The sequence below is a fragment of the Cryptomeria japonica genome, chromosome 7 (genome assembly GCF_030272615.1).
Source record: "Cryptomeria japonica chromosome 7, Sugi_1.0, whole genome shotgun sequence".
Taxonomy (NCBI): domain Eukaryota; kingdom Viridiplantae; phylum Streptophyta; class Pinopsida; order Cupressales; family Cupressaceae; genus Cryptomeria; species Cryptomeria japonica.
Window position 1 is genome coordinate 575517910 of NC_081411.1, and position 72089 is coordinate 575589998.

Below are 72089 nucleotides of genomic sequence, written 5' to 3' on the forward strand. Positions count from 1 at the left end.
AAAAATGTCCTGAAAAAATCTTCAAGCAAAAAAAAATAAAATTGAAAAATGTCCTGAAATAATCATAAAAATTGAAAAATGTCCTGAAATAATCCTAAAAATTGAAAAATGTCCTAAAATAATCCTAAAAATTGAAAAATGTCCTGAAATAATCCTAAAAATTGAAAAATGTCTTGAAATAATCCAAAAAAATTGAAAAATGTCTTGAAAAAATTCATAAAAATCAAATAATGTCCTGAAAAAAAAGTCGTAAAAATTGAAAAATGTCCTGAAAAAATCTCTAAAAAGTCAAATACAGTCCTGAAAAAAATGAAAAAAAAATAAAATTGTAAAACTCCAAAAACAAAAACAAACATTTTGCAATACATTATTCCTTTTGTGCATAAGACAAATCACTGAGCATTCATCCAACGACACTCGCAATCACACGCTGTGCTTTACTGAAATCATGCTTTAACCAGATGAACTTTTTCAATCAAAACCAAACATTCAAACTGATCACAATTGTCATATCAATCGAATATCAGTATCAAAATCATTTTCCTTGTTCCTATTATCATGGGTCTTATGCAGGGTGTGGTATACTCGAAACCAGACTGTGTCCTGTCTTAGACGGGGTACCGCATTTCCTGAAACCAGACAGCATGATTGTCCTATCAACACTTTCCACTTTTGACAATGAAGATCAAGATGTTTGTCTGATTTGCTTGAATTTGTGTATCTTATCTTTTTATTGATTTATTTTTGGCTTCGATCATGTTCCTATGTTGCTCGATGATGTCACTGAGTGATTTAGAGTGACCGGGATGGATCATGGTCCTTTTTCTTGATTGTGATTGTCGTTTGTCTGTGATATGTCTGTCTTTTGCAAAAAGGGTTGCATTTCAGCTCTGGCCTTCAATGCCATGATGCTACGCATCCATTTTGCTACATAAAAATAAAGGTTCTCACCTACAAAGTGCATTACTAAAAGCAAGTTTTTCTTCGTCTCTAACTCTCCCCTGTCTCATTTCTTCTTACTAACATTTCTTCCGTCAGTCCGGATAGTCAGTTCAGTCTAGTGCTCCGATATCCAAACACATATGCTGTATCCTGCATTCATTGTTTAGTACATTTGCATTCCATCACATATTACATCAAGCATTTTATCCATTTCATTTCATAAATACATCAAAAATACATAAAAATACATCCATACATGTTCATAAACAAGTACATAAGTCATCCATACATAGCAAAATAACTACAAATCATAACACATTGCATCCCATCATATCGATGCATTTCATATCACATATCATAATAATATCGGAGTACAAAATCGGACTGTCTGTCCTAAGTATGGCCCGCAGGCTGACTACAACATGTCAAACTACATAATGTCCACTGTCTGTCATAAGGAGCATGTGCCTCTATCACTAGGTGCTCCCTCTATCCTCCTCATCCCTGCCATGTCTCATGGATGATGTCCCTCCTAGTCCTGGCTGTGGTGGTCTCATAGGTCCACTCACCCCCATGCTGTTCAATGACCTCCGAGAGCATGACCTGCTCTCTGTCCTCGATCGTGCCCGATATGAAGGTGCTCTCTGCTCTGGTGGAACTGTACTCTCATATAGTGTCCTCCAATACAGTCTCTCCTCTCCGGTTTCTACCAGCATCTGTGCCATCTCCCGTGCACTAGCATCCCTAATCGACCCAATGAACTCAGTGACTCTCTGTCCCTCTCGCTGTGCCTGAGCTATTGTTGTATCTCATTCTATCCTCAAGCTGGCATTCTGTCTCTCCAATGTTGTAATATAGTCCTGCTGACTCGCTATGGTAGCCCTGTACATCTCCATCTCCTCTATCCTAGCTGTCTCCGACTCTATGGGAATATCCTGCAATGTCTCCTAATCAGCTGAGTTTGGCTCATCATCATCCTCCCCACCATCATCTCCCTCATCCCTGTCCCCGTCATCCTCATCATCCTCATCATCCTCCTCGTCCTCATCATCTCCCTCCTCTCCTGTGAGTGGGAAGTCCTCCTGTCTCCTCAGTACTAGGATATCAGGATCAGTAAAAGGCACTGGTCGTCGTTGTGCAAACCATATCTCATACTCCTCTGTCATCCCAGCATCCACCACATCTGACCTCCAATCCCACTATCTCTGCTGTAGCTCTGCAAAGTCGGCATATGCTATGTGTGGCTGAATCATACTCCCCCACTGAATCGTCTCTCTGTGAGATCGAGCAAAGCATGCAGTCCTCCTAGGTACATCCTGCGTCTCTCCAAACTGTCATCTGACTCTCTCTGGCAGGTACATCTCAATCACTCTCTGGCGATTCACCGGTCGCCCAATCAGGTACCTCTCCTGTCTACAATAGGGTAGCTCATCACTATCATCTGACCATCCAGGGCAATCAAGATATGGCCTCCATGTGAACTCTCTCAGTCTGTCTAGCTCATGTCGCCAGTATAATATGTATCCAAATGGACCCTGTCTCAGTGCTCCACCATAGCAATACACATATGGTCGGTGTGGTACAGCCTGTCTCTCTATAATCGGTCGACATATGGCTATGTGCTCAAATGCCCATACCTGAAGCAATGTGACTCCACAGCTCAAAGTTTGCACTCCCTGATATGCTATCTGATGTAGCTGAAAATATAGCATAGCTAGTACACATGGTCCCCATGCGTACATTGTCCCCTCTATCGCCATCCACTCTAGCACTCTTCCCCATCCAATGGGGAATCCATGTCCTCATCTGTCTCCTGCTAGCAGACATGCTATCACAACTGCTATCACCACACATTGCTGATCATACTCTCCTGCCATAGTCTCCCAGCGGATCTCCCTCTCGACAATGTCCAAATCATCTGCGTCGCACTCAAATAGCCTGCACAATGCATCTCTCCCTGTCACTGGGTCATACTCTATCATCTCTCCATGAATCAGAATGCGGAGGATACGCCATACATCCTCCAGTGTCACCGTCGCCTCTCCAGTCGCCAGATGGAAGGAGGAAGTCTCTGAATGCCATCGCTCTGCCAATGCGGTAAGCAGTCCTGTGTTTTCCCTAATCTCGGGCATGAATGTGACATAGTATATCCCAAGTCCTGCTAAGGTATCTCTCTCTGTGCTCCTGAGTCTATGTCGTAGCATGAAGCAATCCGGTCGGTTCTCCCGCGTGATCAACGGATACTGTCGACTCTGCATCACAATTGGGGCATCTTTTTGTCAGTTTTAGGGTTTGTTCCTATGGGCTACATTTCCTTGTTTTATGGCCAAATTCAGGTGTACTTTATCTATTTTACCCTATCCTACCCTTGTCCCCCCTTTTCAGGTCCTTTCCATGCAGTTTTGAACCTAAATTGAGTCTTACATGCACAATTGCGCTTGTGTCTTGCCTCTTACGCCTGTGTCTTGACTCTTGTGCCTGTGTACCCTTACACAAGCGCAGAATACCTGACACAAGCGCAAGATTTGCTCTGCACAGGCGCAGAAGTCAAATTCTGTATCCCCTGTGGGCCCCGCAATGTCCCACAAGAAAGTCAAATTCATGAAATTGAAAACATGGGTTTTTGAGATACATATCGCTGCTCCCACATCGTCTGGTCGTTTGTACATGCGTACACATTCTCCAAGGTGATCTACCATTTGAATGTTCACCATCTCTCTACAAGTGTCCTTTTCCAGAGCAACAAATCCTCTTCTTGGGCTAGTGCAAATGAACAATTTTCACTCTCTTGGTCCCATTTATAGATCTTTGTCAGTGCATAGATGGACGTGCACCCTCTCCATCTTATGTTGGTCACAGTCCTTTGCATCTTCAGTTGCTAGTCCTTCATGCATCCGGTATCCGATTGTCAGTCCGTTCGATCCTATCATTTTTATCAATCAATTGGCCTCTTTTCTGCATGTTTCCAGCCAATTCCTCGAGGGGGCATGCATATATCATTGTTATTGACCGGGGCATTTTCATTATTGTTCTTTGAAACAATGCTTAAAATCACATTGTCTCAAAGAGGGGCAAAATGTAGACACCTAAAAATGGTCAACGCTTGTGAGGTCATACTTTAACATTTGCGCATTGCCTCATTTTAGGTTTTTGCATCGCATTAACATTTCTCCTATGTCACGCACTTGGTTTTTATCATTTGCGAGCATCGAGTCATTCTTCTACATTCTTCATTCTGTCTCGCTTTCAAATTTGGTCTTGTCGACAACACTATCCAATCATGATTTTGATCGATTTTATCCTATCGCATCAATGTGCATGCTAATTTGTTATCATTTTGGACATCATCAATCCTAATTAGGGTTTTGTCCTCTCATCAATCTTTATCATTTTCAATCTTGTCATTTTGTGATCGATTTGTCATTGGTCGTTGTCATGTTCGATCTTGTCATTTTGCAATCGATTTGTCATCGATCGTGGTCATTTTCAATCTTGTCATCTTGCAATCTATTTTGTCATCAATCCTTGTCCTCTTGTCAATTTTGTCATTTTGTGATCATTTCGCTATCGATCATTGTCTGTCTCAATTATGTCAATTTGGATCAATTTGTCATTGTTCCTCGACAATTGGCGCATTTATCAATGAAATCATTTATCACATTGGTCCTTTGTTAAATCAAAATCATGATCGACATTAATTATCTTCAATCAAGACCTAATTGTCATCCTCGCATTGCTAATTCACCTTCTAGGGTTTTGTGATTTAGTCATTTAACCTTGCTTATCATTTTCTTCCTTTAGGATTAATAAATTACTTATTTATCCTAAGTCTTCTCATTACAATTAAATCTTCATTTAATTGGCTAATTATTCCTCTTTGTGAATTAATTAATAAATGAAAGATTATTAATTAATTTACCTAATTTCAAATTCCTAATTTTCATCAATTTCAATTTCCTAATTTTCTAATTCCTAATTTCAATTTCCTCCTATTTCTCTCCTAAATTCATGGAAATGACATAGAAATTTGTCATAATTTGTCAATTCTTGACATAGAAATTTGTCATAAATTGTCATAAATTCTTGACATAGAATTTGTCATAAATTGTCATAAATCCTTGCATAGCAATTTGTCATAGACATGTCATAATTTTGCTATTCTTGATTTGAATTTCCATTCGAATCACTTTCATGCTAATCTTGTCTTTTCTCCAATTTATCTATAAATTGGATGAATTTCTTCAATCTTGGCTAATAATGAGAATAATTGGTAATCAGGCTATTGAATTTATACTTCTAGTACTCTTGATCAATAATCAATGTCAATCTTGCTTTCAATTATGTATGTGCACTTGTAGGTGAGATCCACAACCCTTTGAAGAGGAAAGAAGAACAATGGAGCCACATGGAAGGAGCATTCAAATCGTCATCTGGTTTGCATAATTTTTAGTTTTGAATGTTTTTATTTCATGTCTCTATTGAGTGTTGTTTAGGATAGATCATTGCAATGAATGCATTTGTGATTGAGCTATTATGTTTATAATGTTTGTGATGATTTCCTATTTCCTAACGTACACAAACATTCTTACAACAAGGTATCAGTACTTGATTACATTACAAATACTTACATTTACAGCATTCTCATTTCTTGGTTAATTCCAAAACCGGGGTTTGACCTAAAGGCAAACCCCTAATCCCTAACCCCCCAATCGTCCTCTCTTTTTTGTGTGTAGGTTGCAGGCACACGACTGTAATTGAAGATCTGGAATCCTTGTGCAAAGACGAACAAATCCCCCTTCGTTTCACAGATTTTCCGGAGGACCGTGTGCACTCCGGGCGCCATCGTCCCGTCAACTTTCGTTCAAATTTGTAGGACAGCATCGTCTTGACATTTTACTGCTAATTTCAGGTCCGTAGCTTCATCGTGTGTCCCTATCTCCGTTTATAAGTGAATCTTTCCTACTTCACATGCATTCCTAGTTCAATCATTCTATCTACATTCTTTACAAAAGAGGGTATCCTTGATGTCTTAACCCTTGAAACTCATTTAGAATCCAGTCTTGCATTGTGTGGGATTGGATCTTGTGGGTTTTGACCCCTCTTTTGAATGTAAAGTCTCTCCTAAGTGAAAACCGTCAATCCTAGTGACCTCCTTTCTCTCTCCTTGGAGTGGGGGGAACACCTAGGGTTCGATTTTCCGCTTTACACTAACATAAAACAACTTACTAGCTTGTGACATCCATGTTTCCCCCTTCTTCTTCCCATGAGCTCATAGATTTTCTATTTGTGATTCATGGTTTGATGCATGCTCTTTCTCTTTTTATTTGATGTCTTGTTTCCTTGTGATGGCATTTCAAGAATATATCCCAAGTATTGGTGCATCCATGAAGCATTCATCATTAAGCATCTTCAAAGATTCAAGGCTACATATTCATCATTCAATCATTATGGAGAAAAGTTACAACAATGTTCATGCAAGTAGATGTGTGTGATTAGGGTTTTTCATGTTCATGTGTCTGTTATGCCATTACATTCAACATTTGTGATTACATTCAAAGAGCCTTGCATCATCATCTACAATTACAGATCTAAGGTATATATCCTTAATATTTATTTGTATTTGCATTATTTTATTCATGGTTAATTCTAAAATTAGGATTTGACCTAAGGAAACCCCATATCCCCAACATCTTTCCCTTTCTTTTTGTGTGCAGTAAATAGGTGCAGAGCTATACTTGAAAATCCAATAGAGTCAACAATGACAGATAGGTCATCTTTTGACAGTAGAAAATTCTAAGGACCGCGGTGGATCAGTGCTACCTAGTCCCAAAAAATCACATTGAACTTCAGAGGATAGGTTTTAAACATCTCATATTTCCTAGATCTAGGTTGGTGGCTCCATGGGACATCTATAGCTTACTATTTCTAAAATATTTCTTTAATAATCTTTTATTTTACCCTAATTTCATAATCAATCTAATTCAACTTAGAAAGAAGATTAATAAACCCCACACCCAATTGAATCCAATCAAAATCTCAATTTCTTTTCTCACAAGGATTAAGCCTAGATCTATTGGGTCTAATCCTCTTTCAATGTATGTGGGTTAATTGGGCTAGTTAGTGGTTTTATTATGTTAAATCCTAATTCCTAATTTCCCCACATTACAACATGAATCCTTGGTCTACCTAGAAGACGGTTATGACTGATATTTTTGTGCATGACATGAATAGGAGTGGGTAAAGTCACAAGTCCTAATTTGATAGGTAATATGAATATACCAAGTGTCTCTCTAGTAATATTATCAAAGCCATGGAAACAAAGAGGATTAAGTTGAATAAAAGAATAATCCTAATTTATCTTATTTAATAAGTCAACACAACAAATGTTTAGTGTCAACCCATTGTCAATTAAGGTACCTCTTATTCTTTTCTCACAAATGCAAGGAGTGTTCATAAGGGGATTGTCTCTATTTTGAATCTCTATAGAAGTAAATTCATCTTGTGAGAATTTAATATCATTTGGTATAGAATAAGGATGAGGAATTAACTTTTGTAAGGATTATTGGATCAACCCATGGTATGAAGGTGAATTTTAAATCAAGTGCCAAAGGGAAATATTAGCTAATATTTCATAAAGTTTATCAACAATATTAGGTTCCCTATGATAATTTTTCTTAATATGAGGGGGAGAGAGGAAAGGAAGTAAGAAGAATGTTGGAATCTTGATTGTTGATTCTAGCATTATATGTGTGAGGCATTTCAAGACCCTATTTTTGTGCTAGTTGCCTTTCCATATCACTTGTTTCACACATGAATTTTGTAACACTGAAGAAATAGCCAAGATGTCTATTTGTTTTGTTAACATTAATCATAGGTTGATTTTTAGGTTGGGTGGTATGTTGAACAAATTTATGCTTCACATAACTAGAAACGTGAATGGTATTAACTTGATTAAGTTCCTTATCCATTAAAGTCTCATCTTTAGGAGAGAGAGCATCAATGAAAGTGTTAATAACATCCTCCTCTTGGTCTAAGGTATCTACATTGAAGGATTAGCAACATCCATCAATGCTTCATCTCTAAGAGAGGTACCATGTATGGAAGGTAAGGTGACATTAAGGAAGATATTTATTATATCATCCTCTTTCTCTAAGGTATTCTTATGAGTAAAACAATCTTTAGGAGAGGTATAGACATCACTCATTGATGCTTCATCTTTAAAGGGAAGATCATTGAAATGAAAAGAAGGTAAGGCTTCATTAAGGGGATTGTCAAACATACCATCCTCATGTACCGTAATAGAATCCTCTTGCACCAAGTAAATCTCATGGGGGAGATACATATTAGGAGAATAATCAACATCATTAAATAACGGCTCATCCCAAAGAGATATATCATTGAAAGAAGTGTTTAGAATATCTTCTTGCATCGAAATGTCCTCATTGAAGAGAGAAACTTTGGGAGAGGTGTAAGGTAATATAAGAGAGGGAAAAGTAACATCACATACATCAATAATGTTCATTTTATTATTACTAGGGAAAACACATTGCAAAGACAAGTCAACCGAAGTTCAACATTTTATCTCAAAATTGATGGCATGGTTCAAAGAAATGCCCCGAATTTTTTTTTTGAAAAATGAAAAGATTTTAAAATTTCCTTTTTTACGATCCCTAATGAAATGAAGTAAACAATGTCATGAAACAAAAATTAATATCTAAACCATGCATATGCATTTAATGAACCAATAATGTGATTAGCTAAGAAGTGCAAGTGCATAACTTGAATAATGAACTAAGCAATGAAAACAATACAAATACATGAATGAATGCATCTAATAACATGTAAAAATCATATTTTAAACTTAAAATCATAATTAATGCAAGTGTAAGAAGACTTGGGTTCACCAAAGCATAATGTATGAAAATAGAGCAAGGTAGGGTTAGGACCAAGATCCACTTTCACACAAACAGTGGAATACAAAGACATAAAGATGTGATTGAATTTGAAAAAATCTTGTTAAAGAGATCCAAATGGTACCTTAGGGATTCTATTCCTTCGCTACTTTGGAAAGTGTGTGAATTTGAAATGATATATTACTCAGATCTAGGTATGATGTAAATGAAAATAGAAGGAATGTAATAGACTAATGCACAAATAGAAACTTCACAATAGGTACAAAATTGAACAAGAAATAAAAAGGTGCACTTGTGACTGAAATTTGGAGCTAGATTCACTAGACTAGGGTGCCTAGAGTGCACCAATCTTCTTATTTTTGCACACAAACTCACTTGTGATGTTTTGAGAACCTATACTATTCTCTATTGAAATCTAGTGCAAACTTCTAAGGACCAGGACACCCAGAGTTCTTTGGTCTTGGACTATGGCACCCAAAGTGCCTTGGTCTAGGGTGTTCATGTCCTAGTTCTAGGTACTGGCCTATATCTATTTGTTGAATCTCCCCTATTCTTCTTGTCTCTGTCAAAAACCTGTAGTTGTACACAAGAGGAGAAAAATGGTGTTTGGGTGGTTTATAGGGGTTTCCTAGGTCAAACCCAATGTTTGGAATTAAACCTTAAATTGAATTTAAATAATTGATTGAATTGATTATACCTTCAATTGATGAAGCAATGTCCCTAGGATAAATCTTCCAAGTGTTGATGCAATAAAATGATAAATCACATAAATTTCATCATGAAATTAAAATTGAAACATAAATGAAGATGCCTTGATGTAGTTTGTTTCCCCTTAAATTAGATCTACTCTTGAAGTGTTGCTTTTGAATTGGAATGATACCATAATGAGGAGGTAATAATAAGATGTGGATAGATTGATGAAATGAATTGAGAGAGATGCCTTATATAGGGATTTCATAATCAAATCGCATTTAATACAACTTAAAATTATCATATTTTTGGATGGGGCTAGATTTGAATAGGAGAGAACCATCTAATTATCCTCCCAAAATTTGGGGCAAAAAGTGTAGGACCATATGACCTTGGACATCTTGGTCTTGATAGTTTAAGCTTGACTTTTTAGGAATGTAAGATAATAGGATTCTAATGTCAGAATTAAGTTCATGTAACAATATATAATATCTAGGTGGGGGAAACATGTCTTGAGATTTAAAATAGGGCAAAATCTATAATAAATTAGGATAATAAAAGATAAAGAGAATACCTAGAAATAAGGGCCCAAATAAGAGTGTGATGATGTATTAAAGGAATAAGACTCATACTATTGAATTAAATAATTTAAATCAATAAAGGTCCCATAATGTATAGAAGAATGGGAAATACTAAAATGAGTGCTAGGAGAGAGTGAAATTGGACACCCTAATTAAATATATATAATTTATGATGCTACAATACTAATAGTCACAAAACCCCACAACCATCTTTCTAATGAGGCCATTAGTAACTATAACTTTTTGGCTCATGGCCTAATGGAAGGAGGCTAGAGTCTCCTACAAAACAACCCATTTTCTTTACAAGAGGTTCAATCAATCAAATCTTGGATGTTCTCAATAATTTCTACTCTAGCATGGAGGTCTTAAAAGTTTGCCATAATATTCTGCTAGTTATCACTTTTGATTGCATTTCTCTTATTCTCTTCTTCTTCTTCAACCTCCTCTCTAAATTCTTCCTTGCAACCATTGATATTTTTTAACCCTTCCATGGCCTCTCCAAACTCAAGATGAACAACAACATGCAAAGAGTAAGAGATAAAATCCTTTGGTATCAAATTGAATTTCTCAACAACATAATTATTATCCTCATCCTTACTTGGTGAAGAACCACCCAAGTCCTCTTCCAGACTATTATTAGGAGAAAGATAAGTCAAGGGGATTTTATTTGTATTGGAAATATTTTGGCTATCCTAGTTGACCTCTATTCTCCAAAAGAAACCACAAGCTCTTACATAGCATACTCTCTACTTGAAATATCAATTGAACTCGAAGGTTGATGTTCCACTTGTTTGTTTTTTTCACACTAGATAATTTACCCTTAGCATCTCAGATAACCTTCTTCATTTTTTTGGGAGAGGCAATGCTTGATTTCCTTTATTCTATAATGATAATAGGATATTCTCAGGAATAAACTCATCACTTGAGGGGGAATTAAACATGATACCTTTGAATTTTTTTTAATTTTTTAGTATAGGGAAAATAGAAGAAAACCCATACTTTAACTTTTTAGCATGGGAGGGCAATGGAGTACTTTCCAAGAAAACAATACAATTTTTTTTCATTTCTTTATGAGAAGGGTTAGGTTTAACTAGATACAAATCCTCTAGGATAGGAACAAGGGGATTGATAGACAAGAGGTACTAAGGCTAAAATTATAGAGAGCCAACATTAGGTCTTTATTTATGGGTGGCTAATATTCTTCTTTAATGCTTTTTTCATGGAAGAAAAGAGGAAGAACAAGAAACTAATCCTATTTTTATGATGCAAATGGTTCAGAGAGGGAAATTTTAATCATGCATAGTCACAAATGACCTTCCAAAGTAAAATATTTAATGAGATGGTAGCTTAGGATTCCCCAAGGAGCCAAAACATCCTCTTGGTTGTATCGAAAAACATAATCAAATATAATATTTTCCCCATATCAGATGCCAATCTGAATTACAAACATATAGGAATGATATCGATGAACTGTATGCTTAAAATAGCATTTACAATTTCAACTGTGTAACAAATAATGCAACCATATTCTATACTATACTAACAAATAATAAACAAACTATAGGAGTACGAATGATGAAATATCTTGTTGGGAACAATGCAGGAAACTGAGAGGGGGGGGGGGGTGAATCAGTTTTCTCACAAACTCTACACAACTCAAACTTAAATTTAGATCTGATAATAAACAATAAAAGCATAAATCAACACCACATCAATAAAACACATAACACCCAAATTTCTGACATGGAAAACTCGGTTAAGGGAAAAACCATAGTGGGAACCTACCCACAATAAGATAATACCCTATTAGGAGTAAATGCAAATATTAGAATGGGGAATGCACATGCATTCAAGCACACTACCTAGAGCTCATTGCTCAAATTAAAACAAGGACTACAACCTTGAGGAAGGCTCACTACCTTACAAAGATCAAACAACAATCCAGATTACATGAATTGTGAAAATAGCATCTTCATATGCCTGGTTACAATTCTGGTTAAGCATATATACTCAAACTCTGTGCTTTCCTCTTCTTCACACTCTTTCACACTTCTCCTCTGCTACTAAAAAATAAATTCAATTTTCACACACATAGATACCTCTCTCACATGAATATTACATATATTTATACAAATCATCAACCTATATTTCAAGGTCGGCTAAACCCTCAACACAAATTACAAAACAATAACCTCACATGCTACAACAACACATGTGGACCAAAACAATGTCGGCTAAGACATAGTATGGACCCAAATCAATACTCCAACCAAGAATTATGCCTTGATCATCTGCAACACACTACAATCACCAAGAATGTTGCATAACACAAAGAACACCACTAGATCAAGAAAATGATCAATAACATGCACAACGATCAATGTGGACCATCAAAATGGATAGGACCTGATCTAGAAACATCCACAAGAAAAATGAATCACACTAGAAACAAGTGCAACATCACCACTTACTGGAATCTCCACCATCATTATACCAAACCTCAAGAACACACGTTGAACCTGATTGTCAAACTGAAAGATTCACTTGCGGACTTCCAAATCACAAACCATCTGAATTGAGGACACATATGAACATCCTAAACACTCAACATCACCACTTACTTGAATCTCCATCATCATTATACCAAACCTCAAGAACACATGCTGAAATTGACTATCAATTTGAAAGATTCACTTGTGGACTTCCAAATCACAAACCATCTAAATTGAGGACACATATGAACATCCCAAACACTCTGCCAAATCCACAAACCAAGATACAACAATTTTGGAGAATGCGAAGCACAAACTAGAATACCGAATAAAATGATTAACTGAAGAACAACCTCAATACTGGGTCACACAACATGATCAAATCACCATGTGAACCTCTGAAACTTCTACTGAATCAACTAGAGATAAGTATCTCTAAACCCATTAAACTGCAACAACTCAACAACAACACACTGGCCAAACCAACTCATTCAATTTGACTGCAACATTGGAACACACAGAATAATATGTTGACATCAATTGCAACACATCATTCTAGCAAACTTCTCAACAATATACAACATATCCAGCATTCCCCTTTATTACATCATCATTTTAAAGTACTAATTAGAGAATCTTGAAAACTTTCAAATTTCATGTGAGCAAGAGGCTTGGTGAATATATCAACACGTTGATCCTATGTGGAGAAAAATTGAAGTTGAATGTTATTTTGTTGAACATGTTCTCAAATGAAGTGACAATCAACTTCAACATGCTGGGTTTTTTCATGAAACATTGGATTATAAACAAGCTTGATGATATTTTTATTTTCACAATAGAGGATTGTAGGCTAAGTTTGAGGTACCCCCAATCCTTCTAATATGCGACATAGCCAAACTACTTCACAAACTATTGCACTTGTTGCATGATATTTTGCTTCTATTGAAGAATGGGAAACTATAGATTGCTTCTTACTTCCCCAAGAAATAGATCCTGAACCTAGGAACAATACATATCTAGATGTGGACTTCCTATCATCGACAAAACCTACATAATATGCATCTATATATCCTATCAAGAAGAATTGATCACTCTTTTAATATTAAAAACCATGATTCATTGTACCTTGGATATACCTTAATACCCATTTTGTTTCTTTCCAGTGAGACATTTTTTGTTCTTTCATGAATCTTGATAGATAATTAATAACAAAACTAATATCTGGTCTAGTATAAGTCAAGTAAATCAAACCATTAATCATTTGTTGGTAGAGTGTTGCATTCAACTAAGGAGATGTATTAGATGTAGATAACTGCAATCTTGATTCCATAGGTGTAGATATAAGTTTTGAATCCATCATTCTAGATATCTCAAGAAGTGCCTTGGTATATTTCCTTCGTGATACAAAGATATGGTGATCTGTTTGCCATACCTCTAAGACTAGACAATAGTGCAGTAGCCCAAGATTTTTCATATCGAAAGCCTTCTTGAGATCATTGATTGTCTCAACCAGTTATTTTGAGATACTTGTGATAACCAAGTCATCAATACATACATTAATGATTACAATATCCCCCCTTGATCCTTGAGGTAAATATTTGGATCATATGGATGCCTAGTGAAACCATGTTTTAACAAATGCTCAACAATTTTGATATACAAGGCTCTTAGAGCCTATTTGAGACCATATATGGACTTAACAAGTGTAGCATCCTAAATTGTATTCCCTTATAATTTAGTCCACATTTTGGGCCCTTAACTTAGTATGAATGAATGCAAGGCCAAAATGTGGACTATCTTCATAAATGAGTAGGAAATCTCTACCCGTGTTGGCCTATGTTAGAAAATTAATACACTTTTCGAAAGGAACATATATAAGGAGGTTTTCCCCTCTCACTTTCTTAACAAGACATCATAAGAGATCGCAAAATTATCATCATCAAGCATTTTTAGAGGTCTTCAAGGAGCTACATTATTCATTCATCAATTGTGGATCATAATTACATCATTCATTTGCAAGAATGTGTGTGTGATTAGGGTTTTGTCATGTTCAAGCCATTTCATACAACATATTTGATTATATTCAAGAAAAAAAGCATCATTATAAATCTTTGTAGATCTAAGGTATATCTTTCCATTATATATTTCAGTATTTGCAATAATTCAATCAAGGTTAATTCCTAAACCGGGGTTTGACTTAGGCAAGCCCCTATTACCAACCTATTTCCCTTTCTTTTTGTATACAAGAAATAGGTATGAAGCTAAGATCTTTAGAATAAGCATTATTTGCAGAGACGAATCAACTCTCTTTGGCATGCAAAAAGTTAGGAGGGCCAGAGCAATGGGTGCTCCAGTCCTGACATCTTTGGAGCTTTTATGGGGATCAAGTCTGAATCTGTATATGCTACTCAGATATAGGTGCGTGACTCAATTTGATGACTGTAGCTCACTATTTCTATATTTTTATCTTCATTTTCAACACTTTAACCTAATTTTAGCATTTCAACTCACAAAGGAGGGAAAATCAACATCAATCCAACCAATATTTAAGTCCTCATCATTACTGATTTGTGATTAAATCTATTGGATTCACACCTCTTTTAATTGTAATGGTAGATTAGTGGCTTTAATCCTCCTCATGGTGGAAACCCTAATTTTCCACCCATTACATTTTGGTGAACCCGACTCCTTACACCTTCAATTTTGATTTACATTCTCAAATCTGAGTGTTTACACAATTTAAAATTCAAATTTACATTTACAAGTTTAATTTCCAATTGAATTTCAAAAATTAGTGGTTAATCTCAAAACCTTAATTTTTAAATTTAAAATTGAGCTTGTGATTTGCTTAATTTGGATTGTCTTGGATCTTATTTAGAAAAATTTCAAAATTTAAATTCAAACTCATAGATATCATTTTAATTAAATTATATAAATTTATAGGTTTAATTTATAAAAACCCTAATTTATATTGGTTAATTTGATTTGTGGATTGCTTCACTTTTCAAAATTCATTATGGCACTTAATAGAACTAATTTATTTTCTATTGCACATATTATTACCTTGATTTTCACTTATATCTATCAAAATCATATGTTGGATAATGGCTTCTTCCATTTCACAATGCTTCTTTTCATTCATAGAACTTTGGAATATTATGTTTTCAGTGTTTCAAAACTCCTTCCTTTCAATCAATTTGATCTCAAAGCTTTCATATATAGTGCATGTTGTTTTATGGTTATTGTTTGAGGAATGTGTGTTTCATATATAAATCACCTCAAATATTTTGTAGATCCAAATTCTAGAGATGCTAATGGAAAACCTAATACTTGTAACTCTTCTAGGCTAATGTGAATAAAGAAAGATAAAATGCTCCTATCAATGATCTCTCTAATGGAGAGAAATCATTGAAGAGAAACATGGCCCCATCTTCTTCTCATACACATACCCTAGCACATGTAAGGAAACTCAGGTGCCGAAATAGCTTCCTACACTAATCTCTAGAGGAAAGTATTGTGCAAATTCTTTTAAATCCTTACAATTTTAGATTTGTTAACTACTTTAACAAAGATATTGTAGCCATATACCATGGATACAGAAAATAGAGAATGACACAATGATTTACCCTGGGGAATACCTTTCGGTAAAAAACCCCAGCACTCCAAAACCTGCACAATGTATTATCTTCAACACAATGGTTACAACACACTTGCAATGCAAGTTCTTTTAGGAGACAATCAACACTTAAAGACAAAATCCAGTAGCACGATATCATACCAACAATACACTCTCTTCATATCACAGTCTATAACCCTAAAAAATGCTTATGCGCTTTCCTTTTTAGGGCAACTTCCAAAGATAGCCGTATTAGGGTTTTACCATTCTCCGAGAAAATAGTAACCCTAAATTTTTTTCGGGCCAATGCCCTGAACCCCATGATTGAGGAAGAGTGTACAGTACTCAACTTTATCAGTTGCCACATGTCTTGCATGTCTTCACCCATCATTGAAATCTCCTAGAAATAGCTCTTACGTGTCATAGGAATCCGTCATAACCGTTTCAACCATGATCTCCTTACACACAATTCAAGATGCCGACACATTAAGTGGAGTGACACATCAACATGCCAACTAGACATGTACACTCACACTTAATTACATTATTTGAAAGGAATACATTTTACAAAACAAATAATAAGAATAGGAATTATCCAAGGTTGAGACACCTTATTCCTAATAGCACAAGGGGGGCAAAATCAAAATACCGATGTTTCTATCTCTCTAGATCCTCCTTATTCTCCTAGAGCCTATCTTAAACATCAAAACATTTGTAGAGAGGATTATGTCATGCATTTTATTCATGATCTCTCTCTCCATATAACATTAAGTAAATATGAGGCCTTAAATGATAAGGATCTTCCTTCCCAATCTACCAAAGAGGATATGCATGATGAAACAAAGGAAATCCTCCTCCACAAGATATTCCTTCTAAAACTTCTTATATGATAAACTTCAAATAAATTTTTTACAATTTTCCTCCACCTTATCAATTAAACGATTCTTATAGAATTAGATTCAACATAATATCAAAACAAGGATTTAGAGGAAACAGACTTGAAAATTTTGAACAAGGAATTCGAGTCCATATAAACCCTCCTACACAAATCACCATACAAGGCCTAAGAAATAATAATAAATTTTCTATAGATTACCTTCTTAGGATTCAAGACTTCAAAGACCATCTTGCAAGACAACAATCCATTCATTACGTAAAAGTGCTTCTTCTTCAAAAACTCCTTTTTCTTCATTTCATCATGTTGGCATATGTACACTCCAATGACACATTGTAGGTGATTGAAGGTTTTGTCATTGATGGAAACCTTGCAATCCTATGGCACCGGCAAGCCATTACACTGACAAGTTAGTGCACCCGCATCAGTAGATCACACTCTATACTGGCACTCAGGACACCGACACCGGCACAAAGAAAGGAAGTATACTGGCATAGAGGCCGACAGGATTTTGTTATATTACATTTTGTTTATTATTGTAAGAAATTTGTAAGATGACTTGGAAAATTGTAAAATGACTCTTATGTATAAAAGAGATCATTGTAGACATTTTGGAGAACAAGAGAGAGCGAAAAAGAAAAATATAAGGAAGACCTCTTATGCGAAATATAGGTTTAAGGGTTTATGTAAGAAGCAGAGCAACAACCGGTACTGGATCTGGCATTATAGATGCTATTGTAAAGTAGTACAAGATATTGGATTTGTATAATCCACATTGTAAGTCAGTGAGACTTCCCATTGAGCAATGAGCTCTAGGCAGTTGGCCTTCTTGCATGTGTAGGCCCCTATTGTAAGTAATATTCTCTTATTGGCCAATGAGTGAATATTGTGGGTCACAAATCCCACTGAGGTTTTTCCCACACCGGGTTTCCTCTTTAAATCCTTGTGTTATGGTGTTCTTTTCATGTGGATGTTCTTAATTTTGTTTATTACATTATTTCTTGCATACCAATAACTGTTATAATACGTTCTGCATGTTTTAAGTTAAGAAATTATAATCACCAGTTAGATACTGATTCACACCCCCCTCTCAGTATCTGTGGGATTCCTAACAATTAGTATCAGAGCCTGGTCCTCTATTTTCAAAAGTCTAACAGCTTGAGGAAGATCTTGACACCGGTAAAGATGGAAAATCTGATGAAGCAACTTGAAGGAGCTCTTTCAGACTATGATGTAGAAAAGTTGAAAAATATCAAACTAGAAGATGATTTAAGGGCAGCTCAGGATATCATTCAGTCACTTCAAAAGAATCTTACTATTGCAAGAAATAAGAGAAGAGAACTTTGTGAAAAGTTGCAAAATGAGAATGATGAAAAGGAATCACTTAATGATTAGATAAGCAAGCTGAAACAAGAGAACATGACAACAAAGAATGAGATGCGGGATATGACTATGAGATTTTGCAAAGAGATTGAGGATAGGAAGAAGAATGAAGAAGAATTGACCAGAAGACTAAGTGATGTAGCAAATGAGAACACAAGACTTAGCTATGAAAATGACATGTCGAAGACAGATCTAATGCACACTCAGAATGACTCCAATGAACTGATGAGACAGAAAGAAGTCTTAGAAAGAGAACTAGAAACTACAAATCAACATAAAGAAAAATTCAAGAAAAGCTTAGAGGAATTTGGCACCTTGCTGAAGAATCAAAAACCTAAAGGTGACACTTCTGGAATTGGCTTTGAAGTTGGTGAAAGCTCCGGTACTGCAAATACTCAGAGTAAACCGGTAAGACAACCTAATGCTTATAAATTCAATGGAAAATGCTTTAACTGTAATAAGTATGGTCATAGAGAAAATGAATGTAGATATAGAAATTATTAGAATATCAACACACCCACTGGTCAATGTTCAAAATGCAACAAAGTTGGTCACAACTCTAAAAACTGCAGAATGAATGTGAGATGTTATGTTTGTGGAAGATTTGGACACCTATCTAATCAATGCATAACACAAACTGGCATAGGTTATGGGAAAGCTATTCAGAGGAATAATGTGACTTGTTATGCATGTAACAAGATTGGGCATATTGTAAAATTCTGTAGAAGTAAAGGATCACCGGTAGACAACAAAAGTTCTAGCTTGAAAGGCAATGAAAAAGTTGAAGAGGTTAAGCAAGAATTATCAAAACAATAGATTAGAAAAGCTGATCTAAATATTGGGAATACTCCACCGGTAGAACCAATCAATGCTCCACTGGTAGGAAGTTCTTCATCTAATTGAAGAAAGTTTCCTTGAGGGTTTGGCAACCTAATGACACGTGCTATTATTCCCTCGGTTAGAGATAAGAAGTTGGAAATTACTTGTTACCGGCAGACAATGTTAAGTGAATACTTAACTGGCATGCATTTAATGTGGTAGATGGCGAAAAGATACTATAAATTTGAGGTTTTGGCTCCATTCCATTTCACTGAGATTTCAAACATACAAAGAGCACGGAGATTCTGAGCTAAGGCATTCCGAGCAAGAGGCAAGAACACTCCAAGCAATCATCCATCCTAAAGATAGCAAAAGGTATTTTATCATGGCATCCACCTCTGCAATTGAATATATAGCAAACCCTAGTGTTATCAAAATGACAAAAAGACCTAGGCCCATATTTCAATTAGTTCCCAAGGTAGCAAAGAAAGATGATACCTTAGGTGCTTTTTCTCAAATTCCTAAGCAAGTTGTTTATGTTGAAGACCCCAGAATTTACATTCATTGTAACATTGAAGAACTAGGAGATGAAGATATTAAAACCATGTTTAAAACTGTGATATGTGATGAATTTGGCAATGTAAAAGATGAACACAAGATCATTGAAACCCTAGGATTTACAGAGATCCTTAGCATTTCTGAATTCCCCAAGGATGTGATTAGGATAGTCTTAAGCAGGGTACATGGTGAATTTTTCTGGCTAGATGCAATCCACAAAATCATTAAGGAAGCTGTGAAAGCTATCACAAGGTTATCAACCACCGGTAAAAGACCAAACAAAACTAAGAAGGTATCCAATGACCTAGTTACAAACCTAATTGGTGCCACATCTGATAAAAGGTCCTTAAGAGTAAATGATGTAATAGACATTAATGTGAGATTTATCAGCATGATATTAGGGTATAAAGCTACTCATGCAAATAGACTTAATTCAGTTTCAAGTTTATGCATTAAGAGTGCTAATGATATGGTCACAGCTAATGCAAAGATTGATGCATGTGAGTGGTTAAAGGATGAATTAATTGACAACCTTGGAAAGATTAAGAAGGACAAGAAAGGAACTTTCAGGTTTGGAAATCTGCTAGTATGTCTAATGCTACATATAACCAAGTAGGTTCCTGGTATAGGCTACAAAGAACTTGGATATGATATACCGGTAGGCAAATAGTTAATAGAACTATTCAATAACACAGGAGAAGACAAGGAAAACAATATCCATTATTTCTTTCAAGCACTAAAGGCCAAAATGAAGAAAAGAATCAGGCTATCACAAAATATTGTTGACAAATATAAAGATGAAATATTCTTTGTAATCAAGAAAGATGAAATCTGGATGGAAGCAGTCATCCCTAGGACAGTTTGGGTAACAGAGATGGGTTATGAAACAGATGATCATATAATTGAAACATATGCTAAAGCACTTCTGGAAGCCCGAAAAGAACCTAAGGAAGAAGTATTTGGTAGTGCAAAAACTATTGAAAGCCAAATAAAATCTAAGAAAAGAGTGAAAAAGGTTGAGGTAGTTGTAAGAAAAGATTCCAGACAAGCAAAGACCATCAAAGAAGATGTGTTAAAACAAATCGGTATAACAGAGGATGAGTTAGCATTTCCACAAACAGAAACTCACCTATCACTGGTAGGTACTTCTTCAGAGAGTGGCATGCCTACAAATTTCAAGAGAGTTGTAAGGAAAAGAGATCCCTCACCAACAATCACACCCTCACCGAGGAGGACAAGAAAAAAACAACAAGCAGTGAGATCTCCGGTAAGAAAGGTTACACCAAAGAAGAAGAAGAGGATAAACAAGGACTTGGCCCCTCTTGATATACTGTTAAATGAAATTATAGAGGAAGGAAAATTTAAGAATATAGAAAAAATATATGATACTTTAACAGCTGATGAAAAAGAACAAGTTGAAAATAGTGTTATATTGCATATGGATATGTATAAGAAATTTTTGATGGAAGTAGTAAATGAAATTCTAGATGAACTATTTAAGAGACTGGAAGCAAGAAAACAAGTAGTACTAGAACTGGACAAGAAAATAAAGATTGAAAAGCTACTTGATGTATATCCGATGAATTCACCCAAAGAAATTGATGACCTAATTGCTCAAGCCAACCGGTCAGTATTTTCTACTGCACACCAGCACATTGCTTTAATGGTTGGAAGAGTTAATGAGGTGACTAAGGAGACAGAAAATGGATGGGATATATTCCTAGTTGAAAAAGAAAAATAGGAAGAATACAGGAACCCCAAACCTATAAAAGTTTATCAGAAAGAAAGAGACAAGGGTAAAGGTAAAGTTGGTGGACCACCTAGTATCAAGGTTAAAGACAACTTACCCCCACCTCCTTTGATTACTCCACCGGTAAAAACAACAGCTACAAAAGATCAACTAGCAGTTGAAAGTATGGATGTAGAGGATGGTAATCCTAATCCTAAAGTCTTATATACTGTGGATGTTGATACTCAAAAGATCAACATTGTGGTAGACAAAGATACAGCTGATAAGACTGAAATGGCTAGTGAGCCTCTGGTAGCTGAGCAAACTGACAACACACAGGAGAAACCGATTGATGACAAAGAGAAGAAGGTAGAAACTTAGACTTTGATTGAGACAATGCAACAAACAGAGAAACAAACAGAGCAAAAGGCTCCTGAATAGGAACAAGAATAGAAGGAAACAGTGCCACCGACATCTAGAGAAGTAGAAAAACCATTGCTTAGGGAAATGCAAACACAAATAGACCTACCAAAGGTCAATACAAGCTTGGTTACTTCTACTGGCGCTACTCAAAATGTTGGTTCATCTTCAGGCTACAAAACAACTAATGTGACCGAGGTACTATTAGATTCAAACAAAAAGATAATAGACTACACTTATAAGGCAATAGATGATACCATACCAATTTTGAAGGTAATTGCTCCTAACTGTAATATAGACAATAAATATTCTTTAGGACAACTTGATACCTTGTGTAAATATATCATAGAAAACATTGAGAAAATAAAGGAAGAGACACTAAAGGATAAAGTAGAAATTGAAAAAAAGAAATTCTTTGATGAGCAAATAAAGAAGTGTAACAGATATTTTGACACACTTCTACCAGAACTGTGTAATTTATTGAAAGAGTACAAAACTCTGTACAAAGACACATGTAAGACAAACCTTTTGACTATAGATATAGACAAGAAGATGAGCAAGGTACAAGATGAAATTAATAAACTTGCAGATAATTTTGTCAACTCACCTAATACACTATCGGTTTTTGAACAAAAGATAACAAATTTTGAGGAAGATTTACTTAAATTTGAAAGAGAGAAAGAAAGAATAGTGAACAAGGCAAGGCATCTAAGATTAAAACTGAGTCCAAGATTGGACTATCTAGCATCACTGTGGAAGGAAGTATCTGAGGTACTAATATAGGGATAGAAAACACCGACAGAGCATTTGCAGCATCTCACCGGTACAGTTAAGAGAACAAAGACAGCAATAAGAGATAGTAAAAAGTTCATGGAGAGTATAAACTTAATCTTGGTGGATTTATTTCAAATTGTAACTACCCAGTTACAAGGTTGAAACTACAAACTATACTAACATCTTGACAATCTTTGTCATTGATGCCAAAGGGGGAGTAGTGGGATGAGAAAATTCAACATCACAGGAATCATATGCTCAGGGGGAGCACACACATTTTTTTTGTAACATTTTTTGGACTTCACATTTTTGGATACATTTTTGAAATTTCTCATGAGTGTTGCCATCAATTCCAAAGGGGGAGATTGTTGGCATATGCACACTCCAATGAGACATTGTAGGTGATTGAAGGTTTTGTCATTGATGGCAACCTTGCAATCCTATGGCACCGACAAGGCATTATATCAGCAAGGCATTACACTGACAAGTTATTGCACCGGCATCAGTAGATCACACTCTACACCGGCACTCAGGACACCGACATCGACACAAAGAAAGGAAGTATATCGACACAGAGGCCCATAGGATTTTGTTATATTACATTTTGTTTATTATTGTAAAAACTTTGTAAGACGACTTGGAAAATTGTAAAATGACTCTTATGTATAAAAGAGATCATTGTAGACATTTTGGAGAGCAAGAGAGTGAAAAAGAAAAATATAAGGCAGACCTCTTATGCGAAATATAGGTTGAAGGGTTTATGTAAGAAGCAGAGCAACAACCGATATTGGATCTGGCATTATAGATGCTATTGTAAAGCAGTACAAGATATTGGATTTGTATAATCCACATTGTAAGTCAGTGAGACTTCCCATTGAGCAGTGAGCTCAAGGCAGTTGGCCTTCCTACATGTGCAGGCCCCTATTGTAAGTAATATTCTCTTATTGGCTAGTGAGTGAATATTGTGGGTCACAAATCCCATCGAGGTTTTTCCTACACTGGGTTTCCTCGTTAAATCCTTGTGCTATGGTGTGATTTTCATGTGGATGTTCTTAATTCTGTTTATTACATTATTTCTTGCATACCGGTACACTGTTATAATATGTTCTGTATGTTTTAAGTTAAGAAATTCTAATCACCGGTTAGATACTGATTCACCCCCTCTCTCAGTATCTATGGGATTCCTAACACATCAAACTCACAACCATCATGCTAATGATTGTCCCAATTTTGAAAATGCAATGAAAGAACTTATTGATAGTGGTAAAGTTAAAATCATTGATGATAATCCTTCTTCTTATAATAATAACTTTTGTCCTCAATCTCAAAAGAATAAGCCTACACTTATTGATTATTAAGAAAAATTGGCTACTAGAATCTTTTGGAAATTGAAGTATGACAAGAATGTGGTTTTTCCTTTTGTTAAGTCTAGCACTAAGTATAAAGAAGTAGTAGGCATTGTCTTTTTCATCATGGTTGTTCTCATTCTCTTGTAAAGTATAAATTATTTTTAAAAAAATTTCAAGAACAATACGATCGTGCACATATATGTCTTTCAGCAGATCTTGCTCTCTTTCTTGGTGAAAAGGTAGTGCCTTAGCACTCCTTTCACCCCCATGTTTCTCCTCACCCTATGACACAAGTAGTTAACTTAATCAGGGGATCTTTTTCATTAGAGGTGGTGCTTTTACATTTTCAAATATCTTGGGGTAGCAACATGATTCTCTTTTACTTCTATCCTATCTCTTATATTTAAAGTTTAACCATTTCCTTTATGGATTTCATTCTTCATAACTTGATGTCCTTTCTTACATAGAGTTGTCCTTCATGTGAATGAATTTGTTTTCCTTACTCAGGACTTGTTCTTTGTTTGAAATTACATGTCTCTTATGAGTAATATTTCCTAAGGAAATATGTGATTCTTCCCCCTAATCTATCCTTATCCTCTTGCTTGGGGGGGCAAGGATGGAATTTTCCCTTTCTCTCTTGCTCTCTAATATATCATTATTCCCTTTAGGGATTGAATTTATCATATGTTTATATCATTTCTTGTATTGAATGGTATGTCCCTTATGATAAATCCCTCCTTAGGGGAATTTCTCTCTCTCTCTCTCTCTCTCTCTCTCTCTCTCTCTCTCTCTCTCTCTCTCTCTCTCTCTCTCTCTCTCTTTGAAGATTACCACTTCTTTAGAGTTTCATTTTACATATACTAATGCCATTTCTTGCATTAGATATATACTCATGTGAGTTATATCTCTCTTTGAAGGTTGTGTAATTCTTCTCATTATCCTTACACTTGGGGGGCAATGATCTCTCTCTCTCTCTCTCTCTCTCTCTCTCTAAGGATCTAGTTTTCCTTTATTGAGTGGTGCTTGTTTCATGATTTGGTGTCATTTCCTTGTGTGAAGTTATTGTTTTCTCAAGGATTATTTCTTATACAAGAGGTGTATGTCATTGGATACAACCTCTTTTTCACTTGGTGATGTACACCTATCATAAAATTACCCCCTCACATTGGTTAAAAAGTGTGTCATCCTTCATCAAGAATCTCTTTCACCTAGAAATAGGTAGAAGGTATGCATTCTTTTTCTCCTTCCTTTCTTTTGGTAGAAGATTCTATATTTGTTCAAGAAACTCCTCTTGGAGGTAGATGTCTTCCAAGAAAAGATTGTTACTACTTACTAAGTTGTCATTAGTTTTATGTCTAAAGTCATTCCGTATACTCTAGTCAGTTACTACTACCAAAATATTCAGTTGGTAAGCATAGAGCAGTCGGTTATAGAAGAAAGTAGTCATAGAGCCTAGTATACACCGAGCTGTCTACCGAGTAACACTCTATGTCTACTGAGCAGCAATAATGATATACCGAGTGAACACACACTGAGTGAAACGTGTTACCAGATTCATTGAACCTAGACACACATGGGAAACGTGTTACAAAGATTGAGGAACAAAGAACCGTTATCACATTGGAAATTGCACTTAAAGATTTTGTATGATTTTGAGGTCATCTATCCAATGAAATATTTTGTATGGTTATTCATTTGATAAATCATGTTTGTAAGATCGAAGCAATGAACCAGATCACCGACATAAGAGATCATATTAATACAACAAGAATTAAGGATCAGAAAGTAGGGGTATATGAAGCAAGACATGTGTGATAGATAAGGAAGCACTGAGTATTGTGACTATCATAGACATAGAGGTCATCGAGAGGGATTTCAGAGAACAATCAAGGAACAGAGTAAACAGAAGGGTTTACCGAGTTAATTTATGAATTACTGAGGTATGCTATAAGCAAGGTAATCTCATTTTGAGCACACAGAATCTGCTATAACATTTCAGATGTGAAGTTGCAGATATTTGTAAAGATTTTATTGTAATATTTTGAGTTATAAGAGAAACCTTTAACAGGGTAAAAGACTCTAACAAAGTCTATAAATTGTAAAGCCTTTAACCAGGTGCAACATTTAGTTTAAGTGTTGTAAAACACTTTAGCAAGGTAGATCTAACGATCTTGATACTCCTAATAGGGTAAGCTATTAGAAATAGCTAAACATGTAGCTCTAACCGAGCACCCTTTATTATTGCAGAAGTGAATTTGTGGGTGCCATCCCCACCGCAGTTTTTCTCTCTAACCAAGAGTTTCCGCGTAACCAAAATATATGTGTTATGGAGTGAATCATGTATGATTTTTATTCATTTGTTTTACCTTTATGTTATGTTACAACAGTTTTTGGTTTATGCTTAATAGTAAAGTTATTGCAGAAGAAAGGATTTGAAGTACTGATTCACCGCTCCCCTCTCAGTACATTAGCTTTCCATATTGGGCCTAACAATTGGTATCAGGGCTTGAATCTTGGAAAAGGGTTTAACAGCCTAAAGAGAAAGATCTTATCAATGGAAGGCTATAAATAATCTCAGAGAATTTTGTATTTGCAAGAAGAGTTGGATCATGCTAATCAAGTGATTGCAGACATGCAAAGACAAATGTAAAAATCATTGAAAGTCATAAGAAGGTTATCTGATGATCTACAGGACTCACAAGAGCTGGTGGAACAAATTGAGACATCATCTAAGAATATTATCTCTGAAGAGACTAAAGAAATGATTGAAGAAATGAAAGAAAAGAACAAAGCACTGACTGATCAACTAAAAGCAATGAAAAGAGGACATGAACATTTCAGCACACAGATGACTGAAAATATGGATGGATTGAGAATAGCTGAGGATAAAGTAAGAGATCTAGAAAGAGAAAAATAATAGCTTGAGCATTAGTATCTGAAAAGAATGATGAAATCACTAGGATGACTGGAATTCAAATTAATCTGTCAGATCAATTGGGTTATGCACATCATGAAGCAAATCTGAAGGATAATGAGAATCAAGCATTGAAACTTGAACTATCAAGATTGACCGATGAACTTGAAATAGAGAAGAAATCCAAAGAAACACTAGAGAAGAGTTATGAAGCATCAAATATGTTGGATAAGCAACTAAATACAAGAAGACCCAACAAAGATGCAGGACTCAGTTACAAAGGAAAATACACTACCGAGAGAACAGAATCATCAAAGCAACCTGGAAACAAGAAGAACATCAAAGGAAAGAAGCCTATTTGCAACTATTGTGGAAATCAAGGTCATACTGCCAACTTGTGCCAAATCAAGAAAGGTAAGCAACTGAATCTCACAAGGTCTAATGGTTATTGTCACAATTGCAATAAATATGGTCATGCATCTAACCAATGTAGGACAAAGTCTACTAGCAATTATCAGAAGGCAAAATTCAAAGGATTTTGTAAAAACTGCAATAGATATGGACACAGTACCAAGAAGTGTTGGTTTAAGCAAAAGAACTATATGTGGTCTGCACACCGAGAAAATATTGGAAGCTACCAAACTCACACAGATCCTAACCGACAGTATTCTGCAGTACCATGGGATTACAATACAAGGATATGGTGTGAATGTTGTGGAAGATATGGACATATAAGTGCCAACTATTTTATAAGGTTTGGAATGAACAACTGAAGATCATGGAGAAATCCTGGTATGGCATGTTTTCATTGTCACAAAGTTGGACACTTGGCTAGAGATTGCAGAGATCAACCTAGAGGAGACACTGAGGAAATAAAAGGCAAATTACAGATGATTTGGAAAAAGAAGGAAATTGTGTCAAATGAAAAAAGCACCTTATCTACTGAGTTAGGTGCACCTATTTCAAATTAATCGATAAAGGTGTGTAGGGGAAAAAGTGACACTAAGCAAACATGCCCTAATCTCACTTTCAATCACACACTTGTGGAATACGAAAGAGCCTAGAGGTATCACACAATTGGCTACTTCTTTTTGTGGAAGAGAGAGCCACGGGCTACCTATTAGGATTTCTATTCCTTTGTTGCAAATGATAGATAGAATGATGCAAGTTCAACTATTAACCCTAAAGTGTAAGTATGAACTAGTAACTTTGAGCACAAGATTGTAGAATTGAGATTTAATGATGAACAATTGTAAGGATAAGAGGAGAAATGTAAATGTGTACCTTGAATGGATTTGATTCTGCAAAATCTGCTGCTGAAGCCGGAAGCCTGAAATACTGAAGCTGCTACCTCTTAAACTGCTAAAATTCACTAAAATGGATGGAGACCAGGGCACCCAGCACCCCTGTCCCAGGGACCAGGGCACCCAGCGCCTTTGTCTTGGCAGGACCAGGGTGCCCCACACCCCTGTCCTAGCTTTCTGGGTTGGAATTTGGTGTGAAGTTCTATCTTGGTCCGCTTATATCGGATCTGCAACTTGCGGCGTCCTTCTAATTTGGAAATCTGCACTTATATCTGAAAAGGGTTGTAGGTGGCTATATAGGGTTTTGCCTTAGTCAAACCCCCGCTTTGGTGATTTCCACCTCCACAAATAGCCAAGTTGTATAGTAAAAGTTGTGTGTGCAGACCTTGTGTGTGTGCAAGATCCTAAAATAAAAGTAAGCAAACTAGAGCAACCTACAAAGTAAACCCTAATTGCTCGTAATTGACAAAGTAAAATTCTCTAAATCAAGATGCAAAGTGATCTAAAGCATGAGTGCAAAGGATGTAATGAAGCTTGTGCAAAGATATGAAAACAACATGAAACCATACCCAACCCCAAGGGAGGGGTACAAGCCAATCTTCAGTCGGTGATCTCTTATTGTTCTTCTATGTCTTCAAAGCCCTAAGTTGATGAATGAAATTGAGTTCTTGATTAATGGATGTTGAGTGTTGTTGAAGATCCCACAAGACTTTCTCTTTTGCTACAATGCCTTCCTTCTTGTTGCTTGTTGTTGTTGTCTCCATTCATGATTCTTCCTTATATGTCTCTTATGCTTTCAATTGAGAAAAGAGAGTCTTTATATAGGGACCGACTTAGAGATTGAATCTCCCACCAGTTTCTTGGGGTTAAGCTTTATTTTATGATTGGATCGCGCTCCTAAAATTTTGGGAAAAATGTCCGGGACCGTGTGCACTCTAGGCACCATGGTCCTCTCTGGGCGCCATGGTCCTGACAACTTTTCACCAAATTTTTAGGGCCATCGGATATGATGATTTTAGAGAGAATCCCGAAGTTGCAGCTAATTTCAAGATGTTTTGACCCCTGAAATCAGGCCTTAAAGTTCAAAATAGGACCTAATTAGGGTTTTAGATTAAATGATGTATTGGAAGAATAAAATGAAAGGGGCACACTTTAATGAAAAGGGCCCAACTTTATGATATGGGAGATGATAAAATAGAACCTTAGACCTAATTAATTTAATTAATTAAGTGTTAAAGGGGAAATGCAATGCAAAATGCAAAATGCGCCAAGGCAGGTGCTAAACTAGGTGTGAAATTGTACCACCCTAGCAAGTGCGTACTATTTACGATGCTACATTTAGCCCCCAATTTAGCAGTCATATGAACACTACGTGCATATGCAAGCTAAAGTACAAAAAAGTAAACATTATTTGAAAAAGGATATATCCATAAGTTGTCGGATGAAGCCCCCAGCGGCATCTACAGTACTCAGTTAGGAACCACAACCTACAAAACCACATGTTAGATCACAAAATCACCTAATGCTTACTAAGGAAGGTGATGAAAATTCAAGGGTAGCTATATGCCCCCCCTGTTTCGGCTTGCTAATTTTAGTGAGTTGGAACAGGGTATCATGTTTACCACTTCAAATTGTTAAAGAATATTGATGAAAAATGCTCACAAGAAGATTTGATATGAGATCAAAAACTAATGGAGAATCATTTGGTAAGAAAGAGGACTAAATTTCAATTCCAACACAACAAAGAGTGTGAGGTTTTGAGAGTTCTCTAACACAAGATGAAGGATGTAAATGGAAACAAAATTCAAAGAGAAGAAAAGAAAGGAAAAAAGCATGAATACACACATTGGTGATCCATGAGAAGAATAGTGAGAGAGAAAACATGGACTTCTCACCCCTAGATCTTGTCTAGGTGATCCATGGGAAAAAGGACATGGAAAAATAGCCCCTAGAGTCTGTCTAGGTGATCCATGTAAGGGAGGAGAGTGAGAAAGTTTATCCTTATGCCGCTAGTTCCACTCAACCTCGTGAATGTGTGTGTAAGTGAGGTTAGAAGCACCTCATAGGAGTCTATGCCTGAGTATGCTACAACCTGTATATGTATAGTACAAAAGCGTGACATCTCGCTCTAAGAGTCTGTGCTCTGGTTCCAAGAATAATCACCTTGTATAAAAGAAAAATGGAGACATCTCGCTCTAAGAGTCTGTGCTCTGGTTCCAAGAATGACCCATTGCTCAAAAAGTGTAATGTTTATGTCATAAGAAAAGTAGAACAAGGATACCTACCTTCATCACAAAAGAAGATACCCCAAAAATGCAACAATGTCATAGATCCAAGCAAGAGAGTTTTGCACTCTTTAAGCAAGGATAAGATAGTTGAAAAGGGATATCTTGTAGTATGTGTAAAGGAGATCCTTAGAGGAGAAGAGATCTTTGTACAAAAGACACCTATCTCTGAGAGGAATTGTCTTAGACAAATATAACATCTTCTAGAATAAGATAAAGAAGAGAATAAGAATGCAATACTTCCTTCTTTTGTGAGGTGAAAGTGATTCTTAATGAAGGATGACACTCTTTTTAACCTAATTGGGAGAGTGAATTCATTATGGATGTATTTTACCAAGTGCAAAAGAGGTTGTATTCAAGGACTTACACCTCTTGTAAGAGAGAATCCTTGAACAAACAACAACAAATGCATACAAGGAATAACATCAAGTAATAAAGTTCACACCATCCACGAAATAGGAAAAAGTGGATCCTTAGATAAAAATAAGGAAAGATCATTGCCTCCCAAGGATAAGGACAATGAGAAGGACTTACACAATCTTCTAGGGAGAGATTTAGACATAAGCAAAATTTACTACATACTCACATGAGTTCATGCAAGAAAGACATTAGTGTATGTAAAATGCTCCTCACAAGAAGTGGGTAGGATAAGAAAGAGAATACACATCTTCTCCCATATCTAGGAAAAGAGGATTCTAAAGAAAAGATGATCAATATTTCCACACTATTACCCCAAAGGAAAATTTTAACCATAAAAAGAAGAGATGTATGAAATCACTCTTGTCCCCATAGGAACAAGAGATAACATAGAAAATTAGGCTATTATTTTACTTCAAAAATATGATTGCACTTGAAATTGTACCATCATGAATGACAATGAGCCCCTAGTAAATGAGCTACCAATGTCACATAATGATGAGCAACATAATAGCCATTAATTTTATTTAAAGACATGATAGATTGAATGAGGTATTTGAATATTCATGCATGTTATGTTCTAAAGGAACTTTAATTCCTTATTCATTTGTGCCACAACCATTTCCACTATAGCCACTCTTAGCCAAAATGTGAAAACCATGACCATAAAGGGATGCTAAATCAAAGAGAGATGGTGATGCCCCATAGGTCTCAGTGCTATTTGTATTAGAGGAAGATGTTGAAGAGTTATTTGAATCATAGGTAGCCACAAAATTGTTACTGAATTGCTTAGACAAAGTGGGCTTCTCTTTAGTTTCTTCCTTAGATTTTCCCTTCTCAATCTTAGGCACTCTATATTCTCCTACAAAAGTAGGGTTAAAGTCTAAAGATCCCCAATCATCATCTAAGAGAGCATTTTCAGGAGAAAAGATATCTTTGGGAGAAGATTCTGATTGAGTAGAAGGATCAAGAGTACTAGAGGGGACAAAATCCTTAAAGGAAGTAGATGCATTTGAAGTGGTAGAAGGATTGGAAGTAGTTGAACAAGAAGATCTAGTTTGTAATGGTTCTTGAAGATTAGTATCAGCTAGCAAAGTGTATGTTATATTTTCATAAATGAATTTGACTCGCCCATGCAAAGTTGAGGGGACAACTTGCATACTATGAAGCCAAGGTCTCCCTAATAGAAGATTGTAAGTCAAATTACCAGAGATGACATGAATAGGTGTAGGTAAAGTAACAAGACCTACTGTAATAGGTAAGGTTATGATACCCAAACATTCTTTACCAACATTATCAAAGCCTCAAATAGAAATAGAAGAACATTTAATGAGAGAATGATCCACATTAGGCTTGTCCAATAAATCAATACTACAAACATTAAGGTCAGATCCATTGTCCACAAGGGTTCATCTTATAGCACTTTCATTGATAATAACTACAATCATAAGAGGATCATATTGATTTTGAATTTCATGAGAAGGTAACTCATCTTGTGTGAACACAATTTGAGCTTTGGGTTCGCTTGTAGAATCAATCAGGGAAGCCATGTTATTATTATTATTATTAGGTGTCACTGCAGGTGGGACATCTAAATTTTTTAAAGCATCTTGTAACATCCCATGATAGGCAGGTGAAGTTTGAACTAAATCCCAAATAGAAATCTTTTTTGGAGTAGTTTTAAGTTGTTCAATAAGATCATAGTCCTTACTAAGCATTTGTGGAATACGAGGAGCTTGAGGAAGAATAGTTTGGGAAGGAGGAAGTGAAGTTGGGATAACTGGAGGAGGATTAGGTTGCCTATTGTTTCTTGTGTTATAGGTATGAGCAACCACATTATAACTCTCTCTAGTCAGTTGCTTAGCATACTCATAAGGGCTCTTAGTAGAATAACCGCCTTGCATAGTAATAATAGGTTTCTTAGGAGTGCAAAAAGAATCATTAGCATAACCACCTTGAACTACTAAGATAGGCTTATTTAAAAGTTGAGAATTTTGAGAAGGACAAGCACCTTGGACAGTGAAGAGAGGTTTGTTAGATGTTTCATTCACATGTATCAAATTGATTGAGGATGGTTTAGAGGAATGAACAAAAGTGTTGGAAGAATAATTGATATTCTTATCTTGCACTAAAATCTTATCATGGATTAAATCAATTTTAGGAGAGAGACAAGGGGTAGGCATTGATGTTCTAGTAGGAAGAGTAATACTAGGAAAGGTCATATCATCCTCTATCATCAAAGGATCTACATGGGGAATAAACTCTCTAGGAGAAGGATCAACATTACTCTCTAAAGTCTCACTTTTGAGAGGGAGATATTTGAAAGAGATGTTAACCATCTTGCTTTGAACTAGGGTATCCTTATGAGTAGAACCAAGTTGAGGAGAGGGAGATGCTTTATTTTTAGAGGGAGAATAATTGAGATTCAAGGAAGGTGAGAAACTATCAAGGGATTTTTCAATCTTGATTCCATCCCCTTTTTCTAGGGTTATCTCATGGGGTAGAGAATAATCTACACCTTCTTCTAATGGTTCATCCCAAATAGTGAAGTGGTTGAAAGGAATGTTTGAAGTATTGTCAATTTCAGGAGAGGAGATAACATTGTTTATTAATTCCTCATCCTTAGGAGGGAGAGCATCAATAGATGTGTTAAACTCATCCTCTTTCCTCAAAATATGTTCAATATGATCTTTAGGGGAGAGAGAATTAAGGAAATTGCTTATTATTTCATCTTCTTTCTCTAAGGGATGCTTATGGGTAAGACCAACTTTAGGAGAAGGGTAAGCATTTATCATTAATTCATCATCTCTAGTGGAAATTTTGTTGGAAAAGGAAATGCCATCACTAGGTAATGTAGGGATAATGTCATCTTCTTGCACAAAAGGATCCTCATGAAGGGAGTGTTTTTTAGGAGGAACATGAACATATTTCTCCAAAGATTCATGCTTAGGAAGGAGATCTTTGAAAGAAGTGTTCATAACCTCTTGTTGCACTAACATGCCCCCATTGGAAGGACCAACTTTAGGAGAAAATAAGTCAATGTCCATAAATACCTTTTCACTTAGAGAGGCATCATGTAGGGAAGGTGAAGTAACATTAAGAAAGGTGTTTATGATATCATTCTCTTCTTCTAGGATAGCTAAATAGGAAGGGCACATTTTAGGAGAATTGTCAAGATCACTCTTACAGTCTTCATCCTTAGAGAATGGGAGAGTCTCAAAGGGATTGGTAGCAACTCTTTTAGGCACTAAAATGTTGTTATAGATGGGGGGAGGTTCTTTAGGAGAAGGAAAAATTGAAACAAGGGAAGCTAACCCATTATCACATCTATGAAATGAATGCATCATGACAACAATTTTCCTCTTTCAAATGATAACACATGCAAAATAGAAGGAAATGTTTAATTTTAACCAATGCAAGCACTTAGAATGTAGATTTAGAAAATGAAATTTATGATTCAAATGAGTTCCTGAATCAGATTTGAAATTATTGATCCCAATTAAGCTATCCACAAGTTCAACTTTGAATTGAAAAATTAGGGTTTTAGCAAAAATTTCCTCTAAATTTTTGAATCTTGCAAGAAATTAAAACTTGTAAATAAATATTTGAATTTGAAATAGGATAAACACTCAAATTTGAAAACATAAATCAGAATTAGAGAAGATTGGAATTCACATCGGGTTCACCAAAAATGTGTAGGGGAAAAAGTGACACTAAGCAAACATGCCCTAATCTCACTTTCAATCACACACTTGTGGAATACGAAAGAGCCTAGAGGTATCACACAATTGGCTACTTCTTTTTGGGGAAGAGAGAGCCATAGGCTACCTATTAGGATTTCTATTCCTTTGTTGCAAATGATAGATAGAATGATGCAAGTTCAACTATTAACCCTAAAGTGTAAGTATGAACTAGTAACTTTGAGCACAAGATTGTAGAATTGAGATTTAATGATGAACAATTGTAAGGATAAGAGGAGAAATGTAAATGTGTACCTTGAATGGATTTGATTCTACAAGATCTGCCACTAAAGCCAGAAGCCTGAAATACTGAAGCTGCTACCTCTGAAACTGCTAAACTTCACTGAAATGGACAGGGACCAGGGTGCCCAGCACCCCTGTCCTGGCAGGACCAGGGTGCCCCACGCCCCTGTCCTAGCTTTCTGGGTTGGAATTTGGTGTGAAGTTCTATCTCGGTCTACTTCTATCAGATCTGCAACTTGCGACATCCTTCGAATTTGGAAATCTACACTTATATCCGAAAAGGGTTGTAGGTGGCTATATAGGGTTTTGCCTTAGTCAAACCCTTGCTTTGGTGATTTCCACCTCCATGAATAGCCAAGTTGTATAGTAAAAGTTGTGTGTGCAGACCTTGTGTGTGTGCAAGATCCTAAAATGAAAGTAAGCAAACTAGAGCAACCTACAAAGTAAACCCTAATTGCTCGTAATTGACAAAGTAAAATGCTCTAAATCAAGATGCAAAGTGATCTAAAGCATGAGTGCAAAAGATGTAATGAAGCTTGTGCAAAGATATGAAAACAACATGAAACCATACCCAACCCCAAGGGAGGGGTACAAGCCAATCTTCAGTCGGTGATCTCTTATTGTTCTTCTATGTCTTCAAAGCCCTAAGTTGATGAATGAAATTGAATGCTTGATTAATGGATGTTGAGTGTTGTTGAAGATCCCACAAGACTTTCTCTTTTGCTACAATGCCTTCCTTCTTGTTGCTTGTTGTTGTTGTCTCGATTCATTATTCTTCCTTATATGTCTCTTATGCTTTCAATTGAGAAAAGAGAGTCTTTATATAGGAAACCCTAGGTCTTAATTTCACTTTAGGCCGTCTTAGAGATTGAATCTCCTGCCAGTTTCTTGGGGTTAAGCTTTATTTTATGATTGGATCGTGCTCCTAAAATTTCGGGAAAAATGTCCGGGACCGTGTGCACTCCAGGTGCCATGGTCCTCTTTGAGTGCCATGGTCCCGACAACTTTTCACCAAATTTTTAGGGCTATCGGATATGATGATTTTAGAGAGAATCCCGAAGTTACAACTGATTTCAAGATGTTTTGATCCCCAAAATCAGGCCTTAAAGTTCAAAATAGGACCTAATTAGGGTTTTAGATTAAATGATGTATTGGAAGAATAAAATGAAAGGGGCACACTTTAATGAAAAGGGCCCAACTTTATGATATGGGAGATGATAAAATAGAACCTTAGACCTAATTAATTTAATTAATTAAGTGCTAAAGGGGAAATGCAATGCAAAATGCAAAATGCGCCAAGGTGGGTGCTAAACTAGGTGTGAAATTGTACCACCCTAGCAAGTGCGTAGAATTTACGATGCTACAAAAGGTATGAAGGCACTGCATTCTCTCAAGGTTAAATCTTAACAGTTCTTATTTTATCATGTACTTAATTCAAAATCTTCATAGCTAAAGATGCATTAGGAAATTTGAAATTTTATCAAGTCTTTTGGAAGCCTGTCTAGTCAGTAAATACAAGAAGCCTGGCTACTCGGTAAAAGCATAAAAAGGAAGTGGTACTAAGTGCATTTAATGTTTTTTGACCTAACTGCTTGAAGCCCAATAAGGTATATTATGTACTTAAAGCTTTTGCATGAACATTTTACACTTACCAAGTTTTTAGAGAGCAGAGCAAAGTAATTCAAAGGCAATCAAACCTCCTCTGAAGCAAAATTTAAGGTATTTACATCAATCACAACGCATTGTCAAGCTAGTTTACCGATGACATCAGTTGTGAATATCTATTTTACATTTGTTAAGTGGAAAGTGTCTGTCATTTAAAAGTTTTAAAACCCTAAGGATCTTTTGTTAAGTGACTATATGAAATTTGAAATGGCACCTAAGATCCAGAAGCCCGTTGTTGTTGAGAACATTGAAAAGCACTCACTGAAATACTCTCTAACTCCCAAAGTAGCATCTGAACCAGATAATAAAACTACATTTTCACTCATTCTGGATAGGGTTTTACTAGTTGAGGATGTCAAATTCTTCACTAAGTGTCGTGTTGAGGAACTAGGTCATGTTGAGATCAAGGACACATATGATGAATTGTGTACCGATGGGAAATTGGATAGCAAGTATGAACACATTAAAATCAAGGGATTGACCGAAGCCCTAACCTATCCTCATGTTTTCAAACCCCAATGGGTCAAGTTTTTTCTGAGTAGAGTTCATGATGATTTCATGTGGTTAGAGGAGAAACCATTCAAAATCACCAAGGAAATCATTCATTTGATCATCGGTTACCCTATTTTTGATCATGCCCGAGCTCAAAAAATGATATCACAAAAGGAATTGATCACTTTAACCGGAGTTGAATCAGATTGCAAAGGACTAAAATTGAACAATGTGATAGATGCAGAGCTGAAGTTTTCCATTAGAGTAATAGGTTATTGTTTCTTTCAATCGGCAAGGGAAAACAATGTACCCTATGTAGCAGTCGATTTAGCATATAAAATTGTGAAGAAAGGAATGAAAATTGATCTATGTGAAGTATTGTTGAAAAACTTGTTTTAGAATCTAAACACCATAAGGAAGCCAAACAAGAACAACTCAGTGAACACACTGAAGTTTGGATCACTTTTGGTATGCATGTTTTTCTATTTTGAGAAATTCTTTCCATCAGTCGGTAATGTAGTTTGGGAGCTACACCGGCCAATCACCCATCAAATCAATGACTTCATCAAACGGCTAGGTGATAACTTTAATGATATTATGGATGATTACTTTAGCAAGTTTAAGGAAAGGATGCATAACAGGTACCGGATCCCACCCCAGTTAGTAGAGAAATACAAGGATGACATATGCTTTGAAGTTGCAACCGACTACTGCTATGTCAATGCTATAGAACCGAGAACTCAATCTTTGCCACCAATGGGTTATGAGATTGATTTTGACATCACACAATAGTAGATAGATGCTTTTCTTACATTACCAAGGCATGCTACCAAGTAGAGATACGGTACATATGAATAAGTTAAAGAGAAAGTTAAGATGAGCATTGTAGTACCCAAGGCTACAAGGAAAGCAACAAAAATGATCAAGCCATTAACGGAGAAATTTGGAGAAGGTTCTTCCTCCACACCTATCAAGGTCACTCTAGTCATCACCGAGGAGGAATCTGAAGCCCAAGAGGAAGCTATTACATTGAGCACCGAATTGCCTAAAGGGAAAGTTTTGAAAAGGAAGAAACATGATATATCAAAGGTATCACCAACTCCTTCAGTAAAGTGCCCAAACACAAGATCATCTACAATGTCACTGAGTAAGAAACCAAGAATGTTGCCGCACCAAAGGTAACAAAAACTTATAAGAAATCTACTCAGAGACTCATTTTGACTAAAGAGTCCAGTGACACCGAATCTGAAGACAAAAGTAAATTTCAGATTGTCAAGAGTAAAAAGGAAGAAGTACATAGTGTTGATAACTTTTGTGCTAATCTGAAACAATATGGTGGATTTGGATCATTTAGATATGTTAAGTATGACTCTAGATCTGATGCAAAAAAGAGGCAAATTGAAGAAGCTGTCATCTGCACATTTCTGAAATTCCAATTGGTCCCATTGGAAGTAACTAATTCTCTTCCGAAAGAATTGTATTTGCATATTTATAACAAGTGGAAATATTCCATGGACTCGGAAAAGAAGATGAGAGAAATATTCCAGACATGTCGGTAGATGAAATAAGTGAACATTTGAAAAACTGCCACACAAACTTCCTAGTCAAGCAAAGAGCCTTAAAATTAATGAATGGCCTTTATTTGGATGTAGAGAATGAGAAAAAAGAAAAGTGGTAGGAAATATTTCGAATCAAGAATGATGGTGAGCAAGTTGAAGTTGAAATAGTTGATGTCACCAAGCAAGATCCTGATATCACCGAGCAAGACCCTGCTGACACTATACAAATTGATGAGGATATCATGGACACTGCGGCACAAGAATAGGAAATGATAGAAGGGAATGCATATGCCAAACTGGCATCTAGTGAGTCAGTTTTGGAACAAGTCCATCCCTATCCTCCGGTCACTCAGCCTATTTCAACTGAGGCCCCTCAGGATACTAAACAAGGAACAGAGGGTCACAAGTCTACAGAAGGAGAAGCTACTTCTCAAGCCACTGAGGAACATACCTCTCAAGCTCCTTCTAGCACTGAAAATGTTACAACTAAGACCCTGAGCAAGTATTCACCGAAGGCTACATCAGAGGTTAAAGAAATTGATAAAAGTGTTGCCTCTACTGAGCAACCTACCGAGGGTCAACAAGCCTCCCAAGCCATTGTATTAGCTCAACTGGTGAAAGCTAAAGAAAAGAAAATGAAAAAGCATAGTTTCAAATTAGATTTGTCAAAACCAATAGTGTTGCCGAATGTAGACATATCCAAACTAAAAGGGCAAGCACTCATTGAATTTGGTGAACTATGCAAAGCCAATGCAGAACAAGAGAATCAAATGGCTATTCAAAAGAAAAACAAAGTACTTCAGAAGGTGAAAGCACTATTAATAGATATGCTACCTGAAGCTACAGTGTCAAAAGATGTAGCCATCCATATTCAATAGGATGAAATCCTCAATCAGATCGAGACATCTGGAGTAGATGCATTTGAATACTTGAGCAAGTTAAAGGACAAAGAGCTCACTGCTTAAATGATTGAAGAGGTATAGAAAGCCATTGCTATTGGCAAAGTAAAACTTGCCAAATTTATTGCTGAGTTGTCCCCTCAACTCAAGCACATTCTTTATTTATTTCAGAAACTCTATACATTCTTTTTATTCATTAAAGATATCAAAAATAAAACAGAAGTGATTGAGAAAGAGATCACCGATCTATCAAATAAGTTGACCACTGAGCCAAATTCTATTTAGCATTTCTATACAAAGTTACAAAAGCTCATGGCTCAACAATTGGAACTTAGGAATGAAGAGCACAAAATAAGGATGGACATTATGACTCTTCAAACCTTATTCATTCCACACTTGTCCTCCGTCCAAGAACAGATCAACAAGGCCACCTCCCTATCCACTCAACCAGAGGGAAGCACCTTAGATGGACTAATTTCACTGTTAGCTGACATTACAACTTAGAATTCACTCATGGATAGTGTCAAGGATTCCCTCTCTGTCGTTCTCACCGATGCAAGGACAAAGTATAAATCCATTTTTGACCAGTTGCCTCCACCGAATGGTAACTAAGTTTTGATGTTTGTCAAAAATGGGGAGTATAGTATCAAAGTATCAAAGGGGGAGTGTAGTATACAGGAGGATTATATTGAGAAGAATAGAGTATCCAAATGCACAGTTAATTTTGATAGGGAGAGAAGTGAACCGAGCAGTGACAACCAAGCTGTAAACACAGAACATTGATCACCGAGCATGCAAAATCAGAGTTTTGTACAATATATTCATAAGGGGAGTATATCTAAATATACTATTTTATTGACAAATGTATATACTGTCTATTTAGTCAAATTTTGTAAGTATATAGATTTTTGAGTTATGACTTTGAAAGAAGCTTTGTCAAACATCTCAACTAATGTCAAAAGGGGAGATTGTTACTACTTACTAAGCTACCATTAGTTATATGTCCAAAGTCATTCTATATACTCTAGTTGGTTACTACTACCAAAATATTCAGTCGGTAAGCACAGAGCAGTCGGTTATAGAAGAAAGTAGTCACAGAGCCTAGTATACACCAAGCTGTCTACCGCGTAACACTCTATGTCTATCGAGTAGCAATAATGATATATCGAGTGAACACACACCGAGTGAAATGTGTTACCAGATTCATTGAACCTAGACACACATGGGAAACGTGTTACAAAGATCGAGGAACAAAGAACCGTTATCACATTGGAAATTGCACTTAAAGATTTTGTATGATTTTGAAGTCATCTATCCAATGAAATATTTTGTATGGTTATTCATTCGATAAATCATGTTTGTAAGATCGAAGCAATGAACCAGATCACCGACATAAGAGATCTATTTATACAACATGAATTAAGGATCAGATAGTAGGGGTATATGAAGGAAGACATGTGTGATAGATAAGGAAGCACTGAGTATTGTGACTGTTAGAGACACAGAGGTCACTGAGAAGGATTTCAGAGAACAATCAAGGAACAGAGTAAATAGAAGGGTTTACCGAGTTAATTTATGAATTACCGAGGTATTCTATAAGCAAGGTAATCTCATTTTGAGCACATAGAATCTTCTATAACATTTCAGATGTGAAGTTGCAGATATTTGTAAAGATTTTATTGTAATATTTTGAGTTATAAGAGAAAACCTTAACAGGGTAAAAGACTCTAACAAAGTCTATAAATTGTAAATCCTTTAACCAGGTGCAACATTTAGTTTAAGTGTTGTAAAATCCTTTAGCAAGGTAGATCTAACGATCTTGATACTCCTAACAGGGTAAGCTATCAAAAATAGCTAAACATGTAGCTCTAACCAAGCACTCTTTATTATTGCAGTAGTGAAGTTGTGTGTGCCATCCCCACTGCAGTTTTTCTCTCTAACCAAGAGTTTCTACGTAACCAAAATATATGTGTTATGGAGTGAATCATGTATGATTGTTATTCATTTGTTTTACCTTTATGTTATGTTACAACAATTTTTGGTTTATGCTTAATAGTAAAGTTATTGCAGAAGAAAGGATTTGAAGTACTGATTCACCCCTCCCCTCTCAGTACATTTGCTTTCCATATTGGGCCTAACAAAGATCTCTTCTCTCCACGTATCTCCTTTACACTTATTTCAAGATATCTCTTTTTCAACTATATTATCCTTGCTTGAAGAGTATTCCCACTTTAGCTTGGATTTATGACATTGTTCCCTAAAGGATATCTCCTTGGTGTTGAAGGTAAGGTATCCTTGTCTCTAAGCTTCCTTAAGACATAAACATAGGGATATGTTGACATCTTAAGAGGTGGCAAACATATCGCTCCCTTTGTACCATATTGTACCATATTTTTGGATATATTTGCATGTTTTAAATGGGGTTTTCATTCTGAAAACTAAATGAATAAAAATATTACATGAGATGATTCACACCCAAAACTAGACATAGGATCAATATGTCTTAGGAGGGGTTACACATCACCGAAACCAAAGAAAACTCTTACACGGGATGTCCTCAAAATCAAGCATGTATATGTCATTCGCCTCTTGGCATTCAGACATTCGCCTCTTGACATTTTAATATACATTCACCCTTTGGCATTTTCACACATAGTCACCTCTTATCATTTTCATTTACATTAGATGTCTTAAATAGGCTGATGCATGCTCTAAACCAAAGGAAACAAACTCTTAAATGGGGTGCTATATACTTGAAACCAAACATCACTTGCACACATGCATGAGGCTGAGTGGAACTAGTGGAATAGGGCTAGACTAGCCTTACTCTCCTCCCCAACATGGATCACCTAGATACAAATATCTAGGGGAAAGGTATCTATGTTCTCTCTCATCATTCTTCTCATGTATCACCTAGAAAAATACATCTAGTGTGTATTCATGCTCTCTCTTCTTCTTCCCATGAACTCATAGCTTTGCTATTGATAGTTCATGAATGATGCTTTCTTTGCTCTTTTATGTGATCACTTGTGTTTAGGAGATGATATTTTTCAAGAATAATATTACTTGTTGATACATTTTGATATCGAGGTCTATTTGGCTAGTTGACTTGAAGTCTTGTCTTAGTTCTTAGCTTTTATGTGTTGTGTGTATTTTTGTGCTTTTATCCTTTGTTTGCCTTTTTGTCTTGTTTTGTGTGCCCTTGCATATGTTTGAGTGAGCTAAGATCCTAAGACTGGGGGCTTGGTTCCTTGAAATTAGTGATGTCTTATACTTCTTGTGATTTTTCTTTGCAATTCTCCTCTTCTTCATATCTCTTCCATCTAATTTACCATGAGTATTTGCATAAGATCATACTCCCGATAAAGTAGGGCCTAAATTTAGTATCCTAAATTGTACTCCTTTATAATTTAGTCCACATTTTGGGCCCTTACCTTAGTGTGCATCCCTCAATACCTAATTAAGGCCTGATTATACCTTCACCATGCAAATTTGGCCTTGTATTCATTCAACACACTTCATAACCCCTTGTCCTAGTCCCAAATTAGGGTAGGACTAGAGTGTGGTGCTTTGGTCCTCATTAGGACCAGAGCACCATGCTTTGGTCCCCCTTAATTGGGCCCTTTCTTGGTCCCCTCTTGTATCTTAAAAAATGAGCAGGAAATCTCTCCCCGTGTTGGCCTATGTCAAAAAATTAATAAACTTTTTGACAAACAAGTATATAAGGAGGTTTTCCCCTCTCATTTGCATATCAAGACATCATAAGAGACAATAAACTTATCATCATCAAACATTATAGCATTCATCAATCATTTCTAGAGGTCTTCAAGGATGCATTCTTCATTCATTAATTGTGGAACATAATTACATCATTCATTTGCAAGCATGTGTGTGTGATTAGGGTTTTATCATGTTAAGGCCATTTCATACAACATATGTGATTATATTCAAGAAGCAAAACATCATTATCAGTCATTGCAGATTTGAGGTATATCTTTCCATTATTTTGTTTAGTATTTGTAATACTTCAATCACGATTAATTCCTAAACAAGGGTTTGACTTAGGAAAGCCCCTATTCCCAACCTATTTCCCTTTCTTTCTATGTACAAGAAACAGGTACAAATATGTGATCTTCAGAATAAGCATTATGTGTAGAGACAAATCAACCCTCTTTGGCATGCGAAAAGTTAGGAGGACAAGAGTAATGGGCACTCCGATCCTAACATGTTTGGAGCTTTTTTGAGGACAAGGGTTGAATCTGCATATACTACTCAGATCCAGGTGCATGCCTCAATTTGACAATTGTAACTCACTATTTCCACATTTTTATCTTCATTTTCAACACTTTAACCCAATTTCAGCATTTCAATTCACAAAAGAGGGCAAATCAACATCAATCCCTTGAATTCAATTGGTATTTCAGTCCTCAACATTATTGATTTGTGATTGGATTCACCCATCTTTTGAATGTAGTGGCAAATTAGTGGATTTCATCCCTCACATGGTGGAAACCCTAATTTTCCACCCATTACAACAAGTTTGTATACCTTTTCTTATTTTCCAGGTGCAACATATCCCCCTGGTTGGGTCATATAGACCTCTTCCTTAAGGTATCCATTAATAAACGCACTTTCTACATGCATTTGGTATAGTTTCCATCCAAATTGTGTAGCTAAAGAAAACATCATTCTAATGGTTTTTATCTTTCTAGTGAGAGAAAATGTTTCCTCATAGTCTATCCCTTCCTTTTGGGAATAACCCTTAGCTACAAGTTTATCCTTATGTCTATCTATACTACCATTTGCTTTATACTTAGTTTTAAAAATCCATTTACAAATAATTTATTTCTTACCAGGTGGTAGATCAACAAGCTCCCAAGTGTTGTTTTTCATCAGAGATTAATACTTTGCATCCATAGCCTCTTTCTAAAGCTTTGAATCTAGTATTTCTTGAACATTAGATGGCTCAAAATTTTCAACAACTAAATTCATTAGTGCAAATTTTACCTTATTGTGAGTCGTGTTGTGAGTCCTTGGACTTGAAGTGGAAGTGTTTGGGACTCCATCTAGCTTTTCATATCGAATGGTACTAGTATACCACTTTGGTAAAGGTTTTGTAATATTGTTGGGTGTTGATTGACTATCAACATTCCCATCATTTTTACCATCCATGTTGAATATAGGAGCACTATCTAAAGTAGGTGATGATGTGGGAGCATAAATTACATCATTTTTGTCATCAAAAATTAAATTCCTACTACTATATATCTTCTTTGTATTAGGATCCATAAGGCAACATGCCTTAGATTTAGTACTATATTTTAGAAGAATACATTGCAATGATTTTTCATCTAGCTTCTTCCTTTTTTGTTTAGGAATATGCATATAGGTAGTGCATCCAAATGAATGAAGATGAGAGATAAAAAGGTTTTCTCTTGTCTTTGCTTCCTTTGGTGTGATGCTACCAAGGGCTTTGGTTGGTGTACAATTCAAAAGATAGACTGTTGTGTAAATAATTTCAGCCCAATATGCATGCGCTAGTTGAGAATCTTTCAACATGCTTCAGACCATCTCCACAATGATATGATTTCTCTAATCTCCAACACCATTTTGTTGAGGTGTGTATTCTATAGTTAGTTGACATCGAATCCCATTTTTCTTTAGATAAGTGGATAATTTTGTACTAGTGTATTCCTCCCCTCGATCTGAGTGGAGGGTACGAATACAATGATTTGTATCTGTAGGTGGATAAAATCTGATCTGAAATCTTATGAGAGAATATTTAGATAGATCAATCACCCAACAATGAAGTACATGCAATGAACGAACATGCAAACCAAAAAATCAAAACTAAAACACACATGCATTCTATGAAACCCTACTCCATTATACTTCTATCAACCAAGATCTTGTTTTCAAGAATGATGCTCTCATAAGCACATGCACAAGAGGCTATGGTGAATGAATATTTGAGATGATTGCAAAGAAATGCAAAAATGAAAAAAATGCAAGAAAGAAAGAATCAACTATCAAAATGTAAGATATGAATGCAAGAGTTTGATTGCAAAGTCTTGGATCCCAAAATGGGAGAGGGGCTCTGGTTTTATATGCATTCTCCAAGTGAATCCAAGTTATGTGATGAATGTGGGATAAAATATTGGACTTGAGAGTTTGATCCCACATGTGCGAGGTGAATGTAAGTGGGTAGAGGAGAAAGTATAAACACAAATGCATATATTTGTGAAAAATATATAAATGATATTGTTATAAAATATATAGGTGATATAATAATACTATTAATAAATGATAAATGGAATTATAATGTTAATGATAATATAGATATTATTTATGATATTTAATGATAAATAATAATAATAATAATTAATGATAATAATAATAATGGATAAATGATGAATAAATGATAATAGATGGAATAATGCATGAAAAATGAGGTGGATTCACCTAGGATTAAGATGGCAAATTTTATGTGTCTATAGTATCTTTCTCCACCTAAGTGTGAAACTCTTTGAAATAGGAAAGAGATTCATCTTTATGATGCAAGCAATATACCCACATTTTCCTTGTATGATTATCAACAAAAAGTTGAAAGTACCTATATCCATTGTGACTAGATGGCATGGGACCACATAGATTGGTATGCACCTGCTACAAAGGGTGGCTTGCACGATGCTCAATAGGATATAAGGGTGCTCTGTGTTATTTTCTAGCAATATAGCTAGAACAAACAATACTTGAATTCTCAAGTGATGGAAGCCCTTTGACCATGCTCTTATGACTGAGTTTTAGCAAGTAACTAGTGCTTAAATGACCAAATCTACAATGCCGAAGGAGAGAAAGATCATTTTCCTAAGTCGCTAAGGCTTGATTATTAGCAGTTGTATCAAGCCTAAACATTTTGCCAATCTCAATAGCATTGGCAACAATCTTGTCATTTTTAGACATATCTTTGATAACTTTTTATCGTGATTGCTATCAAACTCAATCCTAAGGTTGTGGTCAAGAAATTGATTAATAGAAAGGAGATTTTTGGTAAATCCCAACATGTACAAGGCATTAGTAAGCCTACAATGATTGATGCCAAACTTCAAAGAGATGTCACCAATACCTTTGATTTCATGGGTGGTATCATCTCCAAGAGTTGTTGTATCATGATGGGGTTTCAATGTGAGGAACCACTCATTTTGTCTAGACATGTTCTTTGTAGCTCTAGAGTCAACATACCATATTAAGGTTGATTGTGAACCATCTTCTAAAGTGTGGGCTGACAACACGTATTCCTCATTTGGAGAATCTTCTGCTTCAACAAAATTGATTTTTTTGTTTCTTCTTGTTCTTTTGATCCCATTGTGGTTTGCCACTTGGAAATGACTTCTTTTGATGTGATTTGTTGGACAACCCTTTGTTGAAGGAATTGTACCAACAATTTTCACATCATGTCCAACTCTTTTACATATTGGACATTTCTTTTGAGGTTTGGATGAATTACCAGATTTGGGAGGCTCACTAGGTTGCATCATAGGCTTCTTGCCTTTATGTCATCTAGTCAAATTGCATGATCATCTTGATCATGTTCTTGGCTTATATACTCTTCTTTCTGGATAAGATTCACTATCTTTTCAAAAGTGGGTGTTGTCTCAGTGACATTCAAAGTCATCACAAAGACTTTGTATCTAGACGGTAGTGCCCATAGAACAATACGTACCAAAACTACATCTTCGGTCTTTTCTCCCAATGCTTGTAAGGAAGCTCTCAACTCTACAATCCTTTTGAGAAAGGATTCCAACTATTTTCCATTCTTCATCTTTAGGCTATGTAGCTGACTCTACAAATTCAGGATCTAGTTTTGATTCTTTGCCTCATACACCGTCTTGAGCTTGTCCCATGCATCTTTGGCTATGGATGAGTCATGAATAAAGGGTTGAACATCATTAGATTCACTAAATAAAATGATCAATTTCTCTTTTCTATCAGCTTGATCATATTTCTTTTGTTCATCAACATTTATTTTGTGTCGCAGTGTGGCACCACTCACCACATCCCAAGCTTCTTCAAACTCAAGTTGAGTTTGGAGTTTAGTCTTCCATGCAAAATAATTATTTTCATGCAGTAGCTCAGAATTAGGAAGAAATTTTTTTTGAGAGCTTCCTGCCATTATGTTAGCTAAATAGAAACACTACTGTGTCCTATTTCTTGACACTCAAATCAATGATATATTACAAAGAAGAGCATTCTTCAGAAATGAAATTAATATCTTATCATCGCTGAGTTAACTCCCTTATATAATGACCTTTTACAACAACATATTATAACTCTCTCCTTGGTATGAAAGAGTTGAAAAATACACATCCTTGAGCCTTGCAATAACCAACCAATTGAGGAATCTCATCCTTTAGCCTTGCAATAACCAACCAATTGAGGAATCTCACCTAGTCTAGGTTAAAAATGAAAAAGATGGTGGTGAAATATTGTATGACTTTATAAAAAGAAAAATTAAAATAAAATATGTACCCACATATATTATTGCATGTCATCCATCAAATCAAGCCATGAAACAACGAGCCTACAACATTCCCGATCTCTTTGAGCAAACATCCATGAACCATTCTGGAGGACTTCCATAGCTATGACTCTTGGAAGGAGTAATAAATGGATGCACTACTAATGTGTCTTCAAAGAGATCTGAAAACTGTCATGTAGAAGCCACAGTCTGCCAACAAACTGACCAAATGAAACAAAAACTAGCAAAGCACCATAGCAGATTTGGTAGAGTGGTGAACGCCACAAAAATTTGAATCAAGAAGACACTTCAAAGAGAAATATTTGCTCACAAGAAAACACAGGCCCACCGTGAGATTGCTCACACAAAGACAGCAAAGCAATTCAACAAACAACCACAGGATGGTAAAAACAAAAGACAACACAATGTAAGAGAGATATTGACGTACAAGGTAATGGGCTTCTGAATCAAGACTTTTAGCTTCTCTGGACTGAGCTTCAACCACACAGATCAAAATAATGATTCCAATTCTATTTCTGTTATTCACAACAGTATACTCCAACGTGAACATGCCCAAAACAAGGCCAGTTTGGGGAAATATGTAGCAGACTCGTGAATATATAGGCGCACACTAATTCAGCTTGCGTGGCTATAATGTCAGTCTCTCTTCATTGAGACATATATGATGCATAGAAGTAATTCACTAGATGCAAGAATGCACTAGAAGAGATAGCCTTATCTTTGCTTCTATTGAGAGATGGAAGGGATCATCTTGGTCATCCAATAATAGAGTTGGACCATTTCATCCCCCCTCCTCTTTGGTTGAATCCATCGTATCACTAAAGAGCAGGCACATGAAATGAATATTTCTCTTATACCATATCATAAAACATAATCAAATATAGTATTTTCCCCATATTAGATGCCAATATGAATTACAAATATATAGGAATGATATCGGTGAACTGTATGCTTAAAATAGCATTTACTAGTTCAACTGTGTAACAAAGAATGCAACCATATGCTATACTATACTAACAAATAAACAAACCAATAAAAAAACCTTATGAAATCTTTCAATTTTCATCACTTTTTTTTTTAAAATTTCCCATGTGAAGAGTGAGACACCAAAAATTGATGTTGCAATTTTCCACATGGTGTTAACTAGGCTAAGTAAGCTCCACTATCATACTTATGAAAAATCATGGTAACCTTGTTTATCATTATGTTAGACATGACATTTTTCTTAGAACTTAACCTAATAATGTGTAGGAGCCACTTTTTGGAGGTAAAGTCGACCATCATCTAGTTGAAACAAAACTAGATACTTAACTTTCACGAAAGATCTTTTATCTGCAACAAAAAGGTTGCCATCAAAATTTCAATAGTCCTAGTCATTTATTTGGATCCTTTAGATGGGAAAAGTTAGATAATAAGGTTCTAATTTCTTCAATAAAATTGCTTATTCTCTATGGGGGTTGAGGAGGTTTGTAGTAGGTTGATTATAAACTCGGCATCTCCTATCTTAATTTTTTGAATTCCTTGAAGATGGGATCTTCTTAACACCCACCAAGCATCAATGATCTTTTCCTCATTTTTGTTTTTTATGTCCATATTTCTTGCAGAGCATTCTATAAATAGTCCCTTTTCATCTCTCAATATCCCCCTTGAAACCACAATTCATGGGCTCCCCCTAATGTTGCCATCAAAGTTCAATTTTACCCAACCTAGTTTCAGTTTCTTTTAGTTGATGTGTTTTGTAGAACCCCTACCCTAGTTAGCTTTGTAAAACTGGTTTGACCTTGGTTGACTTTTTATGTGGCATTCTTGAATGGTTGAATTACCATGAGGTAATGTTGTAGTCAAATATTATGATTATTGTGCGTACCTGTTAATGTGCTTTCGCATCGATTCTTATGTAAGTTGAATTGTCCTCCCGATTCTTGTTATTAATCTCGAGCTAACTTCTTCATTAAATATATATGTATATATACGCTTGTGTGGCTCTTGGTTGCAGGAGATTGCAAGTACAGTACCACCTAGGTGCGAGGTTCGTCTTCACCTGGATTCGTAGGGTTGAGTATACCTCTTTCATCCTTAGAATTTTGGTTAGGTGGTCGTAGAACCCTCAATTTACCCTAGTCATGCTCAAGTGAGAGTTGCCTGTGGTCCGTCAGCTCCCTTTTCATTTGGGTTTGCAGGTTGAGTATTTGGTTGACTTTCTTGGGTTGCGTGCTTGGCATGTGGTAAAACTGAGTATTTAATGCTAAGTAGTTATTTTGATTTAATGTATTCATTTACGCATTAGTAATTAAGAAACTAAAGTAAATAGGTTTCTTTTATATAATTAATCATTTATTAAAAATTGCCCTATTCATGTTAGTAGCAAGTTTAATTTAATGGTTAATTTTAAATCATGAATTTATTTAGTTTATGCATTTTGAAAGGGAAGATTTAAATCTATTCTAAATAGAAGTAATTTAATCTCTTTTGCTTTTTGGAATAGAAAGGTTAATTTTAATTATTTAGGAAAAATAAATTTTGATTAGAAAAGTAAGTTCTATTCATATATATTTGATATAGTGTGAAAGATTGATTTATGTGTTTCTTTAAACCAATTTGATTGAAGATCTATTTTAGCAATGCCCCATTGAACTTGCCTTTTTAGAATAGAAAGGTTAATTTTAATTATTTAAGAAAAATCAATTTTGATTAGAAAAGTAAGTTCTATTCATATATATTTGATATAGTGTGAAAGATTGATTTTGAGAATTTAATTTAATTAAAAATATTTTACCCATTAATATTGTGAAATACAACTATTAGCTTTGTTAATATTGAGAAAATTAAAATTAAATGAGGGAGAAAAGCATTTTGTTTTTTTAAGTAGAACAACAAGCTTAGATTATTTTAATAGTTGAAAAGAATGATTTTTATTTTATTTTATTTATTTATTTTATTATTTTTATTCAAAAGTTGTTTAAAATCTAAAATAAGGGATTAGGTCAGGAGATTCTTCTATTTAACCCTAGGTTTGGAAATATTTTGGGGGATTGTTTTTGGAGAGCTTTTTGGAAAATATTTTGGAAGAAGGATTTTTGGAGGAGATTTGGGCATTTTGGGAAGGAAGGTTTTCTTGAGTTGCAGGTTGGGCTCTCCTTCAATCTTGCCAGGGTTGCTGAACCAGGTAGGCATCTGGTTTATTTCATTGGCTTCTTTGTTTTAAAGAAATTGTTTTGGATTTTGAAGAAATCTGTTTGTGAAGATTAAAAAATCTCATCTATTTGGGGAAAATGAAACAGTTGTAATTTTATCTACAATCCAAACCCTTCTTGTTATGTTTCCATTCCAAGTTTAGATTATGGTTGCTCTATTTGTTTTAAAATCAAATAAACTTGAGATTGGTTGTTTACAATGAAAATTTGTTAAAATTCCAAACAATTGCTTTCAAATTTTGGCTTTAATAAGAGAAACCTATTTGTGCTTGGTTATATGGAGATGAGAGAATGATAGAAATTTTACCAGTCTTAGTATTGGGGCTTTATGGTGTTTTTAGTTTAAAAATATGTGCATGTTGATCTTTTATTGATTCTAGAAATCTTCCCAGTTTGTTCTCAGAAAAATTCTGAGTTATATATATATATATATATATATATATATATATATATATATATATATATATATATATATATATATATATATATATATATATATATATATTATTGCTTTTTATTGTTGGTTGAGAAGTACCCAGTAGCTGGCCTTTAGTTGATCTTTTGCTTTTGTTTAAAAAAAAAGATAAATAAAAAAAATAAAATAAAATAAAACATTAAACTATTTTTTAGCTATTTGGGAGAGGGGCAGCGTGAAGTTGAGGCCCTCGACCCATGGTTGGGGAGAGCCAAGGCTTCCCCAAACCATGGGGAGAGGCCTGCGGTGAGGCCATGTTGTGGCCTCCACGCAGCCAAGGCTGGGTGGAGACCACGTCATGGTCTCCCCAACCTTCACTTGGGGGAAAGGGAGACTCGCTTGGTCTCCACGTGGGTCTGCCCTTGGCATGTAAAATTTTATTTTTTTAATTTTTAATTTTTTTTTAATTTTAATTTTTAATTTTTTTAAAACAAAAAAAAAATATTATGATTAATTTTAATGTGGGTTTTAAATTATTTAATTTTTTTATTAAATATTAATTAATATATTTTATTATTATATATTAATTATTAATTATTAATTAATGTATATTTTAAATATATGTTAATCATGATAATTTATATATTAATATATATAAATATATATAGTAATTAATACTTAATTTTATTAATTATGTGTATTATTGATTATTAATTGTTTATATTTTATTAATCATGGATTAATATATATATTCAATTTTGGCATTTGTTCTAGTGAGGAAGTATTTTTTTGGAAAAAGATTAAATATTATTTGTAATTGGAAAATTCTTGAAATAAAATATATTTTGCTAATTTCTAAATAATATGTTATTCAGGGATATATTATTATTGGATTTGATTGATAATAGGCCATCTGGGGGTTTTAGAATTGGAATACTAAAGTATATGAGTAATTGAAAAATGAAATATTTATCATTGAATATTTTGAAAACTTAAATGATATGCTATTAGAATTATTTGAAATTTAATAATGTATTGATTAAGAATTGGTAAGTTAATGACATTTTCATTTAGTGAAATAAATGGCTTCGTTATATTCTTCCTCTATATTGTGAAATAGACATATGGTAATATTGCAATTTTAGTATTGTATTCACCTTGTAATGGCAATTTCTCTATTAATGTATTTTTGAAAACTTAGATCATTTAGAAAACTTGATCGACTTTTATTGTTTAAACCAATAGGAAAGAAGATTGTCCTTTTCTAGTTATTGCCTATGCAAGTTTAATTTATGTATTCACTTTTGTTTAAAGTAATGGTAAGGCCTTGATATTTTTGTTTGGACCCTGCCATTTGGTTGATTTGGGTTACCTGTTTATGTCTTTGGTCTCTAGTTTGGCTATTGCCTTGTGATGGTGTTATAACTGGTCTTGTCCTTTATGCGGGTGTTGAGTGTTGATTTATGGTTGATCATAGCGGGTCAGGTCTCTAGTTAGAGTACTGTCGGGTAATGGACCTTGTATTAGCTTTTAATATGTTCAGTTGGATCCATTTCTATGTAAGGATCATTTATCTATTTATTGGCCGATGTGGTCGGTTGTTTATTGGTATGATTCACCTTGATGGTAAGAATGTAAATGATGTGGAAACTTATGTACCCTTAACTTATTTAAATGATCAGAGGGGTCTTGCAGTTGAGCAGACCCAGAGATATAGTCCTTTAGAGGTGAACTCCAATATCAATTTGGTGTTATGTGATGCTTATGTCCTTATGTTTTCTTTTTTAGTTTTAGCATGTATGAATGGCATTATGTTAGAATGTATGAAGTGGATTAGATGAAATTAATTGTAAATGCATGTATGCAAACATCTTTTAAATGGAGTAAATTGGATCGTGGAAGAATGTAGATTAGAATAATGGAATATATTTAGTTATTGTTAAGGAAATTAAGTATGCATGGAAAGATCTCATTAGTTTATGATGAAATTCAAGTGTGTTATTAAATTAGATGCATGACTTAAATTTTAATGAAAAGTTTGAACGAAAGGTATGAATAAATCTTAATGGATGGAACATATCTTGTGATCTATACTTTTATCTGACTGAAAGAAAATTATTCTTTGTTTAAGTATTATCTTGTCATTAAGTTAATCAGCTTAATTGGTTAAGTTAGAGTGAGTTAAGGGAATTGTGGAATTAAGTAATCACGTTGGGAAACCCTTAGGTGTTAATTGATGTCTTCCGTTGTGTGATTTGAACTTTTATATCTCATTGTATCTTTATATTGTGTTCAACTTTTTTTTTTTAAAATTCTTGCACTCTATTCTTGTGTTTTAGCTTAATCCCTTTGAGGTTTCCTAGTGGGGCATTACATGTTTTCTCCATATTCTCTCACTAGGTTTAAATATGATCATGGGCTAAGAGAATCCCTAACTAGTCAAATTCTCAATTCAAGGGGAAAAGAGAGTTTGTTTTATTGATAAATTTTAGTGACATTGATATTAGCCTTAGTGCCATTTTTAACCAATTCAAAAACAACTTTTCTATTTATCACTTCCTCTTTAAATATTTTGTTATTCCTCTCTTTCCAAACAACCCAAGCTAAGAAGGGAGGATATGGTTCAACACTTCTCTAATAATTGGGTGAGAAAAATGAGAGTTATCAACCCAACTCATTTTGAAGCCTTTGATCTTAGTAGAGATAGTCCATGATACTTCAAGAGAGGTGAATATCTCTTCTCACACTTCTTGGGTAAAACTACAATGAAGAGTAAATTTTTAACAATTTCTTCTTGAGTACAATAGAGAATGCATCTATTGACCAAATTGTACCCTCTCAACTAGATTATTAGTAGTCTAAATTTTATAATGACTAACCAACCAAAAATAATTTAATTTAGGAATAACTTTGTGGTTCCAAACAAGACTCTAATTAAAAGATGATAAAGGAGCATCATTCATAGTCAACTTATAGGTAGATGCATTAAAGATGCAACCCAAGGGATTGGGAGACCACATTATTTCATCTTGTCTTATGAGGATAAAAAAGGTGAAACCTCCAATAGGATCCAAGAATTGATTTCTTAACTCACCATTCCTATTATTTTGAAACAAATGTTGAGGCAATTCCTTCCATTTAGGTTCCCTACCATACCAATCAATATAGCCAAACAACATTGTACCATACAACCTAATCAAATGACAAATAATACTTGAGGACAACAAAGGGGGGAACAACAAAAAGATTAGAATTATTGCACCACAAATCTTCCCAGACTTTAGATTTTTTCCCTTTTCCCTATCTCCATTTGATAACTTGCCTTAATAAGAACCTCATTTTTGGGACATTGTTCCATTCAATAAATACTTTAGGAAAAGGGTGAGGAAGAAGAAATTTTTTCTTGTCCTCCTTACCAAAGTATTTAACTTTAACAGTCCTAACCCAATATTTATCATTGGAGAGAATGTTCTATTTAATAATGGATAAGAAAGATTTATTGAATTATTGTAGTCTTCCCATGCCTAGGGCTCCAATTTTTTTGGCTTTGTAGATAATATCCCAATTGTTTAAGTCTCTCTTGATTTTAAGTTTGGTTTGTTCATTTCTTCAAGTATCAAAAGTGATAGAGAATTGTAACAAAGTGGAGGGAGAATACATAAACTCTGCAAAAAGAGAGTTATATGCCTAGAACTTACCCACATATTTAAGTTTCTTGTAATTAGAGAAGAAATTTCAAAGGGAGCCTCCCCTTGCTGAGAGGAGCGATTAATTTCTCTACATAGCTATGTGTGAATCATATATTTTGTCATTGGTATGCTAGTGACAAAATATTTACCCAATAGTCCTATTTATAAGATTTTTTTGGGATTTGTTCTATACGCTTTGCCATGGAGAGGATCTTGAATAGAGACAAAAAAAATATAAAGACACTAACTCTAAAATAAATAAGAATTTATAGGAAGAAGATGAATAAGAAAGATGAGAAAATAATCATAAGACCGGCTAATTGGGATGATACAAAGCTATGAGTAAGGACTAGAAGATTCCTTACTCTTGTTCTCCTTACTCCAAATCATAGATTAACATCACATGAATGCATAAAACATTATCAACATAACCATATCTATAACAACATATAATGAAAGTAGAAATAACATCTTAACCATATACGTGTATCCATACATTCTCTCCCTAGGGTATTCCAACATTACTACTTAAAACTACTCTTAAAACATAAATGCATTTTCATCTAATATACTATATGCACATAGTTTAATAATTTCCTAATCAATTTATTTTCCTATCAACTATGAAATCACTAACCACATATGCATATTCTACCATGACCCATGAACCTTTATGTTCATTTTAAAGTACCAAACCAAGTGTTCCTAATTCCCTTATCCTTCATTATCCATCTATCACAACATAATCTAAATAACCATCTTCTACAATATGACTAGATCATTCCCTAAGAACCACATTACATCTCATCAAGATAAACATATACGTAACCAAATGCAAAGTCTATACAAAAAGTACTAGTTTACTTTCCAAATAAGATTACTTATAACAAGATTATCTCATAACATCACTTTCTACAATAAGGATACACATAGATATCCATTTAAAATCTTATTCCCATATAGATTTCAATCTCTTTCTTTCATAATGAACATTCTTACAACATGAACCATACAATGGATGCAACATCTAATTTCATTACAAGATCATAGTATTTACATCATCATGTCCTAATGCCTAGGAATGTAAGGTATGAGAGTACATAATCTCTTTGCATTTACAATATCATGATGATACAACATACTATCTCAAATGCATAGAAATCAGCTCCTCAACTATCTGCATAATGAAGAATCATAGAATCCATATCCATGCACATAACCATCCAATGAAGAACATCCCAATGGAAGAAGGCATCAAACCACCTAACCATGTGGAACCAAAAAGGAACCACCCCCCATGCTATGAGATGACATGGGGTTCCAACTCACACTCAAGACCTAGGCTAACACCTAAAAACCAAGGGACACAACCAGAGATTACTTTAGTGGTGAATTTTTCACGTCAGTGAGCTGGGAAATGGTGAATATTTTGTACCGACTAGGGGTGGCCATGTCGCTAGAACATTATCAATTGTTGTCAGATTCATGGGTCGATCGTCATATGTTTTATGTAATTAAATATTTCTATGTGAGGATTTCACCAATATAATATACGATGGACACACGGTAAATTTATGTTTTTCGCCTACACTCTTTGAGGTTGCCTTAATAGACGGCCATAATTCGCCTATAGGCATATGAAGATTTGTTAGCCAGAAGGACCCAATTCGCCTGACATTTTATCGACACTTGTCTCCATTCACCCCAATTTTTGCCAACTATATTGTATTTGCCAATTAATTGGATGACCCATAATCACCTCGAAAATTACATAAGTCATGTTATAGTTAAGAGAGTTTCGCCAAATATTTGTATACCATATAAAATTCATGATAAGGATTGGTATAAATACATTCAAGTATTAGATCTATCTCTACACAGTCTGGTGGGTTCTAGGCTCTGAATTCAGATCAAAAGCAAAGTTTTAGACCAAGGAAAATCATTTCTATTGACTACATTGGCGATTGCTAGTGACGTAAAGGTGAGCAATCATATTTTTGAAGTGTTATAATATTATTATGAATTTATCTATATTTGTTTGCACTGTTTAGTTCATTCTTATTCAGTGGGGACCCATCAGTGCCAAGTAGTCAACTAGGAGATTCAGACCTCAGACATCTAGATTGTAGGTCGTAGGGCCAATGAAACATATATTATACTTTATAGTCTATTATTTCTTCTTCAACAAATTGATATTTTTATTGCATCCTTTATTTCATTGGAGATATTGCATAGGAAGAAGGGTAGGAAACCTGAATGTGGGGAAGGCCATGAGAGGCCAACAGAATGTAGAACATTGTCTTCGTACTTTGGCTTTAAGGAAGGTACATCATCATAAGTACAAGTACAAAATTCACAACCTACACCACATGTTGAAGATGATGGCAAACTTGATATCTCAGATCAGGATGATCTTGAAGAAGATTATCTGGTAGACACCCAAGTTAGCCAGAATGATATACTCGACTTGGTTGATAATGCCATATATGATTTAATGCACAAAAGGGGAAAAGAAAAGCCAAATAAAAAAAGGATCAACCAAAATAAAATAAAAAAGGATCGGGAGTGGGATATGTCAGTGAGGAATTTTCAAATTACTTGGGCATTAAAGTATCCATTCATTGAACCAGTGGAGAATCCAATTAAAGGCAAGCCTCCAATAGAATGTAGGTGTAATATTTGCACTTGGAAACATAACAAGTAAATTAGGTTGCAGCTAAAATTTGACATCATAAAAAAGCATATGGGTAAAGTTTATGAAAAACAATCAATAGACAGAGTTGAAAAATTAGTGATAAGATGGAAAACAAAGGAGGAATGTAAGCATGTGAGGAATGTTGAAGAGTATTATTTTCATGAGAAAATATAGATGAAGCCTGTTGAAGTTAAAGGTTCTATTGAAGCTAGTTTTAGAAAAGCAATGCAAATAGAACAACTGGAAAAAGTTGTTCAGTTAAGTCTTATTTTTTTATATTTTGAGCAGAGGGCGTGCTATGACAAATTTCCCATCAATTAGTGGTTTATTATACTTTTTGAAAGTTCCTAACTATCCTAATAGTCACTAGTCAGTAAATAGTAGATGGGAATGGGCAAGTTGTCTTGCTGAGGTTGAAAAAGAAGTCGTAAAGGAAAAAATAAGAGAGTTAAACTTTATTGTATTTTCTTTAGATGAAGTTATGAAAGTAGACAATACTTCATGGGTATGCATGCATGTTTATACTGTACAAAATCATGCCCGCCAACCTCATCTACTATCTGTTTCTAAAATGAAGGATAGTGAGACAACGAAAAAATTATTTCAACTAGTAAAGAGATGTTTAATTGAATATGGAGGTATGGATGGCATGACAGTTGCCAAAAAAATGGTGTGTGTTGGAGTAGATGGAGCTTCAGTAATGCAAGGTCACAAGAGCAGTCTTTATACAAAGATTGAAACTTCTTTTGCACCGTACATTACTTCAATTCACTGCATGGCTCATAGAAATAATCTAGCTTTTGGAATTGTGAGCAAGTATGCTTCAATAAAAAAAATTGAAATTTTAATCAAAGAGCTCTACTCACACTTTTGTCGAAGTCCCAAGCAATTTATGGAATTTCAACACTTTGCTGATGGAATAAATGATGGGAACAAGCTTCTCAAGGATAATTATACTAGATGGATCTCTTTGGATGGTCCAACACATTGAGTTTTTTCAGAATATCCATCCTTGATTGGACCATTTCACACAACTCGCGACAAATCAGAGCAACCAAAATTTCCTGACCTTCTTCGGAGGTTAAGTAATCTAGAGACACTCTTAACTTTAGCAGCTCTTCTACCCATGCTAGAGGAAATGAGGAATATTATGAAGGCTACCCAAAAAAGAGCTTTGTATATTGCAGGATATGCTATGTTGTGTAAGTTGACATGCATGGCCCTCAACAATCTCTATCGAAATCAACCAACACTATCTGATGAAAAATTTGTTAAGTGGTAGACACTTACAGATTTGAACAATCCTGATAAATTTTTATAAATTGGTGCAAACGGGGAGGTATGTGCCAATGTATGGGGATTTGAGATACCAATGCACTTCTATGCCACAGTCGACCCTGAGGAACTAGGAAAGTGCCCCAAGAAGCAACTAGCAAGATTTACAAGGGAAGATTTTGACAAGATTGTTCAGTTTGTAACTACTTCTATGAATAAAATTGCCTATGATCTTTCCTCATAGATTAGAAGTAGATTCCCTCCTGACAACCTACTTGAAGCCATGTCTATTGTGTTTCCTCAATATTGGAGCCTCAACAGTGCAGCTGATTTTTGAAGTAAGCTACTGACTTTGATAAAACAATTTTGCATATCTAGAGAATCGAATGGAGTAACTATAAATGGAATATTAGATGAAAATTGTCTTAGAGAGAAATCATCTCATTTTGCATACACTATGAGGGAACAATATGGCAGAATGGAGAACCCCCGTGAAGAGGGATCAGTAACAAGGCTTTGGAAATATATAATTAAGAATGTAGTGTTGCATGATTTAATACCAGAATATTTGAAGCTTTTTGATTTATGTCTTACCATGATATTGGGTTTGGTGGAAGATGAGAGAGTTTTCAGTGCTTTGGGGTTCCTAAAATCAAAGCTAAGAAACAAACTAGACAAAAATTTGAAAATTTATTTGAGGCTCTATACATCTAGGTATGATGTCCACACTTTTCCTTACGATAGGACATTGAAAATCTAGAAGTCCAAATGCGAAAGAAGAGGTTTGGGCAACACTTCAAACCAAAGTGTCAGTGGGACTATTGACTCATGTATTGGACCTACTGGTAGCATTGAGATGCAGTTCAACAAAGGTATGTAGACTTAGAGTGAAGAAAACAAAGACAAGAATCAAGAAAGATCTGAATTTGATGAGGATGAATGGTAACTGTAAGAGATCAGTATTTATTAATATTATTATTGTATCTCATCATTCATATTACAAAAGCATATTATTATGGTTGATAACTTGATGATATTTTATGAGTGTCAAATTTTTGCAATTAGAATTTAATATTGATTTGTAATTGTATTTTTCAACTTTCTATTTCTAGATTTAAAATAGCATAATAAAAGACCATAATGTGTTTATTGATACAAAGATGTTTATTTAGACATGTTGAGAACTTATATTTTCATTAATTCTTTCAAAATATAGTCATATGATACAATTCATTCAATACACCACTCTATCTGATTCTCCATGCAAAATTTAATACAAAGTTTCAGAACCCTTTGCAAATGACCCTGAATTCCCTTTTATAGAAACAAGGGAGCAACAACAACTTTAGGTCGATTTGCAATATGTAAAGACTCAACATCAAAATCAATTACTAAGGCACTGCACATTGAATATATCGTCTTAACTACCATCAGTATCACAAGCTCAACACAAATTTACATGGCCATCACAGGTCAGATTATCAATTTAGCAATTTAACAACTGCTACATGTCTCCTATTCAAAAAATAGAGTTCAAAATTAAATATTAATTCAATTCATGATAAATTAAATATAGATAATAGTAGTGCACAAAACCTAGTAATTAGAAATAGAGAAATGCATAAATGTTAAAACTTGGGAGAATTTGAGAATACAAATTTACAGGCTGAAGGTTTGCACTGTACATCATAGATTCATTGGTTGGATTAACAATAGCGGGTGTTGGTTTTTTCCTGTTCATAAAACAAAATTATTTCAAACGATGCCAAATTCCAAACATAAAAAACATAAAACCTTGAAATTAAGAGTAAAAGCAAAAAACTGTGCAATACATACTATGATTCTTGATATTTTTGTGCCAATTTTTGTAGGGTGCTCCACTCTTCGTCTAATGGAAGTTCAATATTCTTTAAACTATGGAAAGTCAACTACAACTTTGTTAACAATCCATATTTAGAAGAGTGACTTGACATCAATGTTTCACCCAATACAACATTTAGAGTTATAAATGGTTTGATGAATTCCAAAAAGATTTGGGGAGTTGTGTTCTCAGAAAGCAAGTCTAAATCAGACTTCATTTTTATCTCCATGATTTTTATGTAAGCTTCTTTTCCAATGAATTTATTTGATGGGTCAATGGTCTTAGGCAAACCAAGTTTAATCAAAGTAGTTGTCTTTTCTTGCAGCTTCAATATCTTTTTGCCACATTTATCCATAACTTCTAATGTTTCCCTTAGTTTTTGGCATTTTTGAAGGATAGATGATGTCTTAATTGTGGCATCAATGCAGCTATTAATTTCCTTGGATGCCAAATAGCTATCACTGGTACTGTAGACTACTTGCAAAATATGTTTTTCCACAACCTCTTTTGAATAAACATGTATGCTCTTCTCAATGTGCCCTTTGATTTTCATATAAATTAATCTTAGACTTTCATTCAATTCAAACCATTCACACAAATTGTCACTTCTCTACATTATTTGCTCCCAAATGTCTTCTTGTATATACTTCATTGTAATTTTCATATTATCTTTAAATCTATCCTCTGAAGTTTTAATTTTATCATTTGTATTGTGCAAGTCTTCTTTCATTTATGCACATTTTTTTCTTTCTTCCTCTCCTTCCTCTTCCAAATTTTTTGATTTTTCTTTCTCATTATCCAATAGGTCCTACATTTTTCTTATTTTGGCAGCAACAGACTCATAACTTTTATATAATTTTTGAAAATTGTCTCTTTCATCATCAATTTTTTTATTGTTTTTAGCTAGTTTTTCAATTAGTTCCTTCAATTCTGCCTCCATCTTTTCTTGCTTTGCAATTTCTATTGCAGAGCTTGAATTTTTTATCCTTTTCTGTAAATCATTGCACTTGTTATCTATTTCTTTCCTCTTTGATTTTTTCATTTTCTAGGTCTGCCTATAACTTTTCTATTTGTTTCTCTAGTTTATTTTTCTCTCTCCACCTTTAGCAGTGAAGTGTAGACCAGTTCATTAGTCCTTTTTTACACATTAATTTTGTCCACATTTTGTACTTTGGAAAAATACATTTGGAGGGTGCTAGCTTGAAATTCAAAGGGATCTATCTGATTGTGTGGTGGATTTTTATTTTTATTTGGGGGCATAACAACCATGAACTCCATCATATCCTTGTGTGGGTCATATGTTGGAAATGCCTCGTTCCTTGCAGGTTGTTCATCTAAAACTTCAGCCAGGGTAACCCTCTGTAATGCTCTCTTCTTTTCTTTATTTGCATTTGTTGTGTGTTCAAATTTTTCATAGTAATCACAAAATTGAAAATATGGGCTTGATGAAGCAATTGAATGTTTGAAAGGTGAAATAGAAGAGGCTCCAGTTCCACCTATGCCTGTGGTTTTAACTAATGCATTACGAGGAGTACCAACAACCATTCCTGATCCTTTCCCACTGTCACTTGCATGTGTAGTTTTTATAGTCTTGTGAGGGGTCTATTTTGAAGTTGCAAATGATAGATTTGTAGTGGCAGTGGCACTTGATATAGGATTCTAAATAGTGTGAGAATCTACCACTAGTGGCCTCTTGCGAGAGATATTTTTTTGTTGTAATTTTCCAACACCAAGGCAACTAGTATCAGTATTAGTACCCATGCCAACCCCACCAATCATAGTGGCACTTGACTAGACACTAATAGGAATACTATCCCCAGATTCCCCATCAATGGTAGTGGCACTTGATTCACCACCAATGGGAATACCATGATGTGGTGGTGGTTATGGATTTGAACCTTTAACAAATGCAGGTGGACCCTAAGGGTAATGAGTAGTGCCTTTTCATGATGAATCTAATGAATCAAGTCCAATGACTGGTTTAACATGAGCTTTTGATTTTGAATATGATGGAAGTTGTACCTCAAGTGGAAACCAAATTCCTTCTCCTCTGGGACCTAGAACACAACCTTCGAAACCCATTTTTTCTACAATGTTTGCCCCTTTGCTATATTTTTCTTTCATGGACTCATTGACTCCACCAAATATTTTAGGGATTATAGTAGTTAATGGAGTGGCCTCAACCTCATACTCATTTTCATCATCACTCCTATCATATGTTGTTGTGGGATGCTCCATATTCCACAATTTGCTAAATTCTACATCCTCGTCGATGGACTCAAATTCTGCACTAGTCTTTGGTTCATCGAGATTCTTCCTCATAGTCCAAAAATCATTTATTTTGGTTTGAGTCCAACAACTGTCTTTACATTCTTGTAGAACGATTTTGGGAATAGATTTGCTAGATGGATTAGCAGATTTTTGGTAGCAATTATAGGACCTCCTATTTTGGATGCCCTCCTCTGTTGTCCTCTATGTGTGCAATGCAATAATTTGTGATGACAATTCTTTTGTTGAAATGTTATTGTCAGCGGCAATTTTCTCCATCTCTTTTTTTACCTCATCCTAGGAGTCCATATTTCTAAGCTTTTGTAACAATGGTTTACTTTCATGTTGACATAATGCTAAAGAGTTCCTATTTTTCTTAAGCCTTGCTTGAAATACACCGATTGGATCATACTGCCAAAGACCCTCATCACCAATGCTAAAAACTATCAAAAAATCATGCACCACATTGAATGCTTTTCTCTCAAATGTGAACCCTCCACATGAGAAAGACAAGGAAAGAAATATGCTCTTCTTTTGCTGACCATTATACATTGAATGCTTTTCTCTCACATGTGAACCCTCTTTGTCACATGTATTGGAAGTCTGTAGGGTTTTACTATTGATCCGTAAAACCTTAACATAGTCTATTCTTCCATGAAGAACTAGTCAGCCAATTGTATTTGACTTCCGAGTTGAATGCAATCTCTACAAGACACATGCAATCTAGGCATTGGAGTGCTTGTAATTTCATTATACATTGGTGCAAAAAAGAAGTTTACAAAATGGTTGTAGTTCTTTTTGTTAACATGCATCCTTATCTTTGGTGTCCATTCATATATTGGACACTTTGTTCTATTCTGAGTCTTCTCATCAATCTTATAGTTCACAATGTGAAGATTGTTGGTTTCGAATATTGCATGATACTTGGATAGAAGAAGATAGCACAAGTAGGATGAGAACCTAAATGTCTTATGGGTACCTTTTTTGATCATTCGTAATTGTTTTTGCATGGATTGAACAACATGCTCAACAAAATTATATCTTACTAGTTGACTTACACAATGGATATTAAAAATCATTTCCAGAGGGATAGCACCCACTTCCCTATCATTTTCCAATCCCAAGCAAAATATCACCAAGGAAATAGTATCACGAACCCATGGAACAAAAATGTTACAATCATAAGGAGGCTTATGATTCTGATCCAACAAAGTACCATGCATTATTAGAGCTCTAATAATTGAATCTCTATGACTTGGATCGAGACTCTCATAATTCTTTGCCAGCTTTCCTAGGTCAATGTGGACGTTTGAGTTTTGTGCTTCAAACCCTAGGTTCAACAAATGAGCAAATTCTCCCTTGTTTATGGATAGAATTTTCTCTTTTCTATTTTTATTGACAATTGATTTTTTATCTTTGTAATAATTTTTGGCACAGACTATGACAAATTCAGGGCAACAGAATGCTTCAGGTAACACCATGCTTCATAATCCGGCATCCCACGATGCAATTTTATTTGTTCTTTGTTTTAACATTATGTTGAAAACAGTAAATTTTGCCCTACTTGGATCTGACACCTAATTAGACAATGCATATCTATTTTCTATGATACGCTTTTCACTATGGATAGCAGGGTCATAAATATCATGATATTCATCAGTGAAACCTGGTGTTTTAACCAGTTCAGTTAGGTATATTTCTTTTTTCACTTGGCTTGCTGTTGAACTACTGCTTCCCGATTTCTCCATTGGTGTTACTATTAATAATTCAAAATAATGCTAGATACAAGCCTGAAAATGCTAACCCTCAAATTGAACCACGAGATTTAAAAAAGTAAAAAATGCAGGATGTAGGTGTTCTAGATTTTACCCAAAATTTCTATTTCACTAGATTGGCGTAGACAGACTCTATTGCAACTTACATTCTTCATTCTAGTAGTCATTTTTGAATCTCTCTAGATTTACTAGTTTATCCATGAAATGAAATATGATTATGAGTCACTTATTTTGAAAACATTGAAAGTGCAAAAGTAATACCTAAAGGGCAAAATTTCTAGAATCCTGTTGTAATTTTATAAATTATTATTAATATCTATTTGCCACTGAAGGACAAAACATTCATTGCTTCAGTCTAAATTCTGAGGACAGTGGACATGTCACCAGACTCAAGTGACGAGTCTCTTTTTTGGACTATTTTTGAGGTCTTTTTAATCCTTTTCAACTTCCACCCGAAATAGAGCTTAATTATAGATAATTAAATGTAAAACATTCAATTCTGGGTCAAGTTCTCAAAATTTTGTTTACTTCCCACATTCGGGCTGAAATCCACCCTAAGTCATTGATATGTGCTCATCCAATGGAAGATGGTATCTGTTGTCATTTGTCGTGGGTCCCATGACTTTTGCCATTTTTCGGGCATGTCAATAGAGTCAAGTTACTTTTCCAAACTGTTCTTGAAGTCTTTTCAATCCTTTTCAACTTCCGCCTGAAATAGAGCTTTTTAGACTTAATTATAGTTAATTAAATGTAAAATGTTCAATTCTAGGCGAAGTTATCACAAATGTGTTTGCTTCCCACATTCGGACCAAAATCCACCCTAAGCCGTTGATTTGTGCTCATCCAACCTACGATGGTATATGTTGTCAGTTGTCATGGGTCCCAAGACTTTTGCCATTTTTCAACCACGTCAACAGATACTAGTCACTTTTTGAGAATGGTTTTGAAGACTTCTGCCTGAAATAGAGCTTATTAAATTTAATTGTATACAATTGTAAATCTAGAATTTAACTAAACTTAATTAAATGATTATCATTTATGGAAGTCTTCTGTTAGAAGTTTGCAAAAAATGTTTATCCTTCCCACATTTGGCCCGAAATACACCTCACGTTGTTGATCTATACTCATCTAACGGACGACAATATCCTTTGTCAGGTCCCATTATACATAGGAAATTTGTCACCCAAACGCTACATCACCTCACACTTCATTGTCCCATGGGCCATAACCTTTATTTCCTATTGGTGTTCAATGATATGTGTTTTCGGTGAAAGTTTGCAAAAAAATTAAGAGATCCCACATTCGGACCGAAATACACCTTAAGTCATTGATCCGTGCTATTGCTCATCCAATGGATGATAGTATCCATTGTCACTTGTCGTCCGTCCCATTATCAATAGGATTTGAATATGAATTAAATGAATTAAATATATATTATAATGAATTAAATATGTAATTTCAAAACTTGCATGATATTTCATTTTTTTTATCGATAATTTTTGTATTGTATTACTTGGAAATAAAATATTACAAATATGAAAGTATAGGTGGTATAGTAAATCCACCAAAGTTCTGCCATTGCAAAAAACACCCCCAAGGGCCAAAACCACCATTCCCAACAAAAAATAAAGCCCTACTACATGCAAAAACCCCAAAATTCCAATTCATTGTACCAAAATTTGTAGTAGACATCTCCTCATACATACAAAGTTGGGCCTAGGGAGAAAACAGACATGGAACAAAAAGATACAAATAGACAATACCAAACACCACAGGCTATAGTAGGAATAATCCATAAATGACCTATACTCTAGGTCATCATAGAATTCTGAGAGCCGCTTTATTTCTTGGGTAGTCTTGGGTCTCGGCGACAACTCTTGACCCACCTTTGCATGTGCCACTTCATGAAGGACCGTTAAAACCTCATCACATTGCATCAACCTTCCAAACATTTTGAAGGCCTTCCACTTGCACCAAGCAAGAGCTCTGCATGTTGCCTTCAAATCATCATTAGCCCATCGAATGAGTGGTAGCACCACCACCGGACCAGCCACCCCTGCCTCGAGAACAATGCCCACCTTTGGGACCACACGAGCACACACACTATCCAGATTTAACAGGTAGTGTCCATAAATTACAACTCTTAGGGAGTTTTTTACCTTGTCCACCTCATCCTCAAATTAGAAACCCCAAGTGGCAATCAATGAATATACCTCCATGTTTGTCTTGTAGCAATGACCTACATGGAAAATTTCCTCTCCCAACAATATTTTCACACTCTTGTATAACCGCTCATCCTTAAACAAGAATAAACCTTTCAGCCTCCTGTCCGTAAATCGTCCAAGAAATGGGACTAATTTCTTATCAGTATGGAAGGAGAAATTGGCTTCTATGTTGCTTAAGAAACCCTAGATAATGCTGCAAGTGCAGATAGTATGATACTGAGACTTCCAATCCACCCAATATTTAAACACCTCTCACTCAATTCTAATTTCTGACATCCAACGATGGTGGCTGTTGGTATTAATCACAAACTCTGCCATCATTCGTCTGCATGCACTAGTTCAACCGTATAATTAGTACACACAAGCCGACATTAAATCCGCATAAAGGCTAAATGTTAACCATTCACTTTCATGATAGTGATGTGCGTACCATAGGTCCATAAGGCAATATCACTGCATATGCGTTGTCAGTTCCTGTGGGTCCCATTATACATAGGATTTTTGCCACCCAAATGACATGTCACCTGACACTTTATCGTCCCATTGGCCATAGCCTTTATTTTGTGTCGATGTTCAATGACACGTATTTTTGGTGTTCAATGTACATGTATCTAGTTAGTTGGACTTTTTTTTTATATTGAAATTATGTAGAAAAAATTACAAGAAGTTGGACTTTTAATTCACTTGTTTTCGCAAGATAAACATCTTTTTTTTATATTTATAAAATGATAATCAATGTACAAATAATTGATGGAACGAACTAGATTTTTTATATATATATATTAAATATAGAGGAAGAAACATTACATAAAAAATATCACAGTATTAAATTTATTTCCATTGTTTAACAAAATATTGAAATAATGTAGCTCATAGACAAAAATAAAATGTAGCTGATAGACATTGCGATCCTTATTGGATGCTATCAATTGCAGCCAATCCCTGACATTATGTTTTTTCAAATACTTCTTTGTCAAGCACTTCAAATATCTTTTAGAAAAGGTCATCTTAGAAGTGACACTGAGTTTGTTCTTTAACTTTAGAGAAGAAATTAGAATAGACCTGCTATTTTTTTATGGTGAAAATTAAATCTTATATCCACACAAATTAATAACTATTTAAGCTATTTCAAAACATAATGATTATGCTAATTATCCTGCCATGGCATGATGGTAGCAACAAATAATAAAATGAAATAGAAAGCATTTTTATATCCATAAGAGGCAAATTGAAACGAACTAGAATTTGCAAAATTATCATTAATATATATGTTTCGCAAATTTACAATTTTTACATGTCGAAGTCCCTCAAAAAATTTAAAGCCAAAATGAGTGAGGTTACAAGGAAATAGCCAAAAAAATAAAACTACTAGGGGGTCATGGCTAGGGCATAAGTAGTGGACACATTCATGGTTTACCCTAAGAATCTCACCCTCCCTCCATGTAGAATTCATTAGACATTATAAGCTGTGAGAATTCTTCAAGCCAACTATAGTTTGGAAAGTCGTCCAGGAGGAACCATTTCTAGAGAAAGTCCCTACCAATCCGTGCCCATTTCCTATGATGCATCAACTACTCCGCATTCAAGTTCAAAAGAAACAATTGTCTGGCCACTATTTGGTCAGGGAGGAGAAGCTTGGTTAATTCATTCGCCCAAGAAATCCCCACCCCTACTTCTGCAAAGACAACAATAGTAATGTCATCTCTAAGGAAGTCTTCTTTAAACACCTTCCTTAACAACATCAACATATCCACCTTATCTCCTTCGAGGTCCAGAAGAGACACCAAGAACTGGGACGTAACATCCATGTTAACATGATATCTATTTTCATTATGCAGAAACTCTATGCCCAACACCATCCTCATAGCCTCATTAGTGAACATCCCAACCTCCTTACAGCCTAATTGGAGGGTTGGCTCTCTAACAGAGCCCCAAAAGGCCCTCTGGTCCTTCGCATAAATGCTTCTCAAGAGGATAGGAGTGTCCATCTTGAGAAATAAGAATACATCCTGAGCCTATAGACCTAAACCAGAGGCAAAATTTAAATACCATGAGCTCTGACGATTTATCTACCAAAGGCTAATTGAAGATAAAAGAAGCAGAGATCATCTATAAATAGCTGAAGCTCTTGATTGTAATAATTCCTTCTCTAACCATATTAATTCCTTTAAATTTTTTTAAATATTTCGTATATCTCTATAAATCTTTCACATAAATGCACTAGTGTGCGAAATTGGAAACAACTATAAACTAGTACCAAATACCACATTGGAAGTCATGGGGACATAGTGGATTTAAGTTAGTGACTAGACATATATTAAATGACCAAAATTATCGATCATGACATTTGATACATGTCTATTGAATCCAATTCCATTCTAGGAACTTTCTGGTGAACTACGTTCTCTTCATAAGTTTGGGCCGAAATAAAACTTCAGCCATTGATCTATGATCATCAAACGGTTTAAAATCATTGATGGATTTTAGGTATGCGTCATGTGTCAAAGAGGTTGTGCTTATCGATACATCGTACAGAGTCTAGACTCAATGTGATGTACTCATGTGATGTGATGTGTCTTGTCTATTAATGGCAATGAATTCATGAAATCGCTAATAAAATATATATTTTTCCATAAATAACAAAATATTAGCCAAACAAATTAAATAATTTTCAAGAGGTGGATAAAAATAGCCAATACACTTAAATAACTTTTCCTTTGGAGTAAAAATTTTCACCCATACAATTATATATTTGTTCCTTTAAACGAAAAAATATCCGTCTCCTACAATATATATATTTCCCCACATAACAAGGTATTATTTGCCAGAATTTTATGGAATTTTCGTACCCTAGAAAAAAATCGCCAATACAATATCATTGTTTTTCCTATTTTGAATTTTTGTTTGCCATCAATATGAAAATTTCCCCCCCAAAATAATGCCTTATTCGCTAGGGTTTTACAGTGCCCAGGGGGTACTTTCTTAAAGTTATCCCTGGACACAACATGACATCCACAAGGCAATAATAAAGGGTACAATAACTAAAACACATCACAAGGTTGACACAAAAGCAATAAACTCCCAGAAGCATAATGATTTCCTATGTGTGTATCATGTTTTCTCTATGTTTGTTCTATTATATTGTGCTAGCATCATGATTTCATGTGGATGATGACATTTCTAGACTATTATGATGATGGATTACTCTTTGATGATCGATATGTTTGTTCATTCCTATGTGTGTATCATGTTTGCTCTATGTTATTTTGATGATATCTTATGATGTACTAACCCTATTTCATGATTATGATTCTATGTGATGTCTTGATGTTATATTGTGTGACTTTCTGTGTGAGTAGAGATGATTTCATATCACTCATTACGAGAATGATAGGTCGTCGTGATTCTCTATCACTTGTCTGTTTATTTCATGTTTTATATATTATTGTATATGTCATTGTATACGTATTGGTGGGGATAGGTTTGCAGGTACCAGACAACAACTCCACATGGCTTCATAGGTCTGAGCATGTCTTATCCCAATGGCAAGTTGATCAGAGTTGCATGGGAACCCACCCTATACTATAGGTTTAAGTTGCTTACCCTTGTCAATTTAGAGTCTTGGAGCAAGTCGTGATTAGTGTGTAATGCTTTCTTGGTTTATTCTTTGGTGGTTTTCTTGATGAAGTATGGTAATAATTTAATTGGTTATTTATTAATTAAGTAAATGATTTATATAGTTTAATATGTTAAATTAAATTAATAGATAATATAGTTTATAATAATAAATTATATATATAGTTGGTATAAATATTTAAATAATAATGTGTTATTATTATTATTGATTCCTTGGTTTTATATTTTAATTAATGATTTAATATCACCTTGGTTATCAAGGATTATTTATTAGAATTTGAGAGTAATTATTATTTATTATTGATTAGTATTTATTAATTATTGGTGGTATTTATTTATACCTCTTGATTATTTAATTGAATGGGCTTTTATAATTATTTGTGCCCATGATTTTATGAGTTGTTTATATTATTATTCTCTTTTTACTCTTTTGGGTTAATTGGTAGATTCTTTCTACCTACCCTATTATTCTATTGGTTATTTTATTGGGTAATTTAATTAAATAGTATTTTATTATTCTTACCTTGGGTTTTGAAAATGGTTGGTAAGAAATATATCATTTTGCATATTTTGATTGGCTGATATTTTCTATAGTTAATGCTTTGATTTTTTATTTATTGGCTTTCCTGTGTATTTTGTTGGGTTAGCATTTTTTGGGTATTCTTCTACAAGTTGGATTTTGGCTGAGGATTTGGAGGTTGGAGATTTCTTGGCTTGCTTGGATTGTGAATTGCACTTCTTCAGATTTTCTTTTCCATTACTTCTATTATCCATGTTGGAGAAATACTCTTCTTGTGTATTTCATTTTTTAGAAAGATTGTTTGCATTGTGTTTTCAG